Source organism: Uranotaenia lowii, unplaced genomic scaffold (assembly GCF_029784155.1).
Source record: "Uranotaenia lowii strain MFRU-FL unplaced genomic scaffold, ASM2978415v1 HiC_scaffold_25, whole genome shotgun sequence".
NCBI classification, from domain to species: domain Eukaryota; kingdom Metazoa; phylum Arthropoda; class Insecta; order Diptera; family Culicidae; genus Uranotaenia; species Uranotaenia lowii.
Window position 1 is genome coordinate 86,066 of NW_026598146.1, and position 72,089 is coordinate 158,154.

Below are 72,089 nucleotides of genomic sequence, written 5' to 3' on the forward strand. Positions count from 1 at the left end.
TTTCAATTTAGTTTTCTAAAAATTGACGAATGACATTTTTTTTCTAACCCAAGCATTGTATCTCTAAAAAAAATCTAGGCGAAATCTTAATCCTTCATGAAATAAAGGATGAAGAATAGATTTAAAATCACTCAGTATCGCAATCAGTAAAATTGCTAAATTTTTAAATAACACGAGCCATAGCACCAAAACTAGAAGTTATAGACAAAAACTGACGGAATATTCGAATTCATGTCGCCAAAATCTTTCTAAGCAGTTATTAAAACATAAACATCAAAACAGCTGTTCTTTTGTGTAAACTATTATTTTATGCAGAATCTTAATAAATTGAAATAATCAATAATCAGATGCTCCTCTAACGATATGGAATTTGATATTTGAGCTATAATACTTTATCAAACTGCTTGATTTCGTCATTAATATTCATTAGTATGATGCGAAATGACAAAACAGAGATTTGAAGCATAATTTGAATAAAAAAAAACAGGCTTCAAATTCATAGTTACTAATGTTTCTAAATAGTCAAACAATATTTCTCTAGTTTCAAGTCATAGATGGCAGCACTATCTTGCAATTCAACCAAATTGATGCCCATTTTCTAATATCTAGGATTAATTCAGATGTGCAGGATGATTTTGGTCAAGAAATAAGAACTTGGTACCGCGTGACCACCTTGGAAATGCTAAGATCATAAAATAAAAAAAAAATTGAATTTAATCAAGGTCACTAAAAGTGAATTTTTTGATCCGATAATCAGAATAATTTTGTACTTTTCGATAGAGCTTGGAGAATCAGACGACTAGCAGGATTATTGGTATGATTTGAAATTGAATCGGAAGTTGAGATGAGCAAGAATTTTGGCTGTGGTATGTTCTTGTACTGTTGATTTTTTTTATTGCAAATCCAGAAAAGCTTTCTGCAGCGTGAACTCCAACAAAACTGTGTTGGAAAACTACCTCGAAATGATGAATGTGGGCCTAAATAAACCTGGAAAATCAATATTGAGACTTAATTTGATTTTAACTGCAAGATAGTGCTGCCATCTATGACTTGAAACTGAAAAAAAGTGAGGTTTACTGAAAAAAATTAAAGTTTTTTGATTCCAACCTGTTTTTTCTTATTCAAAATAAATCCAGAAAGTTTGTTTGATCATTTCACATCATTTTTAACAAGTAAGTAAGTAGTTTGGTAGAAAATTACAGCTCAAATATCAAATTCCTTAGTTCTAGAAGAGCATCTCTTAAAACCTCCTTGATGAGTTCTAGAACACTCCTTAAAATGCAGTTATCTATTTAAATATTCGTAGAAGCCCTATTATTCACGTTTAAACAGTAAAGTTTTCAAAAAAATCTCGTTTTGTTGAAAAACATAAGCGGTACTATTCTTATTTCGCCCCCTTTTTTCCATATTTTTGGTCCTCAACGCCAATTGCAACGTAAAAAAAAGTAAACTTATGCTTGATATATCCGTTAAACAATTCAAATCAAATTGTAGAAGAAAATTTTGGTGATTTTCAATCATTCATATTTTAACAAGCAAAACACATAGTGGTATTATTTTTATTTCGCTCACTGTATATACAAAGTGTCGATATGTTTAGTGTTATATTTACAGGCCCCGTAAAAAATGCAATTCCTAGCTTTTTCCCTGTATTATTAAAAACAAACAACTAGGTTCTCAAGCTACGAAAATATTATAAATTTTGAGCACCGGAAAATAAGCTCTTATGACCGTTTAAACAATTTGATCTATAATGTACGCATTGTAACATGATGTACCGTCAAACGGGGTATTAAGCAACAGCAGGGTTAGATGCAATAATTGTATAACACAACACTTATTAAATTTTTATTTTAATATAATTTAATAAAGTTATCATTTAATTATAACAAAATGATGCTGACATAGTTTCTCACATTGTTAGAATGTTTATTAAAGTTTTTTTTCTCATAGGAAATTTAAAAAAATCGAGCAATAGATGTAAAAATTTTTACATTTTTAGAAAATTCACCTGTATGACAGATTGGCTTAATGATATCAATTCGATTTTCTTTTATTATTCTATATCAACAATGTTGATGTAAACATATTCTTCGGACAATCACCAATTTTTTCAGATAACAATTTTTATAATTTAGTTACTATTCCAGGCTTGAATGCATCAAAATGCAAATCAAATATTCACCTTTTAAATCTCCTTTCCTGCGTTTCTTTGATTTCAAAATTTCATCCATCAAAATAATATATTTCATGATTTCAGATAATAGAATTTTTTGTAGTATTTTTGACCCCTAAATGTATGCGGCACACTTATGCTTTTCCTTTTTAAACGTTTTCGTCAGGAAAAATGTAAAATAAAATTCTAACAAAACCAAAAATTACTGCAATTGATGCGTTATGCGATATGACATCACAAATAAATAAAAAACTATAAATTTTCAAACGTTTTCATTTCATTTTTCATTAAAAACAAAGTTTGTTGCTACCTTTTTAGTAGGGTGAAAATAAAACTTGTGAAACTAACAACTTTTCTGACTACGTCTATTTGATGTTCCTTAAAACGTTTGATGCACACACGTTATGATTTTCTGTGGACATTAAGTTTTAAGAATTCATTGAAGTTGAAAAGTGTTGCATGATGTCCCAGTTGACGGTACACATTGTTCCTCAACTTTCACCATCATTAAATTTATAATTTTTCACAATAATCAATTTTAATACGCGTTTTTACTCTAACTTGTTGATTCGGGACGAACAGAGCATCATTGATCGGGGCACGATGATAATTTTCTGCCTTAGAATTTTGCATCAAATTGTAAACACATGTCATATGTCCTTTGATAAAAAAGTTCCTTCAAAATTGCTTGTTGAGTTCTTAATTTTTTTTTTACTGAAAAAGACATGAACAAGTTTTAAAATCAAAACAAAATTAAGCTTTTAAACACTCACGTTTAGTTCCAAATGTTGTCCAATCCGGAATGAATCTGTTTGATGCATCGTTTTGTGAATTGCAAATGTTTACAGTTTTTTGTTCTGCGTCTGCCTACTATGAAAAGATTAATCCTAAATATATTTCAAATCGATGTTTTGAAAACAGGCAAACCAAGTACCAGTGATGGTTCAAAGGTAGCATGTTCAGCTCTCATCTCAAGGCCGTGCGAACGGGGGGGGTTTTAGGGGTTTAACCCCCCCCCCATGGAGTTTTTTTCCAAGTAAAATTTTCACCGTAGTATCGAAAAAATACACATTAAAAAGTGTTTAAAAATAAGTGTTTACACGCAAGTCAGAAATTTGGCTCGCCTCCGGAGGAATTTACTCTTGAATCTCAAGACTAGACATTTAATTTTACGACATTATATGACCTCCATGAATTGGTACTAATTTCTAATTGTAAATTTCGATTAATGTTTTGTATTGAAACTATTAACTTAAATCACAAGAACCCTACCTCGACTTTAGTGTAGAAGTGTAACTAAACAAGAACAGAGTTTGAAACGAATCGTTTTAGCTTCAAAATTAATCAATCGAACACTAATCTTATACATCGACAAGTTGGAAACCATGTAAAAGCGTTTTACTCTCACAGAATTAGCAAAAAAATCTAAAATCTAATACCCTTTACCTTATTACTAAAAGTTTTATTGAAATAGAATCATTTATGTCCAATTTCAGTCTTAATTACATATTGTTTCTGTTTTTCTCATCATAACATTTGAGCAGGTTTTGATAAATTACACAGGCCAAAATTTAAAACGTAATTTTGGACAATTTGGGTGCCCTGAATCAAAATATGCATTTTTTCTATCAGCTTTTGTTATTGAAATAAGTTTTCAAAACAGGTCAAAATTATTTAAGAATGCAAAACTAGAAAACAAAAACATAACATTTTTAAATAAAAGATTTGAATCCGAATTCAATCGTTTTACATTACTATGAATCAAATTCCGTAGCCTTGAGCTTATCTTCAGCTATTGATCTCTCACTTATTCAGCAAAACTCTAGTAATGCTAATGCACTTGAAATAACCTTATTAAAAAATTTATGCTTAGAAAAAATATCAGTTCATCCCCCGCAAAATGTGTTTTATACAGATGGATCAGCTTATCATGATTGTGTCGGATTTGGAGTTTTTAATGTTAATCATGAAGCTAATTTTTCTCTTCTTGCTCCTTGCTCCATTTTCATTGCAGAAATTACCGCTATATACTACACATGTTTATTTATTGGCAGTCTCCCTGTACAATCGTACCTTATTTGTTCAGATTCCGCGAGTGCTCTTGAGGCATTAAAGACACTCAGAATTTCCGGAAAAACTGGAATCATGGTTTTGAAAATAAGAGAAGAAATTTATAGATTGCGTAGTTTAAATTATTCTGTTTCTTTCTTATGGGTTCCCTCTCATTACGGAGTTTTTGGTAATGAGATGGCTGATACCCTAGCTAAGAATGGAGCACTAAATGGAGAAATTTATCACAGGGAACATGAGTCTCGAGATTTTTATCCAACGTTAAGTATTCGAACGATAGAATCATGGCAAACCCAATGGAATAATAGTGATCTTAGTCGTTTTTGTTTTAGTATCATTACCTCCGTAAGTAAAGCTCCTTGGTTCGCTAAATTTGATGTAGAAAGAATGTTTATAAAAAATATGTCAAGAATAATTTCGAATCACTATACTCAAAATGCACATCTGTTCCGAACTCAGCTCACCACTACTAACCTTTGCGAGTGCGGAGAAGATTACGGTCATATTGATCACGTGATATGGAGATGCCAGCGATACAGTACTCCCCGCCGACACCTATTGGCGGAATTGGAGAGGATTGGAAAACCTTTTGGCATTCCTTTGAGAGATATCATCGCCATCCAGGATATTATAACGATGAAAGCAATCAACGGATTCATTGTTGCAGCAAAAATACAAATATAATAACAACGGATTGAACAATGCGATGATCCAGTTTGACTGAAGACAAGGAAAAAATCATGTACGATTCATCATCCCACCAAATGGAAGGACACACCATGCACAACCAAAAAACAAATATTATTTCACATTTATAAATCACAACCATGAAATCCGGCTCCGTGATGGTCAAAGCCAATGAGCCTTTATTTTTTTTATATATATTTTTATTTTTAAGTTATTAATAAAGGAAAAAAAAAGATTTGAATCAATCATCGACTTTCATCAAGACTCACTGAGTCACTGAGTTCTGCGATAAAAGTTGTAGAAATTTTCTATTTGTTTACTTTTCTTATTTAATGAATTTATAACGAAGTTTTAAACCAAATGGAATTTGGTTCTGACAATAATGTCAAAATTACTTGTAAAGATATCTTTCTCAAGTTTAAAAAACTGGTGAATATTACTTTTTTAGAACATGCATAATCTTCATCATCAAAATATTATTTCTTATTTGAATGAAATATAATAAACGAAATCAGAATCAGATTTCTTCTTAAATGTGGGTTTGATAGTTAAACAGTTATCAATGATTGGTTTCTATCAAAACTGACACATTTTAAAAGTTCATATAATCAAAACTAAATGTGCTAGTTCAAATTTGACAAAAGATTCGAGTTCAGAAAGCTAAAATCTACCAAATCAATCTTTAAAACATAAGCACTAAAATTCTCAAGGAGTTATGAATTAAATTCTATAAATAAGTTTTTAAAATGTTAAGTCATGTTTATTAAAAAAAAACCTTCTTTAATGTTAAAAGCTCAACTTCAACATTTTCAACTTCATATTTTTGCTTTAATTTTCAAACTAATTAACCGAATTTTATAGTACAGTTTTTTTTTAATTTTGAAATAAATTTATCGAGTTTTAAAGACAAGCTATTTAAATTTTTAGAAATATTTTCGATAAGTTTGTCTATGTTTTTCAATTTTGAATTTTTTATTCTAAAACCATAAACTTCATTCACATTTCAAATCGCGATTAATATTTTTTTCAAATTGAAAACACTACGGCGGAATTTTTCAATCAACCCTTCAGTTGAAAATGAAGAAAAGAAATGTCAATTAAGATGAATAGTGAATAACAATTAATGTCATTTTTCTAGCAATTTATGATGGTTAATGTTTTACCTGATCTGAAATTATTTTAGGATTCAGATTTTTTTAGTCTTTGTTATGGAAAAAATTATTTCAAATTTGAAAACTGAACTGCTTAAAAAATTGTTTGAAGCAAATTTCTAGTTCAGCCTAAAGAACATAATTTTGAATGTTTATCATTGACTTCCCGAAAATATCATTGATTTGAAACTTTCATTGAGATTTGTTTTGAAAATTTTGATTTTTTTATCAGTAAAATTTTTTATTTTTTGAGTTTGTTTGATAATTATGAGTAAGAAAATGGTTATGAATTCATTTTCTTGTTAGTTGTATATTTTTAGTATTATTATTATTTTTAGCTAAATTTGAGTTTCGAAAACCCCCCCCCATGAACGGGTCCTTCGCACGGGCCTGTCTCATCTAATAGCTCCCGGTTCAAATCTTCCAGCATACAAAATTTTCGAATAAGTACAAATTCATAAAAAGTTGAAAAAGTTACATGAAAATAAAAACTATGTGAATGAAGTAGCTAGACAAAATTAAACTTTTTTTTATTTATTTTACAAAATTTCTTTTTTTTTGAAGTCTCATACAAAAGCTGAATAGCCTTCTACTCAGCTTTGACTATGGATCTTTAAAGTATCGACAAGAACTTAAATTTTAGGCTGAGTAGAATGCTATACAGCTTCAAATCAGGGCTGAGTAAGCTTTTAAGAGACCGTTCCATGGAACTTTTGGTTACTTGGGATGTCAGCTGTTTTATAGAGCTATAACTTGACAGGTTTACATCTGCCGATTTAGCCAAGTGGTTTTCAAACTATTTTCCTTCACCACCCTTTTGCTGAATTTTCGAGCTCAACGGCGCCCTGAGCTAATTTCTAAAATAACTTTAGGAAAAAATATATATTGGGTCATTGAAAAACTATAAATTTTGGACATTTTACTGTAGCATAAAATGAAAAGGTTTAATGAAACACTTATGAATAACTTCAGAAGACTGAAAAGCCAACACATAACCAATCAACTCTAGAGCATATCAAAACTTAAAATTCTAACAAAATAAATTGCTCCAAGAAAAATTGAAAAAAATAAAACTTCCAGAAAAAAATCCTAAATTTTGAAAAAACAGTAGGGGAGAGTGCGGTATCGTGGGTCATGGGGAAACGTGGGCCACTTTTAATATCTCAGATGTGTGTTGAGATAAAAATCTCAAACCAACTGTCATCGTCGTCGCTTTGCGTGAGCATATATTCCTATATGTTGTTGACTGAAATACGCATCAGATGCTTCTTTTATTTATCAAGCTAAAAAAGTTAGAAAATTTACTTACATAATTTAAAAAATACCCGCTAATTTCATCGATGGGGAACCTAAAGTGCATAACAAAAATATACTCATACGCTTATGATCTTAGTTTTGTCATCATCTTTCACGTGGAAAAGGAATTTTTGATGAAACATCAACAAGTCACACAAACGCAACCAATTTGCAAATCATAGCTTGTGGGGAATCGTGGGCCACACATCTTGTATAACCTATATTTTTATGTTTTTATACACATTCAGAACTTAAAATATATTTTACCTATCTGCAAAGTTTCCTTATGCCAAATGAAGAGTTTTGAAAAATATTTTGTCCATCTTATATAAGAAATTTTGCCAAAACGTTCGCGAGCCTGGTTTTGGAATCTATGCGATCATACACAACTCTCTTTTTTATTTCATCATCTGAAATTGCTTTTAAATAACGAAATGAATTAGAAAATCACAGTTTTTGGTCAACTCATAAACTTTGCATATTATTTGGTCAATTTGGATTTGGTGGCTCACGATTCCCCACCATTTTTCAAAATAAAAAAAAAATATTGCTTTTTTCAAACAGTCAGAATTGGGGGAAAATAACTTATAGAAATGTTATAAAAATACCTTATGATACCTTGAAAATGTAGAAAACCGTGCTATTTTTTATTTTCATTTTATCTTTTATAATAAAGAAGTTATGGAACAACGAAAAAAAATGGCCCATGATCCCCATCATCCCCTCCCATAATGATAAAACGCCTTTCTAAATTTTGGTAAACAAAATTTTTTTCCAATCAAATTTGCCATTTTTGTTCGCAAAGCAATCACTGTTAATTTGGTGAAAAAGCATCGACAGTATAATGCATAGTTCTATTTACCGATAAAGTTTTTTTTATGAGCAAAGTTTCGAATGAATAATAAGACTCAAATAAAATTAAAGAAAAAGAAAATATCAAACATTTATTAATGAAAATTGTAGACTTAATTTGATAACTGTTTTAAGTTTAGCAGTATTCACGGGTCTGAAAATTTCACATAGGTGCTAACAAAAGAATTCGGAAAATTTAGTGAAAATCGAATAACTTGTGATGTTGATCATGAAACATTGCAGAAGTTATTTTTTTATCAATTGAATTGAAGATCAACAAATCACTTTCAAGCATTACCATCCAAAATTTATGCTTTTGAGTATAACCCAAAAGAACTTACAAAACCAGATTGTTGTGGTGTTTTCTTTCAGGAGAAACAACTCTGCAGTAATTCTGGCGAATAATTAAAAGCTATAAAATTCCTTTTATTAATAATTTTCATTACATACAGTTGTTCATCTTACTTTTAGTCTCTCTGTTCAGTCCGAAAAAAACACCAAACTGATTTCTCCTAGCTACGCCTGAATCCTACATTACAAATTTTCTATTTAACTTCAATTATTTTCAGATTATTTCCACAACTTACGGTAAGTATATAAAATTTTTATTAATTCTTTGAAACTTTCAGGATCTTCCGTTTTCGACCTCAGGTAACCCTTTTCTACGGTAAGTAATGTGTGGTAAGTATTTGTCAACAAACTCAATCTACTGGCTGTAATTTATTTACTTACAGGTTGCCGAACTGTTCCTAACAAATCTCTTCCACTTTATCGACAACAATCTCGGTAATTTCCTTCAAAACTCTCTAAATTCTTCCGTACTTTCTCAACATCAACTTTCTGCTTTCATAAATCAAACATGTCAGCGCCCATGCAACGATTCGATCCTACACGCTCAGACGCATACAGCCATTTAATTTTCATGCTGCTAACTCCGTTTCCGAATCTGGGTTATCTTGTAGAGTTACTCACTTTTGGGAAACTGGCAGAACATCCCCCCACCCGTAAGCCCCAACTATCCACGGTTTTCTTCGTTGGGCTTTCTACTAGGCATCTCTAGCACTGCCAGTTTTGACACGGGTCTCGTCTTCTCTCCTTTGCTGGTTTTCACTGCTGCTGATCGTACACGGCCATCACTTCCCAGGAACACTTTTGAAACCACTCCTCGTTCACGCTTGTTATCCTCCTAGGCAAATACCAGATCTCCCGGTTGCATTTGTCGAACGTCGTTGAACCACTTTGGCCGTTTGTTCAGCTTTGGTAGATATTCAGCTTGCCAACGATTCCATATACCGTCTGCTAACTGTTGGGCTCGAACATATTTACTCCTGAGAGCGTCAGCGACTTCTATTAGATTCCTAGGCGGCAAACATTCTGCTGACATCCCTTTCAGGAAATGGTTAGGTGTTAAAGCTTCTGGGTCTTCTTTCACATTCGTAGACACATACGTTAGTGGCCGCGAATTAATTAAGTCCTCCACTTCAACCAAGGCTGTGTTCAATATCTCATCCGTGAGCCTTCCACCGTCTGTTAATGTATTTAACGCTACCTTCACCGACCTCACCATACGCTCCCACACGCCATCCATATGGGGTGCTGAAGGCGGGTTGAACACCCAGCAAGTTCTAGCACTTGTGAATGTATCGGCACACCCTTCATTGATCCGGCGAATTTGCAGCGCGAGTTCTCGGCTAGCTCCGACAAAATTGGTTCCGTTATCAGAAAAAATTTCGATCGGACTTCTGACGAATCTTCTTACTGCCATCTTGCACGACTCTGTTGTTAAATTGTACGCGACTTCCAGATGAACAGCTCATGTTGTCATGCACGTGAACAGTGCCACCCATCTCTTTTCCCGTCGCCGCCCAATTGATACCTCCAACGGTCCGAAATAATCCAACCCTACGTACGAAAAGGCCTCAGCTCCAACTGCCATCCGTTGTTTCGGCAATGGAGCCATCCTGGGTATTTGCGGCTTAGCCTTTTGTATTCTACACCACTGGCATTCACTTATAACTTTGTCCACTACAGCTCTCAAGTTATTGATAAAAAACCGTTGCCGAACTTCGTTCACTACCGTTTCCCTACTAGCATGCCCAGATTTTCGATGGAACTCGTCTACAAGCCTCTTAGTCACGAGGTGGTTCTTCGGTAATATGATCGGGAATCTCGAATCAAATGAAGCATACTCTGCTATTTCCGTTCTACCTTCCATTCGTACCACTCCAAACTCATCTAAAAAGGGTGACTTGTCAAACAACAAACTCGATCGTTCCAGTTTCAACTCTCTCCCATCTTGCTGTTTCAACAACGTCGCCACTTCATATGCGTATTCTTCGCGCTGTGCCAAGCGCCAAAGACAATTTTCTGCTGCAAAATATTCTTCTTGACGCAGTGGAACATAGTGCCCTGGTTTCAGCTTCAGTTGGTTATTAGTTCTCTCTGCTTCAGTACGAAGTGATTCGATCGGTAGATTTTGCGCACAGCGCTTGCAGTTTGACATGTAGCGAAGAACTGTAGCTACCATTCGAACTAGAACCGTCCACTTAGATACATTCCCAATCCGCATCGATAGTCCGTCCGAAACTATGACATTTTGAAATAACACGCTTGCTCTTAATTCTTCCTGGAATTCTTCCACCTCCTGCGTTTGAAGGGGCCAATGCTGCTCTGCGAAATACAAGAACTGTGGACCACGGAACCAGCGGCTGTCAGAGTGGATCTCGGTAGACTTGCTCCACTTTGTCAAATCGTCTGCCGCGTTATCCTTCGTGGGCACCCATCGCCAGTCTTCAGGGTTTGATACTTCAAGAATCTGCCCAACCCGATGAGCAACAAACTCCTTGTACTTTCTACGCTCTGATCTTATCCACGAGAACACCGCCTTCGAATCCGTCTAAATTACAGTTTTATAGATAGGAAACGAATGATTAATTTTTATGGATTTCGCTAACTGAGCTCCTAACGTTGCGGATTGTAACTCCTTCCGAGGTATGGACAAATACTGCAACGGGGCTACCTTTGCCTTTGCCTCAATGAAAGAACAGTGCACCCCTTTCTCATCCGAAAACCTGAAGTAGGCAACGCTAACATAAGCATCCTCTCCCGCATCTACGAAGATGTGCAACTGCACCGAACTATACGCCGTCGAGCTTGCGGTCCCAAGGTAGCAGCGTGGTACTTCAACAGCTTCTGCCAAGGATAAAAATACTCGTCCACCTCACCCAAACGTCGTACTGTGCCTGCAGCAGCTTCTCATCCCAGCCAATACCACTGCGCCAAACGTCTTGCATCAAAATACGTCCGTGTATCAAGAGAGGTGCTAAAAACTGCTTTGGGTCAAACATACTCATGATGCACTTCAGTGCTATTCTTTTAGTAGGCTCTTAGCTCCTTCTTGCAAATATGGCTGAAGATCTTCTCGCAGGTTCATTGAGAATACGAAAACGTCGTTTTGAGAATTCCATCGTACCCCTAGCACTCGTTCAACCTCTGTTGTCTTATTGACCTCAACAATTCTCGTTTGTTCCGCAGAAATTTCTCCAAGTGACTTCAATACTTCTTGAGAGTTACTGACCCAGTTCCTTATTTCAAAACCTCCTGCAGCATGTATTTCCCTTACCTCAGACGCTCGTTTTATCGCTTCTTCTTCAGTATCAGCACTGTCAAAGTAATCGTCTACGAAATGCTTCTTCATTATTGCCTGTGATGCCTCCGGGTATTTCTCCGCATGTTCTAGGCCGTTCAAATTCTTCACGTATTGCGATGTACACGGAGAGCAACTGGCTCCAAATATTACCACGTCCATGACGTAAATTTGAGGTTCACCTTTTCTATCTGATCCGAAGAGAAATCGTTGTGCTTGTCGATCCTGCGAGCGTATTCTGATCTGGTGAAACATTTCCCGAATTTCACCGCCGAACGCCACTTTACGTTCTCGGAAGCAGTTCATAACGGAGGGTAGCAACAAGATCATATCAGGCCCTTTCAACAGTCTATCATTCAATGAAACACCCTGTACTTTCGCTGCAGCATCCCAAACAATTCGCACCTTTCCTGGTTTGTTAGGATTTAAGACGTAGTTTATTGGCAAATACCAGGCCTTTCCTGGCTCTGTGTCCTTTATCTCTTGTTCAGTTATACGATGTGCGTAGCCTTTGTCCACATATTCTTGCAGTTGTTTAGCGATATTCTCACTTATGCCTGAGTTACGGTCCATTCTAACCTGCAAACTCTTCCATCGCTTGACTGCCATTGGAGAGCTGTCAGGAAACACTACGTCATCTTCAGCCCACAACAATCCAGTCTCAAATCGATAACCTATTCGTTTCGTTGTTCTCTCCAAGATTTCTCGCGCTCGTTTATCTTCCTTCGATTCGAGGTTTACCGGGGATATTCCTACAGCTTCAAGTTGGAAAAACTCTTTCAGGGCATTATTCATTTCTTGATCAGGTTTACAGCATGCGTCACAACCACAATGATGAAGTCCTATGAACTGTACACTAGCTACTGCACCATCGCGTGGTCCGTAAATCGTCCATCCGAGCTTACATCGGATTGCTACAGGTTCTCCGGCTTCCCCAATTCTCGACTCCAGAGGTGCGATCAGGTGCGAGTGAATGTTATTAATTCCGATTAACAGCTTCGGAGCCGCAGCTGTGTAGTTTGGAAGCTCTATCTCCTGTAGATAGTCGAAACGTTCCTTTAATTCGTCGGAGTCCAATCCTTGAACCGGTAAATTCAGTTTAGCAACCGTTCTCACGTCTGCCAAAGTAGATTGACAACTTTGTTGCTGGTCCGATATGCACAGCGTAAACTTTACCGAATCGCTTTCGGTTTGGCTGATTCCGTTCGTCCACTTCATTTTGAGAGGTTCATGTACTCCATCAGCTTCCAGAAGTCGTGCTAGCTCTGTATCAATCAGCGTTACCGATGAGCCTTCGTCAATAAGTGCTAACGTCTCTAGCTGCTTGCCATTGTTGTACCTACAGCATCACTGGAACTATCCGAAACATCACAGACTGATCGCACTGTCGATGGCTATTGCAACTAGCAACGACGTGCTGAGGTCCAGTTGGTTCCCAATGCAGCAGAGGATGATGATTTTGCTCGCACCATGCGGCTAGTTGCTATCTATCATTTGCAAAACAAAGCACCAGAAACATAATGTATGGGTGGAAGTGAATTGTTTGTATTCTAGAAACAGACATACATTTTTATTGTTATTTCATTAATTGATGGATCTGCGACCCATCGTTTAGTGAAAAATGCATCGAGCTCGAGTCCTCTGGTTACCTCTCCGATACCTTACCAATAGGTCCAATCGTCAGATGATACTAGTCAAGCTGTAGCTCTATAATTCATTTGACTTCATCAAGTTGAATCCGCTGGTAGATTCTACGGTGGAATCTGGTGCTTGTATTGCTCCAAGGGGGTTCTCTTGATGACCCTTACAGTGACTGGTTTTCAGCTTTCGGTAAAACATTTTAAAATGAATTTTTAAACGTTTCTATCAACTTTTCCAAGTTTCAGCCAGTTCAGCCAGTTCGCCAGGAAGAAGTCTTTCTTAGTGTCTGAACACGAAACAGTAATGTTACATACATTACTTATATATTAAAGCTGTTTTCTATGGTTAAATAAGCGTCCTTCTTAAGGTGGTCGGCCCTTATCTCCCCTTATCGTGCAAATGTTTTTCGTGAAAGCACTGCGCGGTGTCTTTTTTGGAACCAATAAAAAGAAAAAATCGACATCACAGAAAATTTGCCACATTATAGAGGAAACTCATCCTTTTCCAACACACAGTTCTCGAAAAAACCAATCGTTGGTTCTAGAACAACTTTTTTTGAGAAGATTTTCGAACAAAACACACAAGCACATTTTTATAATTTTTTACTTATAATTATTCCTTAAGACTAAAAATTTTCCATTTTCAAGCTAAAATATATTAAGATTTATTCAAAAATAAATAACGTCTCCGAACATTTTGATAAAAAAACCTTTTAACCAAATAAATTAAGGTATAAAAGTACAACATTTGAAGAAATTTTCAAAATTTTAAATAAAAAGTTTCAAGAACTAGCTGTAAAATTAACGATCAAAACTGTAGAATAGAAACAAAAACATTGTCATAAAGGTGAACAGATAATTTTTCTCGAATTTCTTAATCGGTTTTGATAGGTTCCACTAATGTGACGAGGCTCTACTAGGTGGCAAATAACTAGTTAAGAATACAAAAAAAAATACAATACTGAGTGTTTGATTATCCTTACTTCCTTCTCTAGAAGGTCGAAAATTAGCGTACTGTCAGATTTCTAAACACATAACCAAACAATGGTTTGAAGAACCTCTTGGCCGCATGAAACTATGATCACTGCTATGACTTCAATGATAGTCGATGGTTCTCTTGGAACCCAGCCACATAATTTGAAAAACCCAAATACTTGTATTTCTTATTTCACAAGCTACTTGCATGCATTCTCAGTGGGTCGGCGAGTCTTTTTGAAATCATAGATTTCTAGAGAAATTTCTGGTCCTGAAAAGATCAAAGGCATTGCAAATCAAAAACAATATTGGATTCAAAATGTATGGGAATGTTGCAACGCATTCTTGAAGTTTACCAAACTCGAACCACACTCAAATATTGACAAAATACAAAGAATTTTTAAGGGAGTAAAAACCAATGTTGGATGACTAAATTGTAGCTTTTTTCCTCAAAACTGTCCAAAGGTACATTGAATATTTCGAAATCAGTTTGATATTTCTACTGGAACGAAAAACTCTCAACCTTGGTTGTATTTTTTTCTTTAACGTGTCATCACTGCAGTCAACCAAAAAAAAAAAAATCGCAGTGATTTGCAACCTCAAACCAGGTACACAGAAACAGGGATTTAGTATTTTTTTCTCGACGATTGTTCACAGAACACAGAACTTTCTGCAAAACTAACCGCGCCAGTTCAACCAGAAAACAACTTGAGCTAGCGACAACTAAAACTCAGGCACTACAACACCTATGGCACTTCATAAATGCATCATACCGAATGTAGCGCAGTGAAACATTTGCCTCAATGCAGCAGTTGCCACAATAGGTATCTACATTTCGTTTGGTCCTTTTGCTAGTTCGGTTTATTTCATGGTTCATTCGTGGTTTTCCCGGCTCTTTTTTTCCTCGTTAGGCAATGACTCTGATCAATAATCCAGCAACTAGAGTGCCGGTCTATAAATCGCTGCCAATGATTTGCTATTTTATTCAGGTGGAAAAATGTCATACCAGCTTTCGTTGAACTTGATTTTCCGAGCCTTTGTGTGACGGGGATCGATTAGTTGTTTTTTTTCTCTGCTTGGTAATGGAGTATTGTTGAAGAAGGATTTTGTTGATGTTTGAAACATTAAAAAATCGAAAAAATATGTTTATTTTCAAGAGACCATGTTTGCAAGAGACGGACAGTGAATGTCATATTTTCCGCAAATGATCCATTCGTGGTGTTTTAAACTGTCAAGTCGCTTCAAACCGCAACAAAAACAACTCCTGACAACGCATTCGGTCAAAACGAACCGCTCAAGAGTAAAGCCCATAAAGATGAATCCATTTCATTCGTACCTGGTACCTAATCCTCACCTGCAAACCCTTTTCCTTGATGGCTCTCACTCAAAAAGCGTTCCCCATTTCCCGTGAGGATAATAAAGTTTACTGATGAGGGTAATATAAAAATGAAAACGCGCCCTTCGCCATTTTCAACTAAAAGCTAAACGGAATTGTAAATGCACGGAACCAATCCAATCCATCCCGGTTGAAGGTGTTGCGTAGGGTCACCAAAGCATGAGTGAGGGAGAATTTCCTAAGAGATGTTTTATAAACTTACTTTTATCCCTTCAAATTTTAATGATGAGAATTTTAATGGGCTTAACACATTTGTTAACTTGGTTTATCAGAAAAACTTCATGATAAGGAGTTTATTCGAAAAAAATCCAATATTTTTATTTGTAAATAACTTTTGGATACATGAATGGAAATTGATAAATTTTCAGTGAATCTAACTAGTAGTGTAATGTGTATGTGTACAAAACTTAGTGACAACCTGTCAAGTGGTTTTTGAGATAGCTTCCAATACTGAAGCTCATTGACAACATTTTCGGGTAAGATAGAGAAAATTCAGGAAAGTCCCTGTGGGAGACCACAAAACAGATGCAAATCAACTTTTCACCGAAATTAATGTGGTAAATCGATGAAAGAAGCCTAGAAGATCTAACAGTGAGCAATGAAAATTTGAATAAAAGTAAAAATGATTGCATGAAAGAAAAGTTTTATCAGGCGAAATCAGAAATTTTCAATAGGGGAAGGGATAAAAAACATATTTTTTTCTAGCTGGTTCGTCTAGCTGACTAAAAAATAGGGTTTACTTTATTTCTACAAGGTAAAAAAGCTAACCATTGGAAGAATTCACAAAAAAAGGTGGTCAAATAGTGCGAAAAATATTTTGATCGCTGATTCTGAACTTGTAAACGCTCCTTTAATCCATTCGAAGTATGTGGGACGTTTTAAAATCCTACGATAACAATTCTTATAATAGTAACGTGAACATATTAGGAAAACATTTTCAGCTTACGTTTAGTGACCTTTCCCTTCCTTTCCTCCTGTCTAGATTCCAGCCTTTGCACTCGCTATGACGCTTCACCTTTAATTAATGGGTACAATTTCACAATCAATTCTATAGGTTCTCAACTACTTTCTCACTCACCCAAATTGTAAATTTCAAAACTAAATTACTTCTCACATTAGAAACCTCACCTAAGCACGTATATTTGAAGTAGGTATTTTTTTTCTAATAGAGCCTTAACGTAGAATTAAGCTATTGTTCAAACATCACTAGAATTCAACTTTGAAGAATGATTCTTGTTTGTTTACTTTTTGTCTACGTTTTGCTTCTAGCCTTCCCGTTGTATTTCAGCATTCTTTTCTCACTCTCTCATCGACCCAATTTGAGAACCGTCATCTATACAAGTGAGTTCAATGCTGTCGGCACGTTAGGCCCGTTCAGTGACACTCCCCCCCCCCCAGTTTGCTGACTCCGTCTCTGAGTCTGCAAACTCTTTCTTAGCTCGCATGTTTAGCGCATAAACCTCAACAGCTGGTCTCTCGTACACGCCTTTCGCCGTCTTAATTCTCACGATACGCGCCCGCCCGTCTCGTTTACCATTCGAATGGTAGCAATAGCGCAGGCGTCGAGTTCGGCTCAAAGCTTGATCCCGTGAAAACTGCCCATCAACCAGTGGTTTAGGGTGAGCGCGAATTCGTCCTTGATCGGTACATAGGTGAGCGGCCTTGCGTTGAAGATGCCTTCGACTCCGACCGAGGCACTCCTAAGTTCCTCCTCCTCAGGGCGATATGGTGACTGTTACTCCGCTAAGGTCTGCTTAACGAACTGTGCAACTTGTTCCTAGCTCTCCCCCATATGGGGAGCTGCCGGTAGATTGAAACACCAGGTGGTGGACACCAAACCTAACTCCTTGACCATCTTGTGCTGGTATACAGCTTGTAACGCCTCCTTCAACGCTCGATCGATGCCAACAAAATTGGTTTCCAAATTGCTATCGCTGCACAAGTCTGAGGTTGAGGTTGAGGTTGAGAGCTAGCTAATAGTAAGTATCAGGTATCAGGTGGGTCATCACTCGCAGGAACACGCGTACAGGCAGTTGCCTTCGATTCGCCAATCGGGTATTGCACGGCGCGTTCAAGCTCCTCCCCAGCGTTCGGTTCTGTCTTTTGGTCACAAGAAGTAAAGTGATAAATGTAGTGTACCATGCTAAGCGCTTCTACAGTCGACGCTCCACTGCAGATTGTCCATCCTTAATCGGTCTTAACAGCGATCGGCTGACCAGGCTTGCCTTCTCGACTTTTCCCTGACAAGTGTCATGTTTGCATGTTGCACACCGATAAGTAGACGAGGCTGGATACTGTGGTGTGACTCCAGGGGAATCCCTCGCAGATAGGAGTTTTCAGCCTGAAGTAGTTACGCGTCGAGTGTCTGAGACGGTAGTTGCAGTCCGCTCACTGTTCGTGCGTCTCCGGATACTTCGAGGCCGGACACTTCGAAGCTGACAATCTGGCTATTATCTTCAACACGGTGTGTGTCTCCAGTCCATTTGACACTCAATGGACAAGATTTTCCAGCCAGGTTTAGTTCATCCGCAAGATCTTGGTACATAAGTGTCAGCGAGAATCCGTCATCCAAGAAAGCGTAGCAATGGATCACAATCCCGTTCCCATACACCACGACTGGAACATAGCGAAACAGGACAGCGCTGGACCCGGACAGGTGAGTGTGGCAGGACCGCTCTTCTCGTTGCACGTTGTATCCAGCCTGGATTTTAGCTGCTTGTGCAGCAATGGGTGATTTTTGCATGTACATCCGTTGACTCCACAGTCCTGGACACACATCCCCCTCTGTGGCGCTTCAGGCATTTCTGGCACATCTTTACTTCACGTTCCTACCCACCGTCCATCGTACGATAGCTCTAGAAATCCTTGGCAGTTCGCGAGAGATGCACAAGATTCCCTGCAGACAATACAAGCTGTGGGGTAGATTCTTCTTGCACCGGCTGATGATGATGCTACCTCCTTTTTTATTAGTTGATCACCCAGGAGGTAAATCCTTTTTACGGATTGCATTCCAAGGCACGGCGAGCGACCGAGTCCCCCCAGTATGCTACTCTGGGTCCATGGGTGCAATTGGACGATTCATCATACTAAGTACCCCTACGCCATAAAGTCCACCGGGGGCCTCTGGCCATAATTCCCACCCGGACCTGCAACGAAGGCTATACCCGAGGTGGGAGACCAAGTCCGCGCTTAAGCGCTTATCGGCAACTCTAGTTCGAGTCAAACTCCAGCATATATACCCTGCCTCTTGTTACGATTCAAGACTAAGGACCTCTCCTCTAACGACTCGAGATCCGGCCTTTACTCGCAACTCGAGACTAGCTTGGTTCCCACGAAAATCGTGCGCTCTGCCTCTGTTCGAGACCACTGCAAGAGACCAATGATCTCTCCTCTAACGATTTGAGATCTTGGCTCCACCTGGCTTGGCTCGAGGCCTTCTCCTCTTTGCCCGTTCGTGTGCCGATCGACAGCAGCTTATCCTGGACACGTGCCTGTCACAGCACACGTCCGGGGCTTTACGAAAGACTACTCGGATGATTCCCGGCGAAGAATTCATCCTACACCGACTCAGGTGACTCACTTGCCGACGACGTGAAGTCACCCTACCCGAGAGTATTTCGCGGCGTAAATACTCTTCCCCCTACGAGTTCGACTACGAAGAAGGTCATGTCTTATCCCCGCAGCCTCCCTCGTAGGGAGTGCGTTTTACTCAGATACTCCGCGGCGGTAGAGGTAGCCTACACAACGATCGCGACGTACCTAAACAGCTCGGCATACGCAGAAGGTATTGTCTTATCTTTGTATGCTTTACTGCTAGGATCGAACGCACACTACTCAAATGCCCGCCGCCGAAAGGGCATTCTACTCCGACCGTGGTCTGGTCTTCCTCCTCCCTTTTTGGCTGGCAACCCAAGGCTTTTTGCCCACCGTGTGCCGAACCGAGAGCAGCTTATCCTAGACTCACGCCTGTCACAGCACACGTACGGGTCTTAGACACTTGCGACTCAGATGAATCCTGACGGTGATGTCATCCTACCCGAATCGAGTGGCTCATCCGACGGCGACGTGAGACCACTCTACCCGAGAGTATTCCGCGATGTGAATACTCTTCCCCCTACGAGTTCGACTGTGGAGAAGGTATTGTCTTATCCCCACAGCTTCCGTCGCAGAGGGCGCGTTCGACTCGGATACTCCACGACGGTTACGTTGGAGGTCTCCTACACACAGACGCGCGACGTACCTAGCAGCTCGCCGTACGCAGAAGGTATTGTCTTATCTTTGTATGCTTTACTGCCAGGGTCGGACGCACACTACTCAGGTGCTCCCCGACGAAGGTGTCACCCTACACCGATCGCGGACTGGTGCTGGTTCCAACTGGCATGATCCGGGTGAACCCATCGCTGACCACGCGCCAAGTATTGGCGTCCTCACACATCCTCCGCACGATGTTGTCGGCTGTCGTGTCTGATCCGCAGACGGCAAGTATGTTAGCACGTACCTCTTCGAGCCTTGGACAGTTGAACACTACGTGCTCTGGTGTCTCCTCGATGTCTCTGCAGGTTAGACAGGATAGCGAAGCCACGTGTCCAAACCGATGGTGGTACTGCATGAAACATCCGTGACCAGTCAGGAACTGTGTCATGCAAAAGTTCACGTCGATCCATCCAGGATCCGATATTAGGGATCAAGCGATGGGTCCACCGGCCACGTCCCGAGCTGTCCAACTGGTGCTGCCAGTTGGACAGCGAGGTCTCTCTGGCATGTTTCCGCACGTCGGGCATGTGCCTGTGCTCGTAGCAGAAGGTATCTTCCTCTAGCAAGACCGAGATGAGCATGACCCCCGCCACAACATCAGCAGCTACCGAGGACACCGTTCGGTATGCGCTGATTACTCGCAGGTTCATCAGCCGCTGCACACTGCAGAGCTTTTGCAGATTACACTGCCTGCTCAAGGCTGCCTTCCAGGCTGCCACTACGTAACGCAGAATGGTCGAGGTCACACCCGCCAGGACCCTCCTTCTGCTACAACGGATCGCCGAGTTGTTCGACATGGCCCGTGAGAGGGCTGCTGTCGCCATTGCCGCTCTTTTGCAGGCAATTACCTCCTGGAAAATAAGTGCTGTTCTCCCCCTGGTGCTCAACGTGAGCATTCACGTATGCCTGAGCTCTCCTGCGAGTCTCCTGGTTGTGTGACGATACTTTGGTCTGACGTGGCTTCGAGACCAGACAGGCGTCTTTGCCTATCTCGTAGATCCACTCGCCGAAATTCTTCAGGTTGACCTTCCTAATACTTCTGGAGTGTTTCACCCACTGTAGTCGCATTGGTTCCGGAAATTTGGAAACCAGCGAGTTCAGCAACGAAGCATCCTGCTTGAGCTCCTTCCGACCGTCGATCGTCACCGTCAGGTTTTGGACGTCCAACTCAAAATCGACTATCGCGTTCATAGGCTCAGGGTCGACCGGTGGAATGGCAAGAACCTTGTCTTTCAGGGATTCGATAATAAACCTCGGCTGCCCAAATTTCAATTTGAGCGCTTCAATCGCCCTGTTAACTGTCTTCGGATGGAGAAGAAAACTTCGAACGGCAGCAAATGCATCTCCCTTCAGGCAGTTCCTCAGTCGTATCATGTTTTCGTCGTCTGTGTAGCCGCACATCCGGGTCGTGCTTTCAAAAGTGGAGAAAAACATCGGCCATTCCTCGGGATTCCCTGAGAACAAAGGCAAGTCCTTAGCGACAACATGGCGAGCGGCGAGCTGATTGTGTTGTGAATATGCTAATTATTTGCAACAAAGTAGTCGTAGAATAATTAAACATCATCCTGGAAGGCATGTAGTTTTTAAGAAATAAAATATAGTCAGTCAATGTTCAACAGCCAAACCAACAAGTTTTTTCAATAACCACTGTTCTGCAACAGGTTATGGGCCTGCGTGAAAATTCTTCGAACGCAAGCCGAATATTCAAGAAGCAATATGGACGGAAGCAAATTTAGCCTGCAGAAGCTGAACAATTCTAACTATTCCAGCTGGTGCTTCAAGGTTTAACTTTTGCTGGTTCGGGAAGACTTGTGGCGTTACGTTGATTCGGGTGAGAAATCAGCGACGGAAGCAGAAACTGTCTGGAAAGCTGAGGACGTCAAAGCCAGAGCTACTATCGGGTTACTCATCGAGGACAATCAGCATCCGCTAATCTGTTCATCGAAGACCGCAAAGGAAGCGTGGAAGGCGTTGGAAAATCACCATAAAAAGGTCAGTCTCACATCGAAGGTCTCGTTGCTCAAGAAAATTTGTGACAAGCGCTACTCGGAAGGAGAGGACATGGCGGAGCATATTTTTTCGATGGAGGAGCTGTTCAGCAGTTTAGCGAATGCCGGGCAGAAGTTGGAGGACAATCTTATGGTCGCCATGATTTTGCGAAGCCTGCCAAGTTCATTCGACACGTTGACTACTGCCCTTGAGAGCTGTTCGGATAACGATCTGACACTCGAACTCGTCAAACGGAAGCTGTTAGACGAAGCAGCGAAAAAGGGAGGTGCTGAATCCGATTTAGCATTAAAGGTTGGACAAGTAAGGAAAAAGACCTGCCATTACTGCAAGAAAGCGGGTCACGTCATGAAGGAGTGCCGTAAGCGAATTCGAAATTCTGAGAATGAGCCGAAACCGATCCTGAAGAAGGGAAATGCAGATTCATTTGCATTCACGGCCAGCAAGACAGAAGCCTCTTAGGGGCCGTCCATAAATGATGTCACGCAAAATTTGAAAAAAAATAGACCCCCTCTCCCCCCCTTGTCACATATTGTCACAACTTCCGTCACCCCCCTTTCTGTAATACGTCACGTTTCCATAACCCCCCCCCCCCCCACGGGTTACAATTTTGAACTCTTAAGAAATTTGATTAAACGTGTATTTTTATTTTAAATTCAACAGTTTTGTTAGAAGAATGGAAAAAAAGGTAACCAACATTTAACAGACCTTCAATCATTGCTTAAAACACATTTCAATCATTAGTACAAAGATTAGTTCGATGACTTTCCATATCAATGACCGGGAAAGTCGAGGCAGTAGATTTTATTCAATGTAAAAACTCAGAAGAAAAACCTTAATGAGCTTGCGTTCCTCTAAAAGGTTTCATTTGAAGCTAACAAGGATATAATTCAGTATGACTATGCTTACATTAACCGTTCTAAATTAGGTTTTAAGAATTTTTTTTACACGAATTTTAAATATAGATACAGTAGCTGCAGCATCAGCGCTGAGAAACCATTCAAATCTAGTTCCTCTTCTTCAATCAATTCGCTACCCAAATCATTTTCACAGGTTAGAATTCCTATTCACGTGCCACAATTTAAGTGGATCGGACTTTCCTGAGTGTTGCAGTGGAAGTGTTCTTGTGAACTTTCTTATGCTCATAAAGTGGTATGATTTTATTGAATTTAGGATAAAATTATTTGTTAATGTTTTGCTTTTTTTTTGTAACAATATGTGATGTCACGTTCAAGCTGACCCCCCCTTCCCCTCATGTCACAAATTGTCACAAAAATCGAAACCCCCTCTCCCCCCCTAACGCGTGACATCATTTATGGACGGCCCCTTATCCGTGGATTGTAGATTCGGGCGCGACAAGCAATTTTGTCGCGAACCGAGATTATTTTTTGGAGCTGAACGAGAGCAATGAGAAAACCGTTACTCTGGCGGATGGAAAAAAGGCGGTTGTCGTTGGTGAAGGTCCCTGTTTGATCCAGTGCATCGACGACAAAGGCAAGAAGACGGAAATCAAGCTGAGCAAGGCATTTTATGCACTCACGTTGGCTACAAACCTCCTGTCGGTTCCGTCATTGGTGCAGAAAAATGGAATTGTTATTTTCAACAAACAAGGTTGCCGGGTGATGCATGGCAACCAAACCGCTGCCATAGCAACACTCAAATAAGGTCTGTACGTGTTGAAGCAACCGAACAAAGCTATCTCCCTGGCTGGCGAGGTCCATCCAAACGATTGCAAACGTGAAAGCAACGAGAAGCTAGGTCGCCGGAACCGGAATGCGATCGTCCAAAGTGAGAGGCGACATCTGGAGGAAATCGAGAATGACAACGATGCGGCAGATTTAGATGGTTTCGATACTGCCAATGAAGAAGAATCCGAAAAAACCGAAAATCAAGATGAGGAATCGTTGGAATCCATTGGGAATTTCGAACCACCCGCTGAACCGCGACGGTCAACGAGAGCGACTAAGGGAGTCCCACCGGAACGCTTTGGAGAAGTTACCGGTATTGCTGAGGAGTCGAACCGAGCGAAGCTGGAGTGCCGTCGACATCCACAAGAAATCAGCGAAAACCTGGGAAGCCAAACTTAAAACTTAACTTTGTTGAGGAGGAGTGTTGTAAATATGCTAAATATGTGCAACAATGTAGTCGTAGAATAATTAAACATCATCCTAGAAGGCATGTAGTTTTTAGAAGTAAAATATAGTCAGTCAATGTTCAACAGCCAAACCAACAAGTTGTTTCAATAACCACTGTTCTGCAACAGATTGTGCGTCAGGTTACAGGTTAATCGGTTACGGGTTGCGTGTTTTGGCTTGCTTCGCCTTTCTTCGCTGGCGTAGAACGATCCTTCGGATTGAAGTTGACATCGTTAGTTCCTTCCTTTTCGTCCTCACTAGAGTCATCGCTGCTGTCTATCTCCGTTTCCTCCTCGAAATCATCGCTGGAATCTTTTTCTCCACCTTCTTCCTCTTCTTCGTCGTCGGAGCACTCTTCTTCTACACTTGTAGAATTTAGTTCCTCTTATTGGCGCTTGCTTCCAGCGGAGCCCAACCAGTTCTGTGCCTTTGCATTAGCGTCCACTTCCTCTTCCGCTGCTTCTTCGTCATCAAGATCGACCAGCTCCTCGAGAATGTTGAAGTGTTTCTCCATCAACTTTTTCTTTTCCTCCAACAGCGTCTGTTCCGCCACAAGTCTCTGTAACTGCAGCTCTAGATGTGCTTTCGCAGATTTCCTCGATCCTGCTGACGTCACTGAGGCAGCTTTCGACGATTTTCGCTTGGGTTTCTTCAACTGAGAATAAGATGTTATATAGAATAGTTGGCTAGTGAACGGTAGACAATGTGAAACTCGAGACCCCATACACCCAACCTTCGGGTAGTGGTCATATCACCTCTTGTCTGCAACACCGATTCTCTACCTCCCCGTGCTGCTAGCTGGGGTGCGAGCAACCTTAGCGGAGATCGGGTAACCAACCCCGGTGGATGCTTTGGTTGCATGCAGACTGAGTTAGGGGGCTTCGTACGCATCTATTCTCCATGTCAGGGGCGGCGTGCGGAGTGCAACAACGTCCTGGTGGTGTTCGGGACCCAAAACGGCAACATCACGACGGTCCTCCTGCGAGATAGTGGGGTTAGCTGCGGGCCTTGCGAGCCCGTGACTACAAAAAAAAACACAAGCAACGAACAACGAACAACAAATTTCGGATGGAAATCGGCAAAGACCCACGCGATGAAAAGGGGCTAGCGATTGGGAACTTTCAACATGGAACTGCCGATCTTTAAATTTTGTGGCAGTACCCACGTGCTCTCCAACGAATTGAAGAGCCGCAAATTCGACATCGTAGCGCTGGTATGCTGGAGGTATGCTGGAAGGGATCCACGGTACGAACGTACCCAGATGGTCGTGCCATCTACCAGAGCTGCGGCAACACACACGAGCTTGGAACAGCTTTTATAGTGATGGGAAACATGCAAAAGCGCGTAATTGGGTGGTGGCCGATCAACTCACGAATGTGCCGGGTGAGAATCAAGGGCCGGTTCTTCAACATCAGCATCATCAACGTGCACAGCCCTCACCTCGGAAGTACCGGTGACGACATAGACGGATTCTACGCGCAGCTGGAGCGTGAATACGACCGTTGCCCAAAACATGATATCATGATCGTCATCGGGGATTTCAATGCTCAGGTCGGCCAGGAGGAAGAATTCAAACCGACAATTGGAAGGTTCAGTGCGCACCAGCTGACCAACGAAAACGGCCTCAGACTTATTGATTTCGCCGCCTCCAAACGAATGGCCGTACGTAGTACCTTTTTTCAGCTCCGCCTCCCACACAAGTACACCTGGAGATCACCGTACCAAACTCAATCACAGATCGACCACGTTTTGATCGACAGCCGGCACTTCTCGGACATCATCGACGTCAGATCCTGTCGAGGCGCCAACATCGAGTCGGACCATTATCTGGTGATGGTGAAGATGCGCCCAAAACTCTCCGTAGTGAACAACACACGAAACCGGCGCCCGCCTCGGTTAAATTTCGCACGACTGAAGCAACCTGGAGCAGGGGGCAAGTTTGACGACTGTTTTGATACATCAAGGCGTTGCGGAGAACGTCATCGGACATGTGGAACAAACACGATGGAACGCCGCGCCAGGAGTCCAGATAAGCACTCGTCGAAACTTGAAAAATCACTGACAGTGGAAGGAGGCAGCGAGTTCGAATTTTCCAGGAGAAAAAGCGCCGCCTGGAGGAGGAGGAGCTCGAGGGGCTGAAGCAGCTGATGGCATCCTTACGGACGATCGTGAGGTGATCAAAAAAAGGAAGCAGTACATCGATGAACACCTGAATGGCGCACTTGCAAGAGACCAAGACAGACATGTTCAACTTATCAAAATGGGCCCGGAATAGTTGGACAATTGCCTACAGCAAACAGATTCGTGGGAAGTCATCAGGCCGGCTTTATGGAGGGACGGTCTACGACGGACCAGATCTTCACATTACTGCAAATCCTCCAAAAATGCCATCGAGTCCCTACGCACCATCTGTTCATCAACTTCAAAGCCGCATACGACACGATCGACCGTAACGAGTTATGGAAAATCATGGACGAGAACGGCTTTTCCGGGAAGCTGATCAGACTGATCAAGGCGACGATGAATGCAACGCAGTTCTGTGTGCGGATTTCGGGTGAATTGTCGAGTTCATTCGAATCGCGCAGGGGCTTCGACAAGGTGATGCTCTATCCTGCATGATATTCAACGTGGCGCTAGAAGGTGTTATTTGACGAGCGGTGGGCGAAATGCGTGGCACGATTTTCAACAGATCCAGTCAACTTATCTGCTTTGCCGATGACATTGATATAGTCGGCTGATCATCTGCGGCGGTGGAAGACATCTACCGCAAACTGAAACGCGAAGCAGGAGGTATTGGGTGGATGATTAATACGTCCAAGACGAAGTACATGCTGGCCTGCGGATCCGAGACCGACCGAACCCGCTTGTCCAGTAATAACAAGGTCACGATCGACGGCGACGAGCTGGAGATAGTCGAAGACTTTGTCTATCTCGGCTCACTGGTGACCGCAGACAATGACACCAGCCGTGAGATCCGAAGGCGAATTATCAGCGGAAGTCGTGCCTACTATGGACTCCACAAGCAACTGCGGTCGACAAGACTTAGCCCTCGCACGACCGGTTGTTCTCTACGGGCACGAGACATGGATATTGCTCGAGGAGGACCTGCGTACACTCGGAGTATTCGAGCGACGAGTATTAAGAACCATCTTTGGCGGCGTACAGGAGAACGGAGTGTGGAGGCGAAGGATGAACCAGGAGCTCGCGCGACTCTACGGCGAACCCAGTATCCAGAAGGTGGTTAAGGCTGGCCGGATACGCTGGGCAGGACGTGTTGCGAGAATGCCGAACGACTGTCCTGCAAAACAGGTGTTCGCTACGAATCCGGTCGGGAACGAGACGAGCAGGGGTGCAATGAGCGAGGTGGTTAGACCAGGTGGAGCGTTATCTAGCGAATGTAGGATACCCGACAAATTAGAGAACGGTTGCCATTTACCGAATGAATTGGAGGAATATTGTTCCCCAGGTTATGTCGTTAGACGGATAAATTTTGTTTTGAATTTATTTTTATAACTTTTGTTTTTTAGTTCAGTGCTTGAGCTATTTGTAAGTAACACAATTCTTCCGGAAGGGCTGCAAAGAGATTCACTTATTCAGAATTTATAAAGTTGGCTTCATTGTTTTTAAAGACTTTTGAATTTAAGATTTTGTATGGAAATAATGGAAAAAATGTCATTTTTTTAAGATAATCAATTTTTGCTGTAATTACAAGAACGAATTTGGGGCATGATCTTTTCTATATTTTACCATTTATCTGACAACTGAAACCTTAAACATTGTTGCAACTATTTGAGAATTTTTATCTGGAAACTCTACGCCGTCAGGTGTATCAGCGGAAAATAAGGTGAACGTCTGCCAATGCGTCAATTTGCGAATGGCTGAAGGTACATAGGTAGGTATCCTCCTTTGGAAATACGGTTGTTGCCATAGTCGTTGTCGTGCTTTTGCCTGAATTATATAGTGCGATAGGATGATGATGATGATGATGGTGACGAAAGCCAAACAAGTTGTTGGTTGGTGGCATAAATGGCGTTCATCATAAGCTGCACACCGTGCAATTTCCATTCCGATTAGATTAGGTAGGTATATTTTCGAAGGCCAGGTTTCGGGAGGCAAATGGAAATGCGTTTGGTGGGCAGCCGCCTTTGCTGACTGATGAAGTAAGGAACTTTGCAAAATTGCCAGTAGAAAATCAAAACGTGCCTCTGGTATATTAAGAAAAGTCACGCATAAGGTGTCGTTAAGAGGAAAGGATGATAGCTAACAAGCTCTGGTTTTTTGGAGGAACGTGATTCCGGTTGTTTGGGTTTTGAAAATCGCAGCCTTTTGCTTGCACAGGATCGAGATTCCGCCGCCCGCGCCCTCCGGAATGTGCCGATTGAGGTTGAGTATCGTTTCATTAGAATCCGCAATGTTTTGATAGTCTCTTTCCGGTTTGTGTAAGATTATTTTGATGGAATGATTCCCGAGGGAGGACAAGCTGTAGTTGACTGTATCTTACGTGAGCCTTCAAAATACAGTTCCAGAGATTTCAATGAATTTTCAATACTTTAAAAAGATCATTGAGGTTGATATTTTTTTTAGAAAAACACACCACGAATCACAACCCCCATCAACATTGGCCGGAAGTCGCCCTTAAAATAAACGTTTATCGCTTTAAAACAGCAAGCTTGACTTATTTACAGAGATATTCTTTTCTGGTACCCCTTTTGCCGGATAATGGATGACATCATAAAACGAAACGAATGATCCCGCGCTGATTTAGATGTTCCGCTGCAAAGTCCTGAAAGCTACGCCACAAATCTGTTGCATTCGATGTTTTGGACTTGTAAGTAGTAGATTCCTACACAGTCAAAGGGAAGCGGAAATAAAATACAGAAAATAAGGAAAAAAATCAACGACTGCGGGTGACCCGAAACGGCTTTCTTCAGAACAGATTAATATTTATTGAAATGTTTTTCTTGTATCTTTTTTGTCGGATTTGTTCCGTGTGTATCGCATCACACCGTTTGGGTGAGGAAAAGGGTGATTCAGCCAAAGGAAAACGAATGTGAAGTGTTGTTTGCGGTTGTAATTCTTTGCAGGATTTTATCGAACGAGGATGGCAGTAATTCAACGGTTTGAAAGCCATTTATTTGCAGCGTGTGGTGGGTTCTCAATTTGATAAATTGCTCTGCGGAACGTTTGCCAATGAGTTATGATCGTTTGAACGGACGTTCAAGGTGAGGAAAATGGTGATATGACAAAAAGGTAAAAATTGATTTAAACTAGCGAATAAATTGTTATCAAAGACCTTAAAAAGCTGCTGAATTTAAAATGATTGTTTCATATAGATTTACGGTGAACATTTTGCAAATCATTCTCCTCGAGGCAAATGTTAATGTGACAAATTAATTGTTAAAATGAAAAAAATCAATATAGTTGATTGAACTTTGAGTAGCTGATAATAAGACGTAACTTATTTTATTGTCCCTATGAATAGGTTAAGGTTAAAATTTTGAATGTTCTGATATTAAAAACAATCCAAACGCAGCTCAATACACTTTTGATTGGAAACAAAAAATTTTTTGACAAAAATGACAAAAATGACAAAAATGACAAAAATGACAAAAATGACAAAAATGACAAAAATGACAAAAATGACAAAAATGACAAAAATGACAAAAATGACAAAAATGACAAAAATGACAAAAATGACAAAAATGACAAAAATGACAAAAATGACAAAAATGACAAAAATGACAAAAATGACAAAAATGACAAAAATGACAAAAATGACAAAAATGACAAAAATGACAAAAATGACAAAAATGACAAAAATGACAAAAATGACAAAAATGACAAAAATGACAAAAATGACAAAAATGAAAAAAATGACAAAAATGACAAAAATGACAAAAATGACAAAAATGACAAAAATGACAAAAATGACAAAAATGACAAAAATGACAAAAATGACAAAAATGACAAAAATGACAAAAATGACAAAAATGACAAAAATGACAAAAATGACAAAAATGACAAAAATGACAAAAATGACAAAAATGACAAAAATGACAAAAATGACAAAAATGACAAAAATGACAAAAATGACAAAAATGACAAAAATGACAAAAATGACAAAAATGACAAAAATGACAAAAATGACAAAAATGACAAAAATGACAAAAATGACAAAAATGACAAAAATGACAAAAATGACAAAAATGACAAAAATGACAAAAATGACAAAAATGACAAAAATGACAAAAATGACAAAAATGACAAAAATGACAAAAATGACAAAAATGACAAAAATGACAAAAATGACAAAAATGACAAAAATGACAAAAATGACAAAAATGACAAAAATGACAAAAATGACAAAAATGACAAAAATGACAAAAATGACAAAAATGACAAAAATGACAAAAATGACAAAAATGACAAAAATGGCAAAAATGACAAAAATGACAAAAATGACAAAAATGACAAAAATGACAAAAATGACAAAAATGACAAAAATGACAAAAATGACAAAAATGAAAAAAATGACAAAAATGACAAAAATTACAAAAATGACAAAAATGACAAAAATGACAAAAATGACAAAAATGACAAAAATTACAAAAATGACAAAAATGACAAAAATGACAAAAATGACAAAAATGACAAAAATGACAAAAATGACAAAAATGACAAAAATGACAAAAATGACAAAAATGACAAAAATGACAAAAATGACAAAAATGACAAAAATGACAAAAATGACAAAAATGACAAAAATGACAAAAATGACAAAAATGACAAAAATGACAAAAATGACAAAAATGACAAAAATGACAAAAATGACAAAAATGGCAAAAATGACAAAAATGACAAAAATGACAAAAATGACAAAAATGACAAAAATGAAAAAAATGAAAAAAATGACAAAAATGACAAAAATGAAAAAAATGACAAAAATGACAAAAATGACAAAAATGACAAAAATGACAAAAATGACAAAAATGACAAAAATGACAAAAATGACAAAAATGACAAAAATGACAAAAATGACAAAAATGACAAAAATGACAAAAATGACAAAAATGACAAAAATGACAAAAATGACAAAAATGACAAAAATGACAAAAATGACAAAAATGACAAAAATGACAAAAATGACAAAAATGACAAAAATGACAAAAATGACAAAAATGACAAAAATGACAAAAATGACAAAAATGACAAAAATGACAAAAATGACAAAAATGACAAAAATGACAAAAATGACAAAAATGACAAAAATGACAAAAATGACAAAAATGGCAAAAATGACAAAAATGACAAAAATGACAAAAATGACAAAAATGACAAAAATGACAAAAATGACAAAAATGACAAAAATGACAAAAATGACAAAAATGACAAAAATGACAAAAATGACAAAAATGACAAAAATGACAAAAATGACAAAAATGACAAAAATGACAAAAATGACAAAAATGACAAAAATGACAAAAATGACAAAAATGACAAAAATGTCAAAAATGACAAAAATGACAAAAATGACAAAAATGACAAAAATGACAAAAATGACAAAAATGACAAAAATGACAAAAATGACAAAAATGACAAAAATGACAAAAATGACAAAAATGGCAAAAATGACAAAAATGACAAAAATGACAAAAATGACAAAAATGACAAAAATGAAAAAAATGACAAAAATGACAAAAATGACAAAAATGTCAAAAATGACAAAAATGACAAAAATGACAAACATGACAAAAATGACAAAAATGACTAAAATGACAAAAATGAAAAAAATTACAAAAATGACAAAAATGACAAAAATGACACAAATGACAAAAATGACAAAAATGACACAAATGACAAAAATGACAAAAATGACACAAATGACAAAAATGACAAAAATGACAAAAATGACAAAAATGAAAAAAATGACAAAAATGACAAAAATGACAAAAATGACAAAAATGACAAAAATGACAAAAATGACAAAAATGACAAAAATGACAAAAATGACAAAAATGACAAAAATGACAAAAATGACAAAAATGACAAAAATGACAAAAATGACAAAAATGACAAAAATGACAAAAATGACAAAAATGACAAAAATGACAAAAATGACAAAAATGACAAAAATGACAAAAATGACAAAAATGACAAAAATGACAAAAATGACAAAAATGACAAAAATGACAAAAATGACAAAAATGACAAAAATGACAAAAATGACAAAAATGACAAAAATGACAAAAATGACAAAAATGACAAAAATGACAAAAATGACAAAAATGACAAAAATGACAAAAATGACAAAAATGACAAAAATGACAAAAATGACAAAAATGACAAAAATGACAAAAATGACAAAAATGACAAAAATGACAAAAATGACAAAAATGACAAAAATGACAAAAATGACAAAAATGACAAAAATGACAAAAATGACAAAAATGACAAAAATGACAAAAATGACAAAAATGACAAAAATGACAAAAATGACAAAAATGACAAAAATGACAAAAATGACAAAAATGACAAAAATGACAAAAATGACAAAAATGACAAAAATGACAAAAATGACAAAAATGACAAAAATGACAAAAATGTCAAAAATGACAAAAATGACAAAAATGACAAAAATGACAAAAATGACAAAAATGACAAAAATGACAAAAATGACAAAAATGACAAAAATGACAAAAATGACAAAAATGACAAAAATGGCAAAAATGACAAAAATGACAAAAATGACAAAAATGACAAAAATGACAAAAATGACAAAAATGACAAAAATGACAAAAATGACAAAAATGAAAAAAATGACAAAAATGACAAAAATGAAAAAAATGACAAAAATGACAAAAATGACAAAAATGACAAAAATGACAAAAATGACAAAAATGACAAAAATGACAAAAATGACAAAAATGACAAAAATGACAAAAATGACAAAAATGACAAAAATGACAAAAATGACAAAAATGACAAAAATGACAAAAATGACAAAAATGACAAAAATGACAAAAATGACAAAAATGACAAAAATGACAAAAATGACAAAAATGACAAAAATGACAAAAATGACAAAAATGACAAAAATGACAAAAATGACAAAACTGACAAAAATGACAAAAATGACAAAAATGACAAAAATGACAAAAATGACAAAAATGACAAAAATGACAAAAATGACAAAAATGACAAAAATGACAAAAATGACAAAAATGACAAAAATGACAAAAATGACAAAAATGACAAAAATGACAAAAATGACAAAAATGACAAAAATGACAAAAATGACAAAAATGACAAAAATGACAAAAATGACAAAAATGACAAAAATGACAAAAATGACAAAAATGACAAAAATGACAAAAATGACAAAAATGACAAAAATGACAAAAATGACAAAAATGACAAAAATGACAAAAATGACAAAAATGACAAAAATGACAAAAATGACAAAAATGACAAAAATGACAAAAATGACAAAAATGACAAAAATGACAAAAATGACAAAAATGACAAAAATGACAAAAATGACAAAAATGACAAAAATGACAAAAATGACAAAAATGACAAAAATGACAAAAATGACAAAAATGACAAAAATGACAAAAATGACAAAAATGACAAAAATGACAAAAATGACAAAAATGACAAAAATGACAAAAATGACAAAAATGACAAAAATGACAAAATGACAAAAATGACAAAAATGACAAAAATGACAAAAATGACAAAAATGACAAAAATGACAAAAATGACAAAAATGACAAAAATGTCAAAAATGTCAAAAATGACAAAAATGACAAAAATGTCAAAAATGACAAAAATGACAAAAATGACAAAAATGACAAAAATGACAAAAATGACAAAAATGACAAAAATGACAAAAATGACAAAAATGACAAAAATGACAAAAATGACAAAAATGACAAAAATAACAAAAATGACAAAAATGACAAAAATGACAAAAATGACAAAAATGACAAAAATGACAAAAATGACAAAAATGACAAAAATGACAAAAATGACAAAAATGACAAAAATGACAAAAATTACAAAAATGACAAAAATGACAAAAATGACAAAAATGACAAAAATGACAAAAATGACAAAAATGACAAAAATGACAAAAATGACAAAAATGACAAAAATGACAAAAATGACAAAAATGACAAAAATGACAAAAATGACAAAAATGACAAAAATGACAAAAATGACAAAAATGACAAAAATGACAAAAATGACAAAAATGACAAAAATGACAAAAATGACAAAAATGACAAAAATGACAAAAATGACAAAAATGACAAAAATGACAAAAATGACAAAAATGACAAAAATGACAAAAATGACAAAAATGACAAAAATGACAAAAATGACAAAAATGACAAAAATGACAAAAATGACAAAAATGACAAAAATGACAAAAATGACAAAAATGACAAAAATGACAAAAATGACAAAAATGACAAAAATGACAAAAATGACAAAAATGACAAAAATGACAAAAATGACAAAAATGACAAAAATGACAAAAATGACAAAAATGACAAAAATGACAAAAATGACAAAAATGACAAAAATGACAAAAATGACAAAAATGACAAAAATGTCAAAAATGACAAAAACGTCAAAAATTACAAAAATGACAAAAATGACAAAAATGACAAAAATGACAAAAATGACAAAAATGACAAAAATGACAAAAATGACAAAAATGACAAAAATGACAAAAATGACAAAAATGACAAAAATGACAAAAATGACAAAAATGACAAAAATGACAAAAATGACAAAAATGACAAAAATGACAAAAATGACAAAAATGACAAAAATGACAAAAATGACAAAAATGACAAAAATGACAAAAATGACAAAAATGACAAAAATGACAAAAATGACAAAAATGACAAAAATGACAAAAATGACAAAAATGACAAAAATGACAAAAATGACAAAAATGACAAAAATGACAAAAATGACAAAAATGACAAAAATGACAAAAATGACAAAAATGACAAAAATGAAAAAAATGACAAAAATGACAAAAATGACAAAAATGTCAAAAATGACAAAAATGACAAAAATGACAAACATGACAAAAATGACAAAAATGACAAAAATGAAAAAAATGACAAAAATGACATAAATTACAAAAATGACAAAAATGACACAAATGACAAAAATCACAAAAATGACAAAAATGACAAAAATGACAAAAATGACAAATATGACAAAAATGACAAAAATGACAAAAATGACAAAAATGACAAAAATGACAAAAATGACAAAAATGACAAAAATGACAAAAATGACAAAAATGACAAAAATGACAAAAATGACAAAAATGACAAAAATGACAAAAATGACAAAAATGACAAAAATGACAAAAATGACAAAAATGACAAAAATGACAAAAATGACAAAAATGACAAAAATGACAAAAATGACAAAAATGACAAAAATGACAAAAATGACAAAAATGACAAAAATGACAAAAATGACAAAAATGACAAAAATGACAAAAATGACAAAAATGACAAAAATGACAAAAATGACAAAAATGACAAAAATGACAAAAATGACAAAAATGACAAAAATGACAAAAATGACATAAATGACAAAAATGACAAAAATGACAAAAATGACAAAAATAACAAAAATAACAAAAATGAGAAAAATGACAAAAATGACAAAAACGACAAAAATGACAGAAATGACAAAAATGACAAAAATGACAAAAATGACAAAAATGACAAAAATGACAAAAATGACAAAAATGACAAAAATGACAAAAATGACAAAAATGACAAAAATGACAAAAATGACAAAAATGACAAAAATGACAAAAATGACAAAAATGACAAAAATGACAAAATGACAAAAATGACAAAAATGACAAAAATGACAAAAATGACAAAAATGACAAAAATGACAAAAATGACAAAAATGACAAAAATGACAAAAATGACAAAAATGACAAAAATGTCAAAAATGACAAAAATGACAAAAATGACAAAAATGACAAAAATGACAAAAATGACAAAAATGACAAAAATGACAAAAATGACAAAAATGACAAAAATGACAAAAATGACAAAAATGACAAAAATGGCAAAAATGACAAAAATGACAAAAATGACAAAAATGACAAAAATGACAAAAATGACAAAAATGACAAAAATGACAAAAATGAAAAAAATGACAAAAATGACAAAAATGAAAAAAATGACAAAAATGACAAAAATGACAAAAATGACAAAAATGACAAAAATGACAAAAATGACAAAAATGACAAAAATGACAAAAATGACAAAAATGACAAAAATGACAAAAATGACAAAAATGACAAAAATGACAAAAATGACAAAAATGACAAAAATGACAAAAATGACAAAAATGACAAAAATGACAAAAATGACAAAAATGACAAAAATGACAAAACTGACAAAAATGACAAAAATGACAAAAATGACAAAAATGACAAAAATGACAAAAATGACAAAAATGACAAAAATGACAAAAATGACAAAAATGACAAAAATGACAAAAATGACAAAAATGACAAAAATGACAAAAATGACAAAAATGACAAAAATGACAAAAATGACAAAAATGACAAAAATGACAAAAATGACAAAAATGACAAAAATGACAAAAATGACAAAAATGACAAAAATGACAAAAATGACAAAAATGACAAAAATGACAAAAATGACAAAAATGACAAAAATGACAAAAATGACAAAAATGACAAAAATGACAAAAATGACAAAAATGACAAAAATGACAAAAATGACAAAAATGACAAAAATGACAAAAATGACAAAAATGACAAAAATGACAAAAATGACAAAAATGACAAAAATGACAAAAATGACAAAAATGACAAAAATGACAAAAATGACAAAAATGACAAAAATGACAAAAATGACAAAAATGACAAAAATGACAAAAATGACAAAAATGACAAAAATGACAAAAATGACAAAAATGACAAAAATGACAAAAATGACAAAAATGACAAAAATGACAAAAATGACAAAAATGACAAAAATGACAAAATGACAAAAATGACAAAAATGACAAAAATGACAAAAATGACAAAAATGACAAAAATGACAAAAATGACAAAAATGACAAAAATGACAAAAATGTCAAAAATGTCAAAAATGACAAAAATGACAAAAATGTCAAAAATGACAAAAATGACAAAAATGACAAAAATGACAAAAATGACAAAAATGACAAAAATGACAAAAATGACAAAAATGACAAAAATGACAAAAATGACAAAAATGACAAAAATAACAAAAATGACAAAAATGACAAAAATGACAAAAATGACAAAAATGACAAAAATGACAAAAATGACAAAAATGACAAAAATGACAAAAATGACAAAAATGACAAAAATGACAAAAATTACAAAAATGACAAAAATGACAAAAATGACAAAAATGACAAAAATGACAAAAATGACAAAAATGACAAAAATGACAAAAATGACAAAAATGACAAAAATGACAAAAATGACAAAAATGACAAAAATGACAAAAATGACAAAAATGACAAAAATGACAAAAATGACAAAAATGACAAAAATGACAAAAATGACAAAAATGACAAAAATGACAAAAATGACAAAAATGACAAAAATGACAAAAATGACAAAAATGACAAAAATGACAAAAATGACAAAAATGACAAAAATGACAAAAATGACAAAAATGACAAAAATGACAAAAATGACAAAAATGACAAAAATGACAAAAATGACAAAAATGACAAAAATGACAAAAATGACAAAAATGACAAAAATGACAAAAATGACAAAAATGACAAAAATGACAAAAATGACAAAAATGACAAAAATGACAAAAATGACAAAAATGACAAAAATGACAAAAATGACAAAAATGACAAAAATGACAAAAATGACAAAAATGACAAAAATGTCAAAAATGACAAAAACGTCAAAAATGACAAAAATGACAAAAATGACAAAAATGACAAAAATGACAAAAATGACAAAAATGACAAAAATGACAAAAATGACAAAAATGACAAAAATGACAAAAATGACAAAAATGACAAAAATGACAAAAATGACAAAAATGACAAAAATGACAAAAATGACAAAAATGACAAAAATGACAAAAATGACAAAAATGACAAAAATGACAAAAATGACAAAAATGACAAAAATGACAAAAATGACAAAAATGACAAAAATGACAAAAATGACAAAAATGACAAAAATGACAAAAATGACAAAAATGACAAAAATGACAAAAATGACAAAAATGACAAAAATGACAAAAATGACAAAAATGAAAAAAATGACAAAAATGACAAAAATGACAAAAATGTCAAAAATGACAAAAATGACAAAAATGACAAACATGACAAAAATGACAAAAATGACAAAAATGAAAAAAATGAAAAAAATGACAAAAATGACAAAAATGACATAAATTACAAAAATGACAAAAATGACACAAATGACAAAAATCACAAAAATGACAAAAATGACAAAAATGACAAAAATGACAAATATGACAAAAATGACAAAAATGACAAAAATGACAAAAATGACAAAAATGACAAAAATGACAAAAATGACAAAAATGACAAAAATGACAAAAATGACAAAAATGACAAAAATGACAAAAATGACAAAAATGACAAAAATGACAAAAATGACAAAAATGACAAAAATGACAAAAATGACAAAAATGACAAAAATGACAAAAATGACAAAAATGACAAAAATGACAAAAATGACAAAAATGACAAAAATGACAAAAATGACAAAAATGACAAAAATGACAAAAATGACAAAAATGACAAAAATGACAAAAATGACAAAAATGACAAAAATGACAAAAATGACAAAAATGACAAAAATGACAAAAATGACAAAAATGACAAAAATGACAAAAATCACAAAAATGACAAAAATGACATAAATGACAAAAATGACAAAAATGACAAAAATGACAAAAATAACAAAAATAACAAAAATGAGAAAAATGACAAAAATGACAAAAACGACAAAAATGACAGAAATGACAAAAATGACAAAAATGACAAAAATGACAAAAATGACAAAAATGACAAAAATGACAAAAATGACAAAAATGACAAAAATGACAAAAATGACAAAAATGACAAAAATGACAAAAATGACAAAAATGACAAAAATGACAAAAATGACAAAAATGACAAAATGACAAAAATGACAAAAATGACAAAAATGACAAAAATGACAAAAATGACAAAAATGACAAAAATGACAAAAATGACAAAAATGACAAAAATGACAAAAATGACAAAAATGACAATAATGACAAAAAAAAACAAAAATGACAAAAATGACAAAAATGACAAAAATGACAAAAATGACAAAAATGACAAAAATGACAAAAATGACAAAAATGACAAAAATGACAAAAATGACAAAAATGACAAAAATGACAAAAATGACAAAAATGACAAAAATGACAAAAATGACAAAAATGACAAAAATGACAAAAATGACAAAAATGACAAAAATGACAAAAATGACAAAAATGACAAAAATGACAAAAATGTCAAAAATGACAAAAATGACAAAAATGACAAAAATGACAAAAATGACAAAAATGACAAAAATGATAAAAATGACAAAAATGACAAAAATGACAAAAATGACAAAAATGACAAAAATGACAAAAATGACAAAAATGACAAAAATGACAAAAATGACAAAAATGACAAAAATGACAAAAATGACAAAAATGACAAAAATGACAAAAATGACAAAAATGACGAAAATGACAAAAATGACAAAAATGACAAAAATGACAAAAATGACCAAAATTTCAAAACATTCAAAACATTAAAAATTACTAAAATGAAAAAAATTGCAATTACATTATTTTTTTTTTTAAATCATGTTTTTTGGTGTAGAATTTATTTGATATGGAGTCAAAATTATTAGACCCGTTTGGAACAAATTATTATTTCTTGTATCTTGTGCATGAATGTTTAAGATAAAAGCGAATAAAATACTTCTTTTCTTTTAAATAATCTGATGCCAATTTGGAACCGGAATTTCTTAGGTTAAATTTTCTACAAATTTGACAAAGAGACTTCTCATTTACTCAGAAATCGTATCATTGTCTCGATACTTCTGAACCATTTTTATATCATTTTTTATAGTTTTCTAGGGTTAAATAAACCGTATCAATAACCTATTTTTATCTTCGATCCGTTTAAGGAACACATTTTGAGAGCCGTAAATCGTTTCCTATTCCCATGAGATAGTTCCATTTTTTTTCTTTTTCTCGGGATTTTCATCCCGAAGGATGATTCATCCCTCGATAGTTCCATATAAAGAATCTTCCCAGCCGTCACCCATCATTGCGCATTAATGCCACTTCCAGATCCAATTGCAAACACTCTGTTACTGTTATGACCCGAATGGACAAATAAACAGTGCAATCGCTATCCGATTCTCAAACGAAAATCTTTGGGGCAAGGACGAAACCATTCGAAACTATATCGCGTCTTCGTCCATTTTCAACCCACTAACTTAACTTGGAGGGAACCCTCCTCTTTGTTTTACTACACCCGGAGAGTAAAGTCCGAAGAAAATTGAATTTATTCACAAACAAATTACGACAACATAAAATTCTCATAATCGTAAACCGAATGGTGAAAGCGAAAACAACATCAAAAAGCAATAAAATCGAATTATCCTTTCCAACGCTGCCAGGGCTGGGTTGAGCTGGGTTGGGTTGTAGGTCTGGTCCCGATGCAATGGGATGAAACTTTCACCGACCGGAAACTCTCACGATATTAGATACAGAAAGATACAACTTCCCTAGAACCTGCAATGATGGCCGCTTCAGCCAAGGGAAATCCGAACTTGTGGTGGTAAAAAATCCATGATTGGGTGTAGCTTGAGATTTTTAAAGAGCGTCAACGTCGAATTGATTCCTAAAGCTTCAATCACACAATAATAAATAAATTCCAAACTGAGGTTCGCAGTCTAAAAAAATATTTTTACTATAACTTTACCAACAGGAAAGATGTTATTATGAACTTAAAACATAGTTTAATAAAGAGTAATTGGTTAAATTGGCGTTCCCAATTAAAAAAAAAAAGTGGCTCCAGAGAGTACAATAACAGAAATTTTAAATAAGTTACTCTAATCATATAGCTTTTGAGGCACATATTTGCAAAACGAATATGCAACTAAAAACAATCCATTCGATTTCAGAAACACTTTTATTTTGTTGTTGTTTTTATAGGAGTAGCTTTCTTCCACGTGCAACTAAAATCCTACGAACGAGGGCAATAGACTATTTCAACGACCTCTAGAGTGAAAAGGAAACTAACTGCCTTTTCCTGATATCGGTTATCTGAAGGAAGAAGATTGTTTTAAAGCTAGTCGAATACTTGAAGCATTTCCGCTCAAAAGAATTGGTAACTAAATAGAACAGGAATAGAAAAAAAACCATCTGCACTGAAAATTTGAGCAAAGAAGAAAGAAGCAAAAACGAAAACACGAGTGGAGTATCGAGGGATTCGTTTTATGGGTATGTGATTGTTTGTCTGTTTTCACTGACTTGTAAGCAATTATAGAGAGTCAGCTCTGCCAAATGTTTGTCGAGTTCAACTGGTTAGGTGCCAATTTTGGCTGCATCCTAATGTTTTTAATTGAACGGAAAAGCTTTTTTGACATTTAACAATGATTCTCAATCTATACAGCAAATTTTTTTTTTTTTGCTGGAAACCAGTAAAATTTTGCTGGTTTTTGTCCCGTTGACTTTCCAGCAAAATTTCCAGCAATTTAAATTGCTGGAAAAAACAGCAAAAGTAAATGCTGGATTCCAGCAATTCAAATTGCTGGAAAATCAGCAATCCAGATTGCTGGAAACAAGCTATTTCTTTCAACACAACCGGCAGTATTTAATTTCAAATTTTTATTTCAATTCAAAATTAAAATTTAATATTGGCTGTGCATATAATAAGCAATCAAAACAATTATTTTCTCCCATTTTCAACTAGGGATTTATTTATTTCCAAAATAAACCTTTTTTTTACAACTTTTTAACACCGGCTCTAGGGTGGCAGCTTTGTGCCAAAGTGTTGAACATGTTGATCATCCGCCACCTGTAAAAATAGTTTTGATTTGTATCATTTATGGAATATCTACCTGTACAATAAATACATACCCTTGACTTGATGCCTACTTGCTAGAATATAGAGGAAAAAAAAAATTAATTAATAATAAGTCTCACCTTGCTTCAGCGCACGAAAACAAACAGACTCCAATTTGACAACTCTATTGCTGATTTTCCAGCAAACTAGATCAATTGCTGGAAAGTCCAGCAATTTGAAAATCAATTGCTAATTTTTCAGCAAAAAAGAAAGGAACACAACCGAATGCTGAAAAATCCAGCAATTAGAAAACCGATTGCTGGTTTCCAGCAAAATTTTGGATTGCTGAACCTTTCCAGCAATTTTTTTGCTGGAAATCGAGGCAAAAATTTACTGTGTATATTTTTATAGTATTGAAATTTTGAAATGCTTTGAATACCTCAAAAATCATGTAAAATCTTTAAAGAAAAAAAGGGATGTTCTAGCATGCCTAGGGTTTGTTTTTTAAATTCAATTATTTTTAGGATTTCATTGAATTCTACAATTAGCTGGTCATCTTCTGGTAGTTTCAACGCCTTTTTCGCAGTCGTGGTTTTCATTTCCAAGGACCCAAAAAAAAAATCCTCTACACCCATTTCTGTGATCTCGACATGGAGGTTTTGTATGCTGTCCTTCCATTGCGAGTTAATTTTACGACATTTCAAGTTCGTAATTCTATTATGTGTTGTGAGCTTATTTGGTTGAAAAATTCTCCTGAATCAAGGCAATCGAAAGATTCCCTTTAATTAGTACCGTGGTTCCGTAGGGAACCTTTCGATTGCTTTGACTTAGTAGTTCGTAATGACACTCATAAATAGAGTATGCATATCAGCAGAGCAGGTAGGCTTGAGCTCGTTTTTGGTCAACAATCCTAAGAAAGTTCTAATGAATTTGAATGAAAAGCATATGAAAACTTTATCCACTCAATCAAAAACCAACGATTTTTTAATTTTTTTTTTTTTAAATTTTGGCAATTTTGGGCCTGGTATAAAAGCAAAAAAGATCAATTTAGAAAATAAATCCTAAAAAACCAAAAAGTTTAACGTTTTGTAGTCATGACGTCAAGCGCTCATAATTTTAAAACAACCTGAAAAAAAATTTAATGTAGCAATTCTGGTATTCGAAGCTCATGATTTCAAAATCTTCAACGCTTATAACGGGAAAATATAGGCAAATCCAGGATTTCATGAGAATACACTGCCGGCCATAAGTTTGGGATCCCTCCCTAAAAATATGCTCATTTCGTTTGGCCATATATCAACCATCTTTTGACAAAATGCATATCTATTAATCTCTTATCTTTAGGCTTATGAGTTGTAATTGCTTTGTGGATATTTTGGTCAAATATTTTTCAGACAAACTCAATTAAAATTTGAGCTTAAGATGAAATCACCTTAACAGATAATCAATACGTTGTTTGATAACAGAGATACGCCCGAAATAAAATTGCATATTTAAGATGGCTGATTTCAAACTTTTGGCCAATGCACAAAATTCATCAAATATGTTTTTAAAAGTATAGAATAAGTGCAACTAAAAACTCCAAGCTACGTTTAAGTCATAAAATGCTTATTTGTTTACATTTTATGACTAAAAAGTAGCTTTGGCCAAATACATTATATCAAGGTTTAGATCCCAAACTTTCAGATGAGATAAAAAGATGTCAAAGATGGCTGACATATTGCCGAACAAAATTTGTATATTTTTATGGGGTGGTGATTCAAAACTTATGGCAGGTAGTGTACACATTAATTTATTAAATATCCCTTTATATTGTTATAAATATCCGAGCAAGTCCTGCAAATACCGGACGATCTGGCAAGCTTTATCATGAACAATTACTCTAAATATGACAAAACTCGAAAATGAGAATTTTATCAAAATTTGTTCAAAAACAAGTTTTTACTTTTGGAGTAGATTTTTTTCGTATAAAAGAAGTGTTTTTTCCAAAACCATTCACAAAAGAATATTATTTTTATTCTGGTTATAACTTCCACATGAAACTGAAAAAGTGAGTGTTTATGAGGCCGGAGAAAGTTTTTATTACGCCTTGAGACCTCTACTTCTTATTAGAAATGGGATGGAATCTATTAATAAAAAAAAAATTGCATAACCTGAGAACCATTCAAGCAAATGGTACCGAGTAGAGGGTGAATGATCACGAAGGTTAAAATCCTCTTTAAATAAATAAAAAATAGAATAGAATAGAATAGAAATGGTACCGAATTCGGTAGGGGAGAGGATTTGGCTACGAGAAATATTTCTTTGAATGTTTGCTACCCCTTCTTTTTTCAGAGGGGAAATAGGAAGGAAGGAGTGGGCTCACTTACAATTTTACCATAACTCGAGAATAAGTCACGAAAATACGGTAAACCGGTAAAACCGTCCATTTTCTCAATACCGGAATACCGACTTTTGGGACGGTAAAAAACCGGTATTTCCGGTAAATTTTTCATCATTATTTGGCTTTCTTTTTTTTTAATTGACACATCTAAATGTTTTTTTTACCAAATATTTATAAGTAAAAATATTCAAATTTTGTTTAATCAGCTTCAAAGTCCAAGCTCAATAAACCTTACTGCAAGGTTTATGTGAGATTTGATTAGGCCGAAACAAATTTCAAATTCTTGTTTTGTCACTCGGAGTTGGTAAATCCCAAGGGCGGGGGGGGGGGGGGGGGGGTTGGGGGGTGGGATAATAAAAAATAATGTGAAAAACAAATAAATTAGAATAAATTTCACGAAAATTTGTATGCAACAAAGTTGCATACAATATCATTGCACGAAACCTAAAAAACAAGTAATTTTTTATCGAAAAATTCAATAAAATCAAGAATACAAAAGGTGAAATAACTTCCATCTTCCAAAATTTGTTTTTTCGTCTTGTAATCTTTTGGATTCTTGAATTTTTTTTCGAAATTTACATTAAATACTTGAAACTTTATTTATTTCCCCCTTCGGGTTTTTGGAAATTTTTAAGGGGGGGGGGAGGCAAAAGAAGAAATTGATATTTGTTCCAGCCTTATTGCTAAAACTTGTCGATGTAACTTTTTGAATCAAAGCTTTTTTCATGAAACTTTACACATTTCAGTTCAGCTATCGAACTAACGATCCACAACATTTAAAGACGTACTATAAAAGTGTACAATGACTGAAAAAAAGATAGAACTCCAAGAAATTTAAGAATGCTTCACAATAATCACTATTTTTTTCATTGATAAGCTGGAATTTGGTAAAATTTGCAGGCCAAGTTTATCAAAATCATTCAAAGCGGTGTCGGCTTTCACAAACTTGAAATTTGAAACTAAAAATATTTACACCTGATTAGAAACTTCCTAGTTTGATTCAAATCATAAAATGTTTCAACAAAGTCAGCATTTCAATACATGTTTACATCAATTCTAACAAAACTTTCAACAGAGTCAGCATTTAAACAAATGTTAGACTGTTTGAATGATTTTTTTTATCAATATTTTCAAGGTAATTGATGAAAATTTGTTATTTTTATTTTGAACGCTGTTGAAGAATTTTTTTCCGGGCATAGCAGTAACAAAGTTTTTATAAATTTGCAACAGTTATATAGCAACAAAAAGCGTATGGATCAGATCCAAACAACTATTTTTTTTGATGAATTTTGACTGGTTCTTAATAGATTTTTATTTGTTCGTTTTATTTTTGGGAAGGCAAACTTAATGCGATCACGACCTAGGTTGCGAGGAAAACATCCGTATTTTAGATTACAATAATATGTAATTCTGTGAGTCAACCAAAAATTTTGTGACAGTGTTTTGAGTTTATTAATATGTTAAGTAATTTCCACAACCTCACAGCGAAATTATGATAATAAAATGAAGTTCATAAATATTCTGATTATCATGAGGATAATGATAGATTCATGACAAAGGGGTAATTTGAAATATTACAAATATATTGCGCGTTAAAAATTCTGAGCATTTTGTGCCATTACTACCGCAATTAGACGAAACGTTTTGATGAATTCGATATACTTTGAATAATACCGGTTTTACCAGTTTTATCGGTTTTATAAATTACAAATACCAAAATACCGGATTTGAAAAAACCGGTAAATCCGACCACCCTAAAGGGGGCCCTTACAAATTTTTGCAACACTCGATAACTGATCAAGCGAGGGGAATCAAATTTGGTATGCGAAGGCATTTGAGTGAACGAAATGTTCTCAAGATGGTTTGAAGCCCTTCCCACCTTTCATAAGAAAAACATAGAGAAGGAGGGAGCTCCCATACAACATTTTGCGAACATATGGAACTAAATTTGGCATAATTGAATACGGAAAAAGACTCTATGGCAGTAAAGACCACCTTCCCTCTGATTCCAGTAAACAAATAGGAAGAGAAAAGGGGTCATTACCGTTTTGTTTCAAGATGTAGAGAGTTAATTAGTCGAAATGCACCGAATTTGGTATGGGATTGTATTTGGATACGAGAAATGTTTCTATAATAATTTGGGGCTCCCTTCTTCCATTGAGAGAAATAGGAAAAGGAGACGGGAGCGTCATACCTTTTTGTTGCATATCAATAGAATAAGTTAAACGAAAGAAACCAACTTTAGTAGGCGAGGGTTTTTGGGATGGATAAATGTTTCTACGCTTTTAAGAGAACCCTCCAGTGGGAGATGAATAAGGAAGAGAGGGGGTCTCATACATTTTTTTTGCATAACTCGATAACATTTTAAGCTAATGAGATCAAAACTGTCATAGAAAGAAAATTGGAATAAGATTTTGGAATCCTCTTTTTTTCATTGGGGAGCTTGAAAAGGGAAAGGGGTGAACCCATACTTTTTTTTAATGACTCGAGATATGATCAAGCAAATTTTGCATAGAAGGAATTGGGGCACGAGAAACATTTTCTTGATATATGAAACATTAACAACAATTTAACACAATTCGAACAATTTTCGAAAACTACAGAACCGATCATCGTGAAACTTGGATGTGTAGACATTTTTAAGACCGGAAAAAGTATCTATAAAACTTTTAAACCCCTCTGATTCACAAAAATCCTATACAAAATTAACATAAAATTAACAACATTTTAACCATACTAGGGATTTTTGGTAAAAATTGATAAACATGAGCGATTTGACATAATGAGATGATTTGCTGAATTTAACACACTTTTTGATTTTGTACAAGTTACTGTAAATACTGAATATTTTTCAATTTGAAGGTTTTATTTATTGTATTGAAGATCTTCCTGTTTTTTCTTAAGGGTGGCTCCTTCAACTTTCAACCTTCAAAGTGACGAAGTTCAAAGTGACGTTGAAACTCAAGACAATCTGGAAGCTCAGATGCCTTTTTAAATAGTTCGCTCTTGAATATAGTTGAAATTTAATTTTAAATGAAGTAAGTTTTATTTTCAATATTTTTAACAAACTTATTTTTTTCCATGGAAGGGGTAGCAAAGCTCACTGGGTCAGCTAGTACTTTATAAATAGCAATATGATATATTTGAGATGAGTTATTGATTAGGAAAACAAGTTTTGCTGAAATTAAATGGGATGTTGTATTGAAAGACGAAGAGTTTTTTTTATTAATGAGAATTTAACATACAAGTAATCAACGAAAATAATTGAAAGTGTTTTTCTATTCAGTTTAATAAATATTTTGACTCAGTGGGAAGAAAACTGTATTGAAAGGCTCTTTCCACTTTCAAACATCCATTTTTTTTAATTAAATGAGAAAATTTATTGTTTTACTGTTATAAAGATCCCTCCCATTCCCATCCCATATACAACCAAAACGTTAGGCATAACACTAATCGAAACATTTTTGATTAAAATTGGTAAAAAAACGAGTTTTGTCATAGCTAGATGATTTGTTCAGCTGAAAAACCTCTGCAATTGATGTTAATGGGGGCTCTGAGTTAAACCAAAATTGAAATGGGAGGGTAACCTTTGGAAACGAGAAATGATTCAATGATTGTGTGTTCTCCTTTCTTCTTCCTTAGGAGAAATGGAAAGGAGGAGGAGAGCTTTCATACAATGTTTTACATAACTCGAGAGCTGATCAAGCAAATGAAACGAAATTTCACATGGGAGGGTATTTGAGTACGAGTGATATTTGTATGATGATATGGATGACTTATTTGAAAAAAATAAGGCATGGCAGGGTTTTTGGATACGAAAGTGTTTCTAGGCCTGTTTGAGACTCATTTCTTGTAGTGGGAAGGAGAAAAGAGGGTTAGGAAGCTCCAATTCTTTTATTATTAGGATAACTTTACTGAATCAAGCAAAATAAAGCAATTTTTCATGGGAGAGAATTAGGGTACCAGAAATAATCCTATGACGATTTGAGATCCCTTCATACATATCTACAGAAGGGAGATAGAAAAGAACAAAAAGGCTCGCATACAATTTCTTTTAAATTCAGAGGATCAAAGTAGTCGGCGAGAACAACTGACATTAAATTTTCAAGCTCCTAAAATTTTTCGAATAATTTCTATATTGTCTCAAAAGTTTTCACGAGTATTGAAAAACAATCAAATATATCAGCGCTTTCGAGTTTGTGGACATACATATCAACAAGAGTCAGGAAGATGAAGTATTGAAAAATCAAGTGAATGATCAATAATGGAGAAATAGGGTCCGGATTCTGTCAACTCAAAGAAAAATTTGGTCTGATTGCTGATTCCAGTAGAGTATCCTTGATTGTACAGTGGAAAATATCCAAGCTAAGTATTCTCTTTTATTAAATGTAACAATTTGAACTCTGAATTTGAAGAAACTGTATCTTACTAGTTGTATCTTTGAACGATAGTTAAATGATGTTCGATACAATGATGAGCCACTTTAAATTTTTAATATTTACCCTCATAGAGATAAATTCAACATATTTGGATATATCGAAGTTTAAACTTAAACAATATTCTGTCGGAATTTAATAGTTTTCAACCTCATAACAATAAAGTTAAAAATTTCAACATCCGTATAAAATTGCATATTAAAAAAGGTTAACTATGCATCGCATTTTTTCGGTATATCGTTGCAATTTGGAGTGCAAATTTATTTCCCTTTTGGAAACCCCTTTTTCAGTATTGCCTTTTTTTAAAACAATTTTGAGAAACAAAAAAAGCTATCATAGATGAATCCTCATTACAATCCTCATTACAATCCTCATTTTAATTTTTAGTGTAGAAATTCATAAAAAAAACAGTTCACAGTTCTTAAATGGTCAAATTATATTGATAAAAATCGTGAAAAACTTCAACTATTTTGTATGAAAATTACTAGTTATCGTTGATAGAGAATGATACTTTGAAATTTCAAAATATTCCAAGCGAGTGTTTTTAAGCTTTTGCTTACTTCATATGATGTGAAGAGAATCGATAACACAAGGCAACAAACTTTACATTTCTCCGAGGTGCAAAGAACTTGAGAACTAATTTGATTAATTTGCAATCAGTTTTTTTGTAGCAGCTCTTTCAAAATAACTTTGGAAAATGGGTAAAAAATCATTTAATCAACTAGTGAACTTTTTTTCGTAAAATTGTAGAAGATTTCAATGATTCCGAAATAAAAGGTTTTAATTCAATGATTAACTTTCCCCAAGATCGCGAGTAATTTTGATTTCTGAGAGAAAAATTATAGAAGTTTTCTTTTTGTTTATTTTTTGCAATTTGGCAAAATACGGCAATTTCGATTAAATTTTTAAGAAATTTTGACCCAATTAAATCTTCGATATTTTTTATGGCCATATGGCCAATCGTTTTGCAATCTTCAACAAACTTCTAAATGGAATAAAATCCTTAATAATAGATACTCGGAAGACTTTCTGCAACGGTGTCAGGAAAAGATGCATCGTTATCTATAAAACTTTCTGAAAATTCTAGAATTTAATATTTTAAAGCTATAGGTAAAGCAGAACAAATTTTAATAACTTTGAGTTTGACTGTTCGTTTTTTAAAAATAATTCCAAAGCTGAATATATTTACTAGAGTTGTTGAAAAAAAATCGAAAATGTATTTAAAAGTATTGTTTATTAAAAACATTAATTTGTGCATTTTAAACAATAAAGCTCTGAAGATTTGTTAATTGTGAGGCAAAGGAGAGCAAAGAATCAAAAAGTTTTCAAAAAGGCAATAATAATAGAAAAACAATTCGGAAAAATTTGTGTCTAAGTATTATAATTTATTTCAAGTTTATTTCAAATTACATTCCTTCTTCAACCATTTAAGCCCTTTTGCAATCTTTATGCTTCAACAGGAATCACGGTTAGGAAAGAAAGTTAGTTTATCAAGGGAGAAATTTGAATGGTATTGATTTATCTTCAATATTTTACTCGATCCATTTTTTTTGGACATTTATCAAATGCCTCATAGGTATAGGAGTTTCCTTAGGAAATGTCTAGGAGCATAGGAGGTGTAAGAAAATCATGATCGCACCATTTACCAAAATGGATCCTGATCTCTACCTTTCTCAAACTAACACAACTCCTTCCTTGGATACTTGAATATGGATTCGCAGACGTATAGATGGTTTCCATAGTTGGTGATACTAGCTTGTCTTTGGTTCAGACTTTTTCAAAAAATTATTTTGAAATATGCAAGAGTGAGAGGTTGCTTGTTGAACTTTAAGAGTAACTTACTAACAATCCTTCCCTTTTCCCCTTAGACTACTAGGACGTGGCCGGCGCCGTTATTAATCATTGAATCATGTTAAAAGGGAGAGCATCAGTTTTATACAATGAGTATGGCTGCTAATCCCAAGCACTATTTTTTTGGACTTTGTGCAAAATTGATGGCCTCGATTAATCACGGAGTAGCAACCATAGGCGACGTGGAGCTTGTTCTGCTTAGCCACGCTAGCGATCATGGAATTCAAAATGTATAGTTTGAAATCAAATGAAAAAATACATAGTTTTTCTGGAATCTATTTTCAATAAAAAAAACTGTAAATGAAGCATTTAGAGTTCAATGATTTAAGGTGGATATGAGTAGTCAATAAAGCTATGCTAAGCTAAGCTTAGCATACAATTTCTTTTAAATTCATACAAGCCATCTATCCCTTCTTTTAGAGGGGAAACGAGAAAAAGAGGGAGGCTTTATTATATTTTTTTGCATAACTTGAAACAGATATTTAAAGTCAAATGATGCATGCATGCATTAAGCTACGAAAATTGTGCTCTACATTTTACGGGCAAGATGAGGGGAATTCCATACAAATAAAACATACATTTTTGCATAACAAAAGTGATTGAAGTAACAGTACTTATTCAAGATCTCGAAAAATGAGGATAATACCAAATTTCAGATAAGGTTCTAAAAACAGAAAAAAATCATTTCCAGAAAATTAAATAGAACTAATCTAAGAACTGATCTAAGGTCAGCTAGTTTTTGTTAAAACAGCAAACACGACACTTTATTTATCAAATTTGTCTTAAGAATGCATGCATACTTTCTGTTTATAATTTTTCTAAAAGATTTCTCATACTGGCCATCGAAAAAAAAAAATTCAAAAATGTTTTTCTGCACAATGAATAACAAAATTTATTTTTTATATAAAAAGTCTTGAAATATTTGGGTTCATGAGTTAAAACTTAGAGTCTGCACAACAATATTATAATTTTAGATTTCACAAAAAGAATATTTATAAAAGGTATAAGAACAGTTTTATTCTAGTGATAATCGTGAAACAAGTTGCAACACTTCGCGTTGCTGACAAAAAAAGGTTAACATGAAATTTATTTTACAAGAAAGTTTTTCAAGATCAAATCAATTTGAGCAAATTAAAAATGTTGGAGAGTGTAGCAGAAAGCTTCTTGGTAAGCTAGTTCGCATATGAAAATTTGAAAACCTAAACGTTGCTGGCAAAATTATTGAAAAAACCACGTAACGCAATGCTTAGAACGGGTTTCATACAAATTTAATGCTTTTCAATTCAAAAACTAACATATTCTAACACGTTAACATATATTTTCTTAGCGTTTGTTTCAAAGGTCATGGTTTTGGACACAGGATGCCTGTAATGAATATCCCGCATTATTCGAAGCATCCATCAGGATCTTCCAGCGTTTCCGCATAGTGATTATGATAATCTCTTCAATTTTCGTTTGCCCTATTCCCCAATTTGGCACATCCTCAGCAATGATATCGGTTTGAAACTCTTTCCTTTTTTCTCTCAGCAGTCGCAATTTCCCTTCAGCGATGCATAATTATTTCGTCTCCTCGACACTGACACTGGTCGGGTCGGAAAATTGTAACCGAACCAGATGTGCCAACAACTATTTCATTAAAGCTTGATTGTATGACTCTTAACGGGCTCGCCAGCCACGCGGGCGGAAGTGTAAGTGTTTCCCATTTAAACACTTTTTCTTCGCCACCCACTCGACTCTAAAGGTAACACGAAATCCTCAAACACCCCAGAGCGATAAAGGGCACAATTGTTTGTTTGTTCGTGGGTTTGTGCAAGAGGTGTGGGAGAAGGATTTGCGGAAATGACAATTTCGAAAAATAGCTTCGAGGAGCTTTTGTTTGCACTGCCAGCCACCACCGACTAATTGAATCGAATTAAATTCCAACCACCAGACATTGTACTACATTCTACACGCCACATCGCGTTCCTCTAATGTGCCGCCTTTCTGACTTTCCTGTTCCGGTTTTCCGCTCAATGTCATTGCTTATCTCTCTTCTGGTGTTCTGGTGTTGAGGGAATTCAATCGCGATCGGAATAAATGTTAATGACAATGTTATATTACTTGTGAACGAAAATGTAGACGATGACAATCGGAGCGGTAGGAGACGGGGGCAAAGGATCTGCTGGTCAATGTGAATTGCTTTAATAACCTTCAACCGAGTTTGATTGAAATTTGATTGATTACGGTTTCAGTGGAGGCCACCTGTGTTTAGATTGGTATATTCTATAGTCGTGGATATTTTACTACGATATTTATAGAATCTCTAAACTCCTCTAATATGATGATCATTTAGAATCCGGGCAGTTACAAACGCGTGTATCTTAAAACAATATTTGTTTGATCGAAAGACGTGAGCATTCTAGTTTTTGTATACTTCTTATCTATTTGACCCAAAATAATTTCAGAAAAAAATCATCAGTTCATGAGTTTTCAAGAAGTCAAAGAAAGATTTTCAAGGTGAAAAATTGTGCAAAAATATGTTTACCAGATGCAAAAGGATCTTAAATTTCTCGAAAATTCTTAAACTTAGACATCTGAAAAATAGACAAGGTAGTCATTTCCATTACCAAAACAACGCTGCCAAAAATTTTCATATTCAAACTCTAGGAATGTAGTTATTAACGCAATGAAGTTCCCGGACTTAAAATGATCATAGCTGTAGAAAGGGACTTTAGGCTAACAACCTACTGCTCCCGATTTTAAAATTGTTACGGAATCCGAAAGAAATGACCGACCTGGAACTTTGGCGACGACTTTTAGCATGAAAACACGGACACGAATTGGAACTTGGAATGTTTTAACCCTTGCCCAACAAGGCAAACTGGAACAACTTGCTAGAGAGGCTAGCCGCCTCAAGCTTGAAATTCTGGGACTGAGCGAAGTCCGTTGGCCTAATACTGGAGAACACAAGACACAATCCGGGCAAGTCCTGCTTTACTCTGGCATACGAGGAGAACATGCTACTCGGGAAAGAGGAGTTGGTTTCCTGTTAAGCCCGCAGGCCTACGCGGCCCTCATTAGATGGGAACCGATAAACGAAAGAATAATCGTAGCCAGATTCAGAACACGGGTTAGAAACCATACAATGGTCCAGTGTTATGCGCCAACTGACGTTGCCGACTTGCAGGAGAAAGAGCAGTTTTACAGTCAACTGAACAGCGTGGTTGAGAGAATTCCGAAGGGTGACATTCAAATCCATTTGGGCGACTTCAACGCAAAGATTGGCTCCGACAATCAAGACCTTGAGCGCATCATGGGGCGCCATGGCCTAGGACAGATGAGCGAAAACGGAGAGCTGTTTGTAGAATTTTGTGGCAACAACAACATGGTGATCGGCGGATCGCTCTTCCCCCATCGACCAGCACATAAAGTCACTTGGGTATCCCGAGATGGCCGAACAGAAAATCAAATTGACCACATCTGCATCAGCCGAAAATGGAGAAGGAGCCTTCTTGATGTCCGCAACAAACGAAGAGCAGACATTTGCATCTGACCATCACCTCGTCCTTGGCGAGATACGACTGAGAGTTGCGCGTGTCCAACGGCGCGAGGAGAAAGTCGGGTGTCGATACGACGTCCGCCGGTTGGAGAATCCAGAGGTGAAAAGGGCATACGTTGAACAGCTAGAATCCCGAGCCTCGGAGCTGCCGACAGACGGAACAGTCGAAGAACAGTGGTGTGGAATCAAGAATGCCTTTATCACGACGAGCCATGGTACTCTGGGTAAAGTTTGTGGAAGAGGGAGGGAATGGATGTCGGATGAAACTTGGAGGATGGTTGATGATCGGAGAAAGGCGAAAGTCGGAATTGAGCAGGCATGTACCGGGTCAGCCAAAGCAGCCGCCCGATTTCGATATGCAGAGCTGGAAAAGGCAGTTAAACGAGCTTGTAGACGAGACAAGAGAGTCTGGACAAACTCCCTAGCCGAAGAGGGAGAAAGAGCCGCCGCCAATGGAGATATCCGATTACTTTATGACATTTCTCGCCGCCTCAGTGGTGCAAGGACTAATGCAAGAATGCCGCTGAAAGACCGAGCAGGTCAGTTATTGACCGATCGAACAGATCAGCTCAAACGATGGACTGAGCACTTCGAACAACTCTTCCGAGTCACGAATAGCGATGGCCAACAAAACCCGCAGCTCGAAGCGCCAACAGTAAGTCGCATTAATGGCGTCAACTCGGAAGCGCCCTCGCTAGCTGAAATAGAAGCGGCAATCAAAAACATGAAATCCAACAAAGCACCTGGGATCGATTGCATCCCTGCTGAAATGCTGAAAGCCGACCCTGCCCTATCAGCACAAATGTTGCACCGTCTTTTCGCTGACATCTGGGATACTGCAACATTCCCGGCCGACTGGATGCAGGGTATCCTCGTAAAGGTCCCGAAGAAAGGAGACCTGACAGAGTGCGGTAACTGGCGAGGCATAACGTTGATCTGTACAACCCTCAAAGTACTCTGCAAAGTGATTCTAAACAGGATCCAGGAGAAAATAGACGCTACACTCCGACGGCAACAAGCTGGATTCCGATCCGGACGATCATGTGTGGACCACATCACTACGCTACGAATCATACTGGAACAAATCAACGAATTCCAGCACTCTCTTCTGCTGGTGTTCGTTGATTTCGAAAAAGCATTCGACCGACTTAACCATGAAAACATCTGGGCGGCTCTAAGGCGACGAGGGGTCCCAGAGAAACTAGTCCATCTCATCGAAGCACAGTATGAGGCATTTTCGTGCAAGGTCTTGCACGACGGTGTCTTGTCCGAACCAATCCCGGTAACTGCTGGAGTGAGACAAGGATGTATTCTATCACCGCTACTTTTTCTAATCGTAATGGATGAGATTCTGATTGGATCGATTGACTGTGCACCGAACCGAGGATTGCCGTGGAATCCTTCAACAATGGAGCAACTGAACGACCTTGACCTGGCTGACGATATTGTCTTGCTCGCCCAAACACAACCAGATATGCAGAGCAAACTCGACGACCTCACCGAAAGTTCCAAGGCAGCAGGTCTCAAAGTCAATGTCGGAAAGACCAAGTCGATGGAGATCAACACAGGCAATCCCTCCAGTTTCATGGTAGCTGGACAACAAGTTGAGAAAGTTGAGTGCTTCCAGTATCTTGGTAGCCAGATAACGCCTGATGGTGGTACCAGAAAAGACATCGAAACCCGGATCAGAAAGGCCCGATTTGCGTAGCGAGTCTCCGAAACATCTGGCGGTCACGCCAGATCTCTCTACGAACAAAAATCCGAATCTTCAACTCAAACGTCAAATCCGTATTGCTGTACGGGTGCGAAACTTGGTGCACATATGCGGTAACGACGCGAAAACTGCAAGTATTTGTAAACCGCTGCCTGCGGAATATCATCCGCGCTTGGTGGCCTGGCAACTGGATCTCGAATGAGGAACTACATCGCCGGTGTCATCAAAAGGCGCTAGAAATCGAGATTCGGGAACGTAAGTGGAGATGGATTGGGCACACGCTGCGAAGAGATGAAAACGAGATTTGCAGAGAGGCGCTTGATTGGAATCCAGAAGGTCATCGAAGAAGAGGCAGACCCAGAAACTCGTGGCGGCGAAGCCTAGCCGCTGAAATCCGAACTGTCGACGAGAATCTTGACTGGGACCAAGTGAAGACGCTGGCTCCGGATCGTCAACAGTGGAGGTCTTTTACCACGGCCCTATGCACCGGAGGATCGGCGCGGGATCATTAAGTAAGTAAGTAAGTATAGCTGTAGAAATCGACATCAGTTTTTGTTTCACATTCAGATCATAAGTTCTTAAACTTAATACTTTAGCAGAACTCAAAATTTTAAAATGGCGATCCAAAACTGAAAGTCAGAAGCATATTAAGACTCGTAAAAAGATCATACATTCAAATTTAATAATTAGTAATATCAATATTACTTTGAACTCATTTAGAAGCCTAATCTGATTTTTTTTTATTTTACAGCTGAATATGAATTAAGGTTCAGAATTCAGAAAGAGAATTAATATTCAGAATTCAGATTACAAATTGCAAGAGATCGCATATTTATAGTTTGATTGATAATTTAATTTTAAAAATTTAAATTTGTAACCAAAGGCAGTCAGTTTTTATTTTAGAAGAAAAACATCAACAGGGTTTTATTTAAGGAATTCATTTTTACGAAAAGTATTTTTTATCTTTATCTTCATTAAACTGTCATAAATAAACAAAAAAAATATTTTCATTGGAGGGAGGAAACCCATATAAAATCGATTGGATCCGTCTCACATGCGTGTGAAAACCCTCATCATTTGCATCAACAGAACTCACTTTAAATCTTAATTTGCAGTTGCAGTTTTATTAAGAGCCAAATTTCAAACTGAAGCTTGAATTTGGATCGAGATTGCAAGTATCAAGTTTGAACCGCAAAACTTCAATCAAATAATTTTACTTATGAAAATTTTGTTTATTAATGATTCAATAATGGTTAAAATCTTTAAATTTACTCGAAAGTTTGGAAAACTTAGCTTATTTGAATTGAGCATAGAAAAAGTTTTTTGAGCAAATTGAAGGCTTTCTTATGATCGTCTTTCTTATCGATGAAAGTAAGTTCTTTAATTTGTTATCAAAGGATTCCTTATACAAATCTAGTTTACCGTTTTACAGACTTTCGGATAGTTTCATAATTTTTTATGTAATACATAATTATAAATTTTTCAATGTAAAAAAAACTTAAAAATGGTTAAGTAAAAAGTAATAACAAATATTTTTTGGTTTTTTTTTTATTCGTGCACCGTTTGAGTAAATATGACATAGAAAAAAAATGGTCACCAAAGCCCCTCACCCCCAGAGGCCGTTCTTCCGACGACCCTGGATTCAAGTATATATTTCCGAAATTAATTTATATTCATCAGAAAAACAATATCATACTGCGTCTAGTGATTACATTAGAGCAGCACTAAATATGATACACACAAAAAAATGGTTTTGACATCACTTTTTTACATTTTTTTTTGTGATGATCTAAAAAAATTAAAACAATATATTCTTGTACGCATGGTCGTAAAAACGTAAAAACGAGGGGTGAGAATGTGTATGGAGTTAACAAGTCTCAACGTACATGCAAAGGCTTGGGAAGATCCCCGGAATTCAAATTTAAATACCTGTTCTTCTCATTCATTTTCTGATCCTAACAATTTTGTTTAATTGGGTAAGATTACTAAGGAAAAATTAAAACTTTTGCATCAAAATTTAATGGAAATGATGCAAATTATGTTGAAAGCAAATTCAATGCTTGAAGCTTTCCAAACTTCTTTTAATCATGCGAACAAAATTATTATGACTTTACGATTCCCTCATGGGTCCAAATAGATGTTTAAATATTATAAATTGGAACGCTTGATCATTGCTGGCTAACCAAGATGAGCTCTTCTTATTTTTTAAAACTCAAAACATACATATTACTGCCATCACTGATACTTTTTTGAAGTCGGACAATAACTTGAAAAGCAATGCATTCTTCAAAATTTTGCTAAATGATCGACCTGATCGACAATGTGGGGGTGTAGCTATTGTCATCAATAGTCTTCTCAAATTTAGACTTCTTCCTTCTTTCAATACCAAAGTCTTAGAAACAATTGTAATTGAATTAGAAACGTCTATGGGGAAAATTATAATTATTGCCGCATAGTTGCCTTTTCAATGTAGCGGTGAACAGAAAATTTTTTTAAAGGGAGATTTACAAAAACTCACCAGAAATAAATCTAAATTTTTTATTATTGGTGACTTTAATGCAAAACACCGATCTTGGAATAATATTTCATCAAATTCTAATGGGAATATTTTATTTAATGACTGCTCTGCAGGTTATTATACTGTTGAATATCCTAATGGGCATACTTGTTTCTCTTCGATTAGAAATCCTTCCACAATTGATTTGGTTCTAACGGATCTAGGCGAGCATTGTAGTCAATTAGTTACTCATGCGGACCTCGATTCAGACCACCTTCCAGTAACTTTTCTTCTGTTGTGTTTCTTTTCTTCATCCCAAAGTCCCATTGAAAACCATTTAAAATCAACTTTTAACTTTTAAAAAGCTGACTGGGAGCGGTATAAGAATTTTATAGAACGTAATTTGGATGTAAACGTTCCACTTAATTCAATAAAAGATATTGATTTTGCTGTAGAAAATTTGACAACTTCAATAGTCAATGCTAAAGCCGCTTCAATACCTAAAGTTAAAGATAAACTTAATCAACCTTTGATCGATGATGATCTTCAGTTTTTGATACGACTGAAAAACATTCGTCGACGCCAATATCAACGTACTAGGGATCCTTATTTGAAATTTATTTATTTCGACGAGAGATCAAACGTCGTTTAAATTTTATTCGTAATGAAAATTTTTCAAAAGCAGTAGATGAAATAAACCCTTGAAATTAACTAGAATTCTGAAAAAAAGCCCCAGAAGCCAATTTCTACTTTGAAAGATGAAGATAAACTTCTTTTAACTAATGCAGAAAAAGCTCAAAAATTAGCCCAACAGTTTGAGTCTGTTCATGATTTTAATTTAAACATTGGGAGTCCAATTGATGCTCAAATTTCCCTAAAATTTGATGATATTCTTTCTAAGCAAAATGTATTTGAAAGTTCTTGTGAGACAAATATTGATGAACTTAAATTGATTTTCAAAAAATTTAAGAATTAGAAAGCCCCGGGGGAAGATGGGATTTTCTATATTCTTATTTAAAAGTTGCCTGAAAGCACTTTAAATTTTTTATTTAAAATCTTCAATAAATGTTTTCACTTGGCTTATTTTCCCAATAAATGGAAAAATGCCAAAATAACTTCGATTTTAAAACCTGTAAAAAGTGCTTCAGAGCCTTCAAGTTATCGACCAACTAGTTTGCTTCCTTCTTTAAGTAAACTATTTGAGAGAGTTATTTTGAATAGAATGATGATTCACATTAATCAGAATTCTATTTTCCCTGATGAACAATTTGGTTTTCGTCATGGACATTCTACTACACATCAACTTTTGAGTGTAACTAATATGATTGACGCTAGCAAATCTGAAGGTTTTCCTACTGGTGTTGCTCTCCTAGATATTGAAAAAGCTTTTGACAGTGTTTGGTACAAAGGTTTTGTAGCTAAATTAGTTCGATTTGATTTTCCTATATATTTCACAAAAATTATTCAAAATTATTTGACTAACCGCACCTTACAAGTAAGCTATCAAAATTCATGCTCTGAAAGGACACCCATTAGAGCTGGTGTCCCTCAGGGTACCCACATTTTTACCTGATCGTCCTGATGTACCAGAAGGAAAAGGTAGAAGATTATTTGCTGACGATACTTTGCTTTCAGCCAAAGGTCGAAATTTACGGGTGGTACGCAGTAGATTGCAACAAAATTTAAATTCCTTTTTGAATTACTTGAAAATGTGGAAAATTTCTCCTAACGCTACCAAAACTCAACTTTTTTTTATTTCCCCATAAGCCAAGAGCAAATTTTTTAAAACCTAATGAAAATCATTCCATAACTTTTAATGAAGTTTCATTATAATGGTCTGATCACGTGAAGTACTTGGGACTCACACTTGATCGGAATCTTACTTTTAAAAATCACATTGAAGATATTCAATCTTAATGTAATAAATACACTAAATCTCTTTATTCTCTTATCAACAGGTAATCCAAGTTGTGTCTGCGAAATAAGATGCTTATTTATAAGCAAGTGTTCCGACCAACGATAATGTATGCAGTTCTGATTTGATCTAGCTGCTGCGCGACGAGGAAAAAAGCCATCCAGAGGATTCAGAACAAGGTTCTGAAAATGACCCACCTTGGCACAGCACCGAAGATCTTCATCGGATTGCGGACATTGAATCGATCGAAGAGATGGCCAACAACATCATCTCCAACTTCAGAGGCAAATTGATGCAGTCTTCCATAGATTCGTTCTCTCTACAATTAGTTTAGTTTTAGGATAGTTTTAGTTTTTAGTTGTAAGTTTAAAATATTTTTGACAATACAGGATGTTCTTCTACAAAAAAATACTTGATTGTGCTCAGCAAATTTAAGTCGAATAAATAAATTTTAGTGATTAGTAAACTATAGGGCTCTGGACAGTTCATTATTGATCTGAACACCTAATTTAATGTAATAATGTAATATAAATGTTATGATGAATTGGTACGAATAAAGACATATTTAAAAAAAACGTTAAATTGAAGGCAATATAACGAACTCTATACAGTTTCTTTGTATGTTTAAAATATTGTGTTCTCTGGGTCAGCATATGAAAAAAAAAAGATTCCCCGTGGAAATTGCTCCGGACCCCCGATGGTTTAATCTGGCTCTATTTTTGAACAATTGGTATCTGAACGATGTTTAAATTTAAACTTAAATCATCTTCAAATAAAATAAAATTTGAATACAAATGTCATTATTTTCATCTATTTTCAAAGGGGTAGCAAAGCACACTGAATCAACAGATTGACAACATTTTTTTCAACTTTTGTGAAGCTCAATGTGGTGAATTCTGTCATTTTGAGCCCAGAAGAAGCGAGAATAAGAATTATTCATTTTGCCAATTTTTTATGTTGATATTTTGGCCCATTGCGAGGCGACTTACGTTTTAAAATCGATTATTCGGTTTTTATTCCAATAGCAATGAACTGATAAAACAATTTGGTATTCTTCCAAAATGAGAGAAACACCTTTATCCTTAATCCAAATAAAACTTCAAAAAGATGTGACCATTAGACTGAGTCTTTTCGGGGTCATTTTTGAATTTCTCAAGCCCCGGAGTCTAAAAAGCTTCGTTTTGGTTCAAAACTCATCCATGATTTTTTGCTGATTTTTTAAGGTAACGTTTACATGAATAAATTTGAACTTTTATGTATGTATGGGAAATTTGAATATTATGTAGGTACCTACTGAAAATCAACATCATTTTTGTTCCTTCTGTGGAACCAAGCCGGCTTATGGTTTTTGTGCCAATTTATACATTCTCTTAAGGAAATTTCTCTCTGATCAATTTTGTTAGAGACCATAACTTCGTATTTTAAAGCTTAGTTCTTTTAGAAATGGGACACTTTCATTTGCTAATAGCTCGTTACCTAGTTATTGGATATTGAAAATTTTGACAGCATTTTGTTGCCTGTAAAAAGTACTATTCGACCTATTTTTTTCAAAATTAAAAATTAATGCGTTTTTGAGATATGTACGATGCAAGAGAAAAAGAAAAAAATAATTTTGCACAGTTTCCTTGAAAATACGTCATTATCAAATTGATGGCTGACAAAACCGTTGATTATTCAAGGAATTACTGAGTTTTTGTGGTGGATAAGTATGCAAACACTGTCAATAATGTCCACAAAGTTCAAATCAAGCATTGGAGAGAAGCACATGATCGGCAACAACGGTTAAGGATCATCAAGGAAGTCAAGTTTCATACCAGCATTTTTAATTTTCAATAAACGAAAAACTAAGGGTAGATCGCTGAAATGTCAAAAACAATTTTCTCCGATAAGCTGAAAGTGTTGCCTAGTGATGACTCATTGAAATCCAACCTCAAACAAACATTTTTTGATAGTTCCAAAGCTCTTAAGCTGTAAAACCGGTACCGAAAAAAAAACGTTCAAAAATGTGGTCAAAAATAATCAAATTTGTTCATTTCGAAACAACTGTATCCACTAAAATGCTTCCAGTTTCCAGTTTCCAGAGAAGTATTGGACAAAAAAGTATCAGAAATTGAAGAAGGAGGGTGAAGCCACCTAAAATATAGATTTTACGAAGTATAAGTTGGAGAAACTGATCAATACCATGACTGAAAAAAGTGTGCGCCAGCTAATGGGAGATACCAAGAATAAAGTAGAAATTTCTTTAACAAAAAACGGTAAATATTTTTTTTCAAATTTTTTCATGAAAGATCATAACATTACCTTCTTTTTCTCCATAGAAAGTATTTCGTTCAAACGAATGGTTTTTTAGATACAGGCATTCGTAACTGTCCCATTTCTAAAAGAACTAAGCTTTATTAGGCAAAAAAGTTATTAGGTGTTAAAAAGGTATTTCATAGTTAACTTTCACGCAATACCTCGGTAGGCTATTATTGTTTTTCAGTGTGTAAAGAAATACCCCTGTTAAATAACTTATAATTTTTTCGCCTAATAAGATACGAAGTTACGGTCCTGGACAAAGATGTTCAACGAAAAATTTCCTATAAAGAATTTATTAATTGGCACAAAAACCGTGAGCAGATTCAGTTTCACAGAAGAAACAAAAATGATATTGATTTTTCCGTGCAAAATATTAAATTATCTCATACAAACCCAAAAGTTCAAATTTACTCATACCAAGTGATGGATAGTTAAATAAAAAAAAAGTTTTGATATCTATCGTAATTTCTAAAAACGTTACTTAAAAATTCTGCAAAAAATCATGGATCAGTTTTGAACCAAAATGAAACTTTTAAGAGCCCAGGGTTTGAGAAATTCAAAAATAACCCCAAATCTTCTCAGTCAAACGGCCGATAGTTAGAAAATCTGCAGACATTGCTTTCTCAGAAGAAAAAATTGAAAAAAGTCCTGCTCTCATAAGAAGATTTAAGGTATAGCCAGGGCCATCGACGAATTAGAAAGAAGTCGAAAATTGGGAAATGCAATTGAAAAGCTCCCACTTCCTAAGAAACAATTCTAATTAAATTCCAAATTACCAACCTGATTGCTTAAACCAGCTAACGAACTCGCTTGATTTATTTGTTCCCATTAATGAATACGTTTGCTAGTTCATTACTTGTCACTTCCGAACTTTCCAAATTTTAATCACAACAACTAACATAATTTAATGCTCGCTCCAACCGCCCCCCAATTACGATTCTACGACTTCGAATCCATAATTAGCAGCGATGCAAACAAGCTACAAACGCTTGTAGTATTTTGTTCCAACAAACGCCGACGACGTTGAGTCACTAAATTCTAATTACAAACACACAATTTACTCACTTAGTGCTGACATCGCGTTAAGCCAAACCCCTTACTTTTGGGATCTCTCTCTATGCCATCCATAAGATAACTAGACAAATTAAATTTTCACCTTATGCTGGCTTCTGTCTACGCTTAAGAGGGGTTGCGTCATTTTAGTCTACATCTTATGGAAGCAGTTTTATCCCTTTTCGAGTTCCCAACATGGGGGCATCAACCACAAACTTAAGTGGGAGTGAGAAACGAAACACAAATCGAGAACTAAAAATTTTCTTTTATTACCATTTTCACACCTCATCAGCAGCCTCTTGGCATAAGACAACCCCCATGTAGGAAAGGGTACGAAAATTTGATAATCTCTTTGCATACAAAGAAACCGTGCACCAGAGAGATTCCGAAGAATGAAAACCTTGAACCCCAAGATTAGGGTAAGTCGAACTTAAAAAAATTTAAATTTTTAAACTGATGATTTCATAAATATCGTATATGATACAGGAACGTCAAAACTCCTTTCTGAAAATAGTTTCGCATAATTTAAGAGGAACTGAAATTTTAAATAAATTTTACCTAAATTGTGTTTATAATGTGATGTTTCAATTTAAAACCGGAAACACCTTAACTAACCTTATCGAAATGATACTTTCCACTTGTGAAGTTCATAAGGTGAGTCTTCATTAACAGGACCAATTCCAACCTCAGCAGCTTCCAGTAAAAGAGAAGCGAAAAATTCTACACATCCTCAGACTCGACTTGGAAAAAGCAACGAAAAAAACCGAACAACATAACTATACCATGTGAAAAGATAGTAATAAAATAGTCGTATTCATGGCATTTTTACTTTGGTGCGAGGCTAACAAACCCGCAGGCTAAAAAAGCGCTTTCTTTCTTTCTTACTTTATTTTTGCAAAAAAAAATCATATGCCTTGCCATAGGACGTAATGGACTGAAAGGGTTGAAAGGATTCAGTTCTCACTCACTGCACCGAGAGAGGTTGAAAAAGAATGAATTTATGCAATCAACACCCCGTTAGAGGAGCGTAAAATCAAAGGATCTCTTTACGAGGTTTTTCAATTACTTGTTTGCTGCTGCTGTGTTAATTGGCGAATGAAAACGAGAATAAATTGTAAGTGATGAAACAAGCTGAGTGAATCTTCTGATGGTCTTCCCATTTGTAAGAATTTAACAAACATGCAATTTTTGTCTTGTCATTTTCGTCAGTTCTAACATTTTTGTCATTTTGTCATATTGGCCATTTTTGCCATTTTTGTCATTTTTGTCATTTTTGTCATTTTTGTCACTTTTGTCATTTTTGTCATTTTTGTCATTTTTGTCACTTTTGTCATTTTTGTCATTTTTGTCATTTTTGTCATTTTTGTCATTTTTGTCATTTTTGTCATTTTTGTCATTTTTGTCATTTTTGTCATTTTTGTCATTTTTGTCATTTTTGTCATTTTTGTCATTTTTGTCATTTTTGTCATTTTTGTCATTTTTGTCATTTTTGTCATTTTTGTCATTTTTGTCATTTTTGTCATTTTTGTCATTTTTGTCATTTTTGTCATTTTTGTCATTTTTGTCATTTTTGTCATTTTTGTCATTTTTGTCATTTTTGTCATTTTTGTCATTTTTGTCATTTTTGTCATTTTTGTCATTTTTGTCATTTTTGTCATTTTTGTCATTTTTGTCATTTTTGTCATTTTTGTCATTTTTGTCATTTTTGTCATTTTTGTCATTTTTGTCATTTTTGTCATTTTTGTCATTTTTGTCATTTTTGTCATTTTTGTCATTTTTGTCATTTTTGTCATTTTTGTCATATTGTTATTTTTGTCATTTTTGTCATTTTTGTCATTTTTGTCATTTTTGTCATTTTTGTCATTTTTGTCATTTTTGTCATTTTTGTCATTTTTGTCATTTTTGTCATTTTTTTTTTTGTCATTTTTGTCATTTTTGTCATTTTTGTCATTTTTGTCATTTTTGCAATTTTTGTCATTTTGTCATTTTTGTCATTTTTGTCATTTTTGTCATTTTTGTCATTTTTGTCATTTTTGTCATTTTTGTCATTTTTGTCATTTTTGTCATTTTTGTCATTTTTGTCATTTTTGTCATTTTTGTCATTTTTGTCATTTTTGTCATTTTTGTCATTTTTGTCATTTTTGTCATTTTTGTCATTTTTGTCATTTTTGTCATTTTTGTCATTTTTGTCATTTTTGTCATTTTTGTCATTTTTGTCATTTTTGTCATTTTTGTCATTTTTGTCATTTTTGTCATTTTTGTCATTTTTGTCATTTTTGTCATTTTTGTCATTTTTGTCATTTTTGTCATTTTTGTCATTTTTGTCATTTTTGTCATTTTTGTCATTTTTGTCATTTTTGTCATTTTTGTCATTTTTGTCATTTTTGTCATTTTTGTCATTTTTGTCATTTTTGTCATTTTTGTCATTTTTGTCATTTTTGTCATTTTTGTCATTTTTGTCATTTTTGTCATTTTTGTCATTTTTGTCATTTTTGTCATTTTTGTCATTTTTGTCATTTTTGTCATTTTTGTCATTTTTGTCATTTTTGTCATTTTTGTCATTTTTGTCATTTTTGTCATTTTTGTCATTTTTGTCATTTTTGTCATTTTTGTCATTTTTGTCATTTTTGTCGTTTTTGTCATTTTTGTCATTTTTGTCATTTTTGTCATTTTTGTCATTTTTGTCATATTGTTATTTTTGTCATTTTTGTCATTTTTGTCATTTTTGTCATTTTTGTCATTTTTGTCATTTTTGTCATTTTTGTCATTTTTGTCATTTTTGTCATTTTTGTCATTTTTGTCATTTTTTTTTTTTTGTCATTTTTGTCATTTTTGTCATTTTTGTCATTTTTGTCATTTTTGCAATTTTTGTCATTTTGTCATTTTTGTCATTTTTGTCATTTTTGTCATTTTTGTCATTTTGTCATTTTTGTCATTTTTGTCATTTTTGTCATTTTTGTCATTTTTGTCATTTTTGTCATTTTTGTCATTTTTGTCATTTTTGTCATTTTTGTCATTTTTGTCATTTTTGTCATTTTTGTCATTTTTGTCATTTTTGTCATTTTTGTCATTTTTGTCATTTTTGTCATTTTTGTCATTTTTGTCATTTTTGTCATTTTTGTCATTTTTGTCATTTTTGTCATTTTTGTCATTTTTGTCATTTTTGTCATTTTTGTCATTTTTGTCATTTTTGTCATTTTTGTCATTTTTGTCATTTTTGTCATTTTTGTCATTTTTGTCATTTTTGTCATTTTTGTCATTTTTGTCATTTTCGTTTATTTTTCGGCAGTGATAGGGATGGGAAAAGAAAAACTGTTGCGTGATGAGAAAGCTGGTTAGTGCCTGCCCGGCATAATATCTTATGCCAAAAATTCCACCTTCGTTATTGGAGTAGAGTTTGATTTGTGAATGTGGGTTTATATAATCTTTGGTTTTTTTTTTGAGGCACCTCTTCTATTTCCGAAAATACAATATTCAGATAGACGATTACAAAATGTCCTTTATCAAAAGATGATGAAATTTTTTCCACTACAATCCAAAGCCCATGAAACTTTGCCTTGCTGATACAAAACAAAAATTCCATTGTGGTTTTCTTCACACGATTAAATTTTCAAATATGAGGTCCTCGAAACGCCATGTAATTAAGCAAAAATGATCAAAATGTTATGGGGAGATAAACTTTATCATTTTATTGGAGCAAGGCTACCCCACACCTCCTGTATGTTATCAATGTTAATGAGGAAACCTGAGGATTCCAAATTTCAAATAAGTTCAATCCGAACATCCGAAATCTTCCGCATCATCAAGACATCCAATTAACTGTCTCAAGAAATTGTTCTTCCAGCTTCATTGAATAGGCCAACAAGGCAACCTTTCAACATCCGGGGGTATTCTCCTCCGGTGAGTGGCTCTGTGTAAGGTACGTGGAACTTAATTTAGCTTGTGGCATTTAATTAGTGCAAATTTGCGTCTCTATGGCACAGCAACACTGCAATCTATCGAGCGAAAATGAGACCAAAGAAAATCGAGCCGTGGAACGTAGTCGAGAGGACGTTCTCGATGCAGAAGAGTCGTTGCTTTGGAAGGAATTTCTCCTTCTAACGATTGGGGGAAAGGGGATTTCTTCAATGGGGTTGTTCATGAATCAAGTTGATCTAACTAACCTACATGGACAAGTATAATGGTTCCTTTCTAGTCAGGCTGAAGGGGATCTGCTCCAGAAATAATGACTGACCGGCAAACAACCTCATTGTCACGGTAAATGATCGGGTTTCGCACCTGTGACTTGGATAAGGTTAAATTTGCTGCTGTGGATAATTATGTTATATGGACTGATTCCATCTTTTTGATTCAGTTGATTGGGCATTAAACTGTAAAATGTGTATATTTTATGAATTCTGTGTAATTATGCATATATTATTTGGTTATCTATTCCAATAAGTTGAAAATAAATGTATCAGGGGAATATTTTCTGATAAAATTTTTTACTCTCGACAAAATCAAAACCGCTTTACAGGATGAAAGAGTTACTTGAGTAATAAATTTCGAATTTCATTATTTCCGAGATTTATTCGGCGTAGCCTCAACTAACTTACTCCGAGAAGCTTCAAACAACAGCAGTAGTGGTGAGCCATTTGATACACAACACCACTTACCTTTGAAATTTATGGATGCAGTTTGCGTCTAATACGGCAATATAACAAAAGATGCTACTAGGTACCATGGCTAGATTCAACTTAGAGCTCCGGGAAGCGAACCCTTCTGGGCGAAGTAATTTAGGTTACTCAACTTCTCAGCCTGCACTTCAATCGTCCGTCGTTGGTTGGCCGCAATGAAACGACACGAGCAGGAGGGGGCTCTCTGCGTCAAAGAACCCAAAAGCACCAAACCTGCTTTTCAATGCAGTCAATTCTGCTGATACGAAACCGAACAACACTCAATGGATGGAATTGATTGGCTTTGCGGTTCCAGTGGATAGTATGTTTCTAATTTTTGGCCGTTTGGTTGCAATTCACTGACCACAATCGATAAGAATTGATACTTTTTAAGTTTCCCAATAAATGTTGATTAGAAATTTTCTAAAGAATAAGACCAGGTAGGGGTGCAATGGATTTCTGAAAGTGTTGACATTCAGACACACATACATGATCTCAGTGAAACTTCAGTTTCTTTAAAGAAATCTTTTTCCTGAACAATAAGCGTACATTTTTCGAGGATATGATGGCTTGCATCTAACCAATGCTAAAACTACCAACCCACAGAAAGAGTACTATATTTGCCATGACCGGGATTCGATTTCATGAACATCAGCGCAGATGACTGCAACTCAAACCAGTATTCCAAAGTCGCTGGCACATTTGTCCTATAAATAAAGAAACCGCCTGTCGGGCAAGAATTAACCTAACTTTTCCCATTTTTGATCACATAAATCGATTTTGATGAGACTTGGCCAGATACTAGATTAAAAATTCATGAATCTTTTGACCAATTTTTAAGGTTTTCCTAAGGAAATTGTCAAAGGTACAGCGAAAAGAAAAAACTCCCAAAATTAGTGCCTCTTGGTGACAAAATTACTTTCTGAACGTTTCAGCTCATTCGGCTGGCATGAAGATGATGTCTTTATGTGTGAGAATTTTTGGAATAATGTATGAAAATTCATCATACCCATTGTGTTCTAAAATATGTTTCCAGTATGCTACACCCTCAAATCTAACTCTACTCCAATAATGATGTACCTTGGAGGTGGAATTATCGGCATAAGATTCTATGCCGGCCGGCACTTTCTCATCGCTAGCAATGTCCTCTTAGCGAAACCGCATTGTTTATGTCTGAATGAAACCAATTGAAACATATCCCATATCCCATTACAAGACAAAGCAGGATGGATACAATTAGCCAGTAAGGAAATTTTCGAATGATGTAGCCAGCGCTGTGTGAGTTTATTAAGAAAAAAAACCATTTCTTTGTTTCCAACCCCCGGCAAACAACAACCGGCTAAGACACTCCGCATTAAGCAGCTGTGCCTGTGTATGTAAACCAGCAATAGGAAAAAGTTCTCTTTTCCTATTCCCGCAGTTTTTTTTTTGGTGCCATGGCAGAAGGACTATGACAAAAAAAACCTCGATTACTTACTGACTAAGTTGGTACACTGGTTAAGTTTTCGGACTGTTCAGTCGAAATAAGAATGTTGCGTTTGGTTCAATTCTCACTTTTTTTTTATTATTATTATTTTGGGATAAATTATCCAATAGAATGAAAATCCCATTAAATGGGTTTCTTGATTCGCTTGAATGTAGTGGTCATGCATCATTTTGCTTGGCAGCTCGAATCTTTATGAAAGAAGTGCTTTTTTCAAACATATCAGCTTTTGTACAGTTTATTCGAACTAGCAAATTCGCAAACTTTTTGGCGACATATTTATGGAATAATCGAAATACTGTCCGATTCCACTTATTTTGGGCTAAGTGTGTCGTATATGAATTATAGAAAATCACTCAACTCCAACTTGTTTGCAATGTTGATTAAAATGTCTTTATAGTCGATTTTTATTATCATTTCTATTAAGATTGTATGTTAGCTGAGACACCTTCTGAACGCATGAATGGAAAAAACGACAACAAATCGACAAATATGTTTAATATTTGTCTTAAATATCTCAAACGTTGAGTCCGTATTGTTGTACGGGAGTGAAACTTGAGACTTTAGGCACAAATGCGGTGACAACGCGAATACTGCTAATATTTTTTTAATCGCCGCCTGCGGAATATCATCCGCGCTTGGTGGCTTCTCAACTGGATCTCAAACGTGGAACTACATCGCTGGTGTCATGAAAATGTGCTAGAAATCGAATTTCGGGAACATAAGTCTGTTACATAAGAGCGAAGTCACTGTTGCTAGATAATTAAATGACCTATGATATCCTGACCTTAACCGGGCGACAGCTCTCTCCAGACTGACTCAGGCTCCTAGCAGTTCTAGCTTTTTAAAGCTTTTAATGGCCGTCCTTCACTCTTTTCATTACGTGTGTTTATACTCATTTTCAGGATGCTACATCCTCCATTTGCACGAAATTTGATTAATAGAAATATATTTTTCCAATGGATATTTTCAATCCATTATTTTGCTTTTTCTTCAATCTACAGGTAGACACTCGCGACGATTACGGCCCCCTTTTAATAACCCAAAGTTAACAAAAACATTCTCGGCACATAAGAACTTTATAAGTAAATTTCATTTATAAAATCATATGTGAAAAAAAGGTAGACACTTTTGTGCTCTCATATTCATTCATATTTTTTTTAATTATTTATGTCCATAAATGTGTTTCTTCGTTTTTTTATATTTTTTATCTTTTTTTAACGTCGGTTTTATTTCTCATTGTTAGCCTTATTCATGTCATCCTATTTCTTTTGTTATCATTTTTTTTCTCTATTTTTTCATTACAGTCATCTCTTCATCCTTTTTTTTATCTTTTTTATAATCTTCCATTCGTTTTCTCCTTTTCTGCTCGCGCAAAATTTTCATAAATTTTCTATTTATTTGTAGTTTGAGTGACTCTGTTTGCAATCTCGTTTTTTTAACATCTCATTGTTAAGTTTTTGATTTGAAACACTTTTTCTCATTTCCGTTAATTTTGCTTTTCTTTAACTTTCACGCCGTCGCCCATTTTCTTTTTTAACTCAATTCCAGATCTGTTTCTTTTTCTCACTATCTGATTGGCAACAATTTTCCTCATTATTTTTGTTTTCTGGGCTTAAACGTATTTCAAAAATTGACTACCTGAACATAAGCTTGTACTCGGTTCAGAGTTTTTTTTCTTTGCCTGACCATGAGATGGTATTCGGATTCAGAATTTCGCAATTTCTTCTATTTTGGCGCCGCCACAGCACAGCAAACCGTCATCGAGCCGTTTGCCAATAAGCAACAAATCGTGCATTTCTCCGTTGGACGTGAAGGCGAG